The sequence below is a fragment of the Triticum urartu genome, chromosome 6A (genome assembly GCF_056163025.1).
Source record: "Triticum urartu cultivar PI428250 chromosome 6A, HENAU_Tu73, whole genome shotgun sequence".
NCBI classification, from domain to species: domain Eukaryota; kingdom Viridiplantae; phylum Streptophyta; class Magnoliopsida; order Poales; family Poaceae; genus Triticum; species Triticum urartu.
This window is the reverse complement of record NC_141878.1, coordinates 123575098-123647186: the sequence shown is the minus strand read 5'-3', so window position 1 is coordinate 123647186 and position 72089 is coordinate 123575098. Positions and strand designations below refer to the sequence as shown.

Here is a 72089-nt window from a genome sequence, read left to right as displayed (position 1 = left end):
GTGAGTGAGTAGGGATTGCCATGCAACAGATGCACTAGAGCTATAAGTGTATGAAAGCTCAACAAAAGAAACTAAGTGGGTGTGCATCCAACTCGCTTACTCATGAAGACCTAGGGCATTTTGTGGAAGCCCATCATTGGAATATACAAGCCAAGTTCTATAATGAAAAATTTCCACTAGTATATGAAAGTGATATCATAGGAGACTCTCTATCATGAAGATCATGGTGCTACTTTGAAGCACGAGTGTGGAAAAAGGATAGTAACCTTGTCCCTTCTCTCTTTTTCTCTCATTTTTTTATTTGGGCCTTCTTTCTTTCTTTTTGGCCTCTTTTTTTCTTTTTTTTGTCCGGAGTCTCATCCTAACTTGTGGGGGAATCATAGTCTCCATCATACTTTCCTCACTTGGGACAATGCTCTAATAATGATGATCACCACACTTTAATTTCTTACAACTCAAGAATTACAACTCAATACTTAGAACAAAATATGACTCTATGTGAATGCCTTCGGCGGTGTACCGGGATGTGCAATGATGGATGAGTGACATGTATGAAGAATTATGAACGGTGCCTTTGCCACAAATACGATGTCGACTACATGGTCACGCAAGCAATATGACAATGATGAAGCGTGTCATAATAACGGAACGGTGGAAAGTTGCATGGCAATATATCTCAAAATGGCTATGGAAATGCCATAATAGGTAGGTATGGTGGCTGTTTTGAGGAAGGTATATGGTGGGTTTAATATACCGGCGAAAGTTGCACGATACTAGAGAGGCTAGCAATGGTGGAAGGGGGAGAGTGCGTATAATCCATGGACTCAACATTAGTCATAAAGAACTCACATACTTATTGCAAAAATCTATTAGCTATCGAAACAAAGTATTACGCGCATGCTCCTAGGGGGGTAGATTGGTAGGAAAAGACCATCGCTCGTCCCCGACCGCCACTCATAAGGAAGACAATCAATAAATAAATCATGCTCTGACTTCATCACATAACGGTTCACCATACGTGCATGCTATGGGAATCACAAACTTTAACACAATTATTTCTCAAATTCACAACTACTCAACTAGCATGACTCTAATATCACCATCTTCATATCTCAAAACAATTATCAAATATCAAACTTCTCATAGTATTCAATGCACTTATATGAAAGTTTTTATATTATAGCAAATTTCCATGTTGTTCCAAAGGACTCTCAAAATAATATAAGCGAAGCATGAGAGATCAATTATTTCTATAAAATAAAACCACCACCGTGCTCTAAAAGATATAAGTGAAGCACTAGAGCAAAAACTATATAGCTCAAAAGATATAAGTGAAGCACATAGAGTATTCTAATAAATTTCAAATCATGTGAGTCTCTCTCAAAAGGTGTGTACAGCAAGGATGATTGTGGTAAACTAAAAAGCAAATACTCAAATCATACAAGATGCTCCAAGCAAAACACATATCATGTGGTGAACAAAAATATAGCTCCAAGTAAAGTTACCGATTGACGAATACAAAAGAGGGGATGCCTTCCGGGGCATCCCCAAGCTTAGGCTTTTTGGTGTCCTTGAATTTTACCTTCGGGTGCCATGGGCATCCCCAAGCTTAGGCTCTTGCCACACCTTGTTCCATAATCCATCAAATCTTTACCCAAAACATGAAAACTTCACAACACAAAACTCAAAATAGAAAATCTCGTGAGCTCCGTTAGCGAAAGAAAACAAAACACCACTTCAAGGTACTGCAATGAACTCATTCTTTATTTATATTGGTGTTAAACCTAATGTATTCCAACTTCTCCATGGTTTATAAGCTCTTTTACTAGCCATAGATTCATCAAAATAAGCAAACAACACAAGAAAAACATAATCTGTCAAAAACAGAATAGTCAGTAGTAATCTGTATCTAACACAACTTCTGGAACCCCAAAAATTCTAAAATAAATTGCTGGACGTGAGAAATTTATCTATTAATCATATGCAAAACGAATTAACTAAATAGCACTTTCCAAATAAAAATGGCAGCAATTCTCGTGAGCGCTAAAGTTTCTATTTTTTTACAGCAAGATCAAAAAGACTTTCCCCAAGTCTTCCCAAAGGTTCTACTTGGCACAGACACTAATTCAACACAAGAAACACAACCAAAACATAGGGTAGATAAATTATTTATTGAATAAGAATAAGGAAAAATATTGGGTTGTCTCCCAACAAGCTCTTCTTTTTAAAGCCTTATAGTTAGGCATAAGATTTGAACAATGCTCACATGAAAGACAAGAATTGAAGCACAAAGTGTAACATCCCAAATTTTCAATTTGGAATGTTATACATTAGATCATCATGCATATCATATTTTATTTTGCTTTTGGTTTTGATCCTAGAAAATCCTAAGCAACTCAAGGACCCACGGAGAGAGTTGGGGATTTCGTTATTTACATATTTGAGTTTTCTCAAATTTTGTAAACAGGATCATTTGATTTTATTTATTTTATCATCAATTATTTCTATTACAAAAATATGAGAGAGGTAATAAAATGACTTTCCCAAAATATAGAAATATTGAAGATTTAATAAAAAAATCAAATAAGATTTATTTCGGAGTTTTTCGGTATTTTTAATTGAATTTAGGAAAAATAAGCATTTTTCAAAGTTGTATTTTGGGCCCACATAAATGTTCACTTTATCGGGCTTGATTTTAGAAACTCGGAAAAATTTATTTCATGATTTTTGGAGTCCGTTTAGTATTACTTTTTATTTTTCTTCCGAGCGTAATTATATAAAAAAACGAAACCGACTATGGGCCGTACCCGAGCGGGACTCCGCCCGGGGGCGCCTTTAAATAGCGAGGCACCCGGCGCCCCAGCCCATAACCGTGCCCGCGCCCGAAACCCTAGCCCACCGCCGGACCCGCCGCCGACTCGCCGGAGTTGCACGCCGCCCGAGGTTCGCCGCCGCCTCGACTTCCGTGTCGAATTTTTTAAAAAAAAAATATTTATTTTCTTTTTCGTCGGTTTTATTTTCGAATTTTTTTATTATTTTAATTATTTTCGGATTAGGTTAATTAACGATTAATCTGTTCATCGTTTTTCTTTTCGACGGATTTTCCGCGGTTATTTTCTGATCGCGATTTCTGATCCGATTTTCGTTTTAGTATAACTTGTCGCTCGTTTATCGGAATCAGGCGATTCAAGCGCCTGGAGTTTCGTCTCGAAACCCTCTTTCCGAATAATCAACTTCAACAGGTTTTTGCTACTGTAAAATTTGACTTAGATCCAGATTACTAGAACGAAGTTGATTTCTTTCGCCGTTTGATTTATTTTGCTATGTTCGATTTGATTCTTTTTGCAAATCAGGGTTCTTAAGTTGAACTTTCTGGTTAGATCTTCTATTTGAGTTTTACCTGTGCATTAGATGAGTACTTATTGTATGCTTGTTTGTTTGTCTGCGATAGAATACCCGGAGTGCGCCGCCTGTTACTTTGAATCTCTAGGTTTCGCGGATCATCAGCAAGGCAAGTAACACTTTGATCATACCTTTTTCTACAACCCAGTTTTGTTACATTAGATCAATCCTCACACATTGCATGATTAGGATCTAATTAAATTGTGGGATGGGAAGTAGATGAGGTAGTACCTATTACCTGTTTATTATCAAACCTTTGGGAGTTACTTCTACGTTTGCTTATTATGCCATGCTATGCTAGTATACGTGGATTGGGTGAGTGATATCCATGACAGATGTGAGATTGTTAATTAATGGTTTATCTAAAGTGGCAACCTAAACACACATCTGGGTGGATTGAGGCACCTGGGTATTCCAGGACTTGCCTGTTTTTCTTTTGGACTGCCACCCAGGCTCAAAGGGATCATGAGATTATTCAGACTAGAAACTTCCGTGTGCAGCCACAAGCCATTATGGGCTCTGGCATAGTTGATTAAGTCGTGCGAACTCTTACAGGGTAGACTAGTAGATGTAGGGGAAAGTAGGTGTACCGGTCTATCCATCGTAAGGTGCTAGCATTTCTGAAAGACTGTGTCTTGGTCATCCGTTTCTCAAACACCATGTAGTGCGAGAAATCCAACGGAGGCGATCGAGTCTTGTGGGGAAAAGTGCGCAAACCTCTGCAGAGTGTAATAAACTAATCATGGTTAGCCGTGTCCCTGGTTATGGACATCTTGAGTATCTAGTACCTGGATTATCATGTGAATCTCAACATGTTACTCTAAAGTTAATTTTGTTGGGGTTTGTTAAATGATGATGCTTAATTGGGATTGAGAATGCTGTCAACCATTCTCAATGTTTAACAACCACCATGATAGTAATTAAATTTATTCCTTTGAAGTAGGGAAAAATTGGCTTTACGCAAAAACTGTAACCATAGAGCTTTCCACCAGCCAAATATGCATATAGTATAGTTGTTTCATTTCCATTACTCCCTATGTGTTACCTTGCCAGCATATTCCATGTGCTGACCCGTTCTCGGGCTGCAACATTAATGTTGCAGACTTTTCAGACGACGAATAAGGAGTTTTAGGTCGTGGTTCTATACTCAGTGATGCCGTTGGAGTTGATGGACTCACTTATCTTCCAAGCCTTCCGCTGTTATCGTTATTAGATGGCCTTAAGCCATATTTATTGTAATAAGTTCTCTTTTGAGACACTCGATGTAATAAGTGTGTGATTGCTACTCTGCTATAAATCCTTCGAGTACTGTGTGGTGTCAGCATTACTGATCCAGGGATGACACCGGAGCACAGAGATCAGACTGTTTGAGGTCTGGTCGCTACAGAGATGGTATCAGAGCATACGCTGACTGTAGGACACGACCACTAAGCTAAGAGACCTAGATCACTACCCACTCTCTTCTCTTCTGACTTCTCATCTTTTCTACTCTTTAGGATGGCGGATGCAAGGAACAAGTTCACACAACCAGATGAAGATACACCCTTTGGACGCCACTTAAAGGAAGTCACTAGATACCTGAACATAGGAGTACCAAGCTTCACGGGAACCTACAACGCCACTTTATCTGAAGAAGAGCGCTGGATGATTCAAGTTCAAGTTCCAGGAAGGACGTTCATGCCAGTCACTGAGCCCATAGAGTTTTCTTTTGATGCACCAACTTGGAGTCTAGGAAAGAGTATGGCAGCTCACATCGCCATGGGACGCATTGGAGAAGTCTACCACAAGGACCTTAAGAATACTATATGCCAGATTTGTGGGCGCCGAGATGAACACTGGGCGATGATTAGAACCATGAAGGATAGATCAATCGCAGCTTTTATCCAGGAGTTAAACCAGCACATTCGACGACAGGAGAATCAGATGTGCGCAGACATGATAGATCTGAAGAAGGCTAAGACTAGAATCAAGGAACTGGAGGAAGAACTCAAGGCTACAGGCGAAGATTATGAAGAAGAAATTGAAGTATTGGTGGAGAAGAATGACGACCTGATCAAGAAGATTGGAATATTTATGGGAGGCACGACACCAGTAGATGAAGACGAAGAACCCAAGGAGATTAGCCTGGAAGACTACATCATCATCAACGGCACCGACTCGGAAGCAGATCGTAGCGATGATGACTATGTTGATGAAGCAGGAGCAGATATCATGGAGTCTACAACCGTAGAATATTTCTAGTAGACCACCTCATCAGTAGTAGTAGTAGTCCACCATGTAAATATAGTAGTCCGAGCACTTTTGCGATAGTTAGATCGATTGTATGCCTTTGTTTGTTTGAATGAAGTGAATTGTTTGCTTTTGCCTCATGTGCATATGGGTAGTGTTTTCTCTTTAGACCCCCTCTATTCTTATATCTCATCTTTTCTAAACCCTCAGATGCCTCCGAGACGTGACCCCGGATTTGCCTTTCCACCGGAGCTCACCCAGTTGATCCAGCAGTAGAACACCTTGATGCAGTTGCTAGTCCAGAATCAGAATCAGGGGAACAACAACAACAACCCACCACCACCACCACCTGTTGACCACTTAGCCGTTTTCTTAGGCTGAATCCGCCGGTGTTTTCCAGTAGCACCGTGCCAATGGTAGCAGATGATTGGCTCCGCAAGACAGCTAGGGAGTTGACCACAGCAGGATGCACAGATGCGGAGAAGGTGAAGTTTGCCGCACATCAGTTAGAAGGACCCGCAGCATCCTGGTGGGAGAATTTCACAACCACCTTCCCAGTCGACACTGTCACATGGGACCAGTTTCAGCAGGCTTTTCGTACTGCCCATGTTTCAGCAGGAGCAATGGCCATGAAGAAGCGTGAGTTTCGTAACTTGCGCCAAGGAGGACGGACAGTTGGCCAGTATGTGGAGGAGTTTAGTAAGCTAGCACGTTATGCCCCAGATGACGTTGCTACGGATGCAGCTAAGCAGGAGAAATTCCTGGAAGGACTGAATGATGAGTTGAGTATGCAGTTGATGGTAGCCACCTTCAACAACTACCAGGAGTTGGTAGACCGTGCTCTTATGATTGAAGGGAAGCAGCAGCAAATTGAGAACCGCAAGAGGAAGTATGGACAAGGAAAGTATAATTCAGGAGCTCAGCAGAAGCCACGCTTTACCCCTAGACCGAGAGGACATTTTCAGCATACCCATGGAGTAGGTAGCTCGCACAATCACAATGGCACCAAGAATAGTAACGGGAATGGAGGAAGCAATGGACAGAACCGCAACACCCCATCAACCCCAGCCAAGAGAGATCTGAGTCAAGTCACCTGTTTCAAGTGTTCCAAGACCGGACATTATGCCAATGAATGTCCTGAAGGCCAAAACGGCAATGGAAGCTCTGGAAAGAAGCCGAACCCTTTCAACAGGGGACAGGTGAACCACGTTAATGTGGAGGAGGTTGAAGCTCAGCCCGATGCAGTAATAGGTAAGTTTTTGGTTAAGTCATTTACTGCACTCGTTCTTTTTGATACTGGTGCATCGCATTCATACATATCAAGGGGATTTGGGGAAAAGTATAGCCTGCCCACTAGGGTTCTTAAAACACCTATGCTAGTAAGCTCGCCAGGAGCAGAGTACATGGCCGGACAAGGATGTTTTCAAGTGCCATTAAGTATAGGGAGGCATGTTGTCCCAACAGATTTAATTATTCTGGAATCCCAAGGTTTGGATGTAATTCTCGGTATGGATTGGCTGTCGATGTATGGAGGAAACATCGATTGCGCCAGTAAGACAATTTTGCTCACAACGCCAGAAGGAAGAAGGATCAAGTATGTATCCCGACATGCGTCAAACAGGACACAGGTAAATTCCTTATCAGGAGTTGTGCAGGAGGAAGTACCAGTGGTAAAGGATTTTCCTGATGTATTTTCCGAAGAGTTGCCAGGCATGCCACCGGATAGAGACATTGAGTTTTTGATTGAGCTTTTGCCAGGCACTGGGCTAATATCGAAGCGACCATACAGGATGCCCGCAAAAGATTTGGTGGAAATTAAGAAGCAGATTAAGGAGTTACTGGATAAAGGTTACATTTGCCCAAGTTCTTTGCCTTGGGGATCACCAGTACTTCTAGTGGAGAAGAAGGATGGATCGTTAAGAATGGTTGTTGATTATCGAGGATTGAACGAAGTAACAATCAAAAACAAGTACCCGCTACCAATGATCAATGATCTGTTTGATCGATTGCAAGGGGCTAAAGTGTTTTCCAAGATCGATTTGCGATCAGGGTACCATCAGTTGAAGATTCGAGAGCAGGACATACCTAAGACAGCATTCACCACAAGATATGGATTGTATGAGTATACCGTTATGTCAATTGGACTGACTAACGCACCTGCCTATTTTATGAACATGATGAACAAAGTGTTCATGGAGTTTTTGGATAAGTTCGTCGTGGTTTTCATCGATGATATTCTGGTATTCTCAAAGAATGAAGAGGAGCATAAAGAACATTTGCGATTGGTACTTGAGAAGCTCAGAGATATATGCCAAGTTCAGCAAATGTGAGTTTTGGTTGAAGGAAGTTGGATTCCTCGAACATGTTATATCCGGAGAAGGAATAGCAGTTGACCCCACCAAGGTTATCACTGTGACCAATTGGGAAGCACCAACAACAGTTGGAGAGATCCGGAGTTTTCTGGGACTCGCAGGATACTACCGGAGATTTATTGAGAACTTCTCAAAGATTGCGAAGCCTATGACGGAGTTGCTGAAGAAGGATACTAAGTTCAAATGGACTGAGGAGTGTGAGGCTAGTTTCCAGGAATTGAAGAACCGTTTGGTTACCTCACCAGTGTTGATTTTGCCAGATCAAACCAAGGATTATGAGGTGTATTGCGATGCTTCACGTTGAGGACTTGGAGCAGTGCTTATGCAGGAGGGAAGAGTTGTTTCGTATGCTTCACGACAACTGAAGCCTCACGAATTGAATTATGCCACGCATGATTTGGAGTTAGCAGCCGTAGTGCATGCATTGAAGACATGGAGACATTTCCTCATTGGAAATCATTGTGAGGTGTACACGGATCACAAGAGTTTGAAGTACATTTTCACGCAGAAGGAGTTGAACCTCAGACAAAGGAGATGGTTGGAGCTCATCAAGGACTATGATATGAGATTGCATTACCATCCCGGAAAAGCTAATGTACTAGCTGACGGATTGAGCCGTAAGAGTCATGTCAATACACTAATGACGGGAGAAATACCAAAGGAGTTAGCCGAGGATCTTCGTGAGCTATGTTTGGAGATAGTTCCGAGAGGCTATGTGGCAGCATTGGAGATTCAGTCAACATTGATGGACAAAATCAGAGAGGCTCAGAAATCTGACAAGGAGATTGCTTCTATAAAGGAGAAAATGAGGCAAGGAAAAGCTAAAGGATTTCGTGAGGATGAGCACGACACCCTATTGTTTGAAGACCGTGTTTATGTACCCAATGACCCGGAGATCAGAAAGTTGATTTTGCAAGAGGCACATGATTCACCGTATTCGATTCACCCAGGAAATACCAAGATTTATTTGGATTTGAAGGATATTTTCTGGTGGACTGGAATGAAGAAGGATATTGCGGAGTATGTAGCAGTTTGTGACATATGTCAGAGAGTAAAGGCAGAGCATCAGAAGCCAGCAGGATTGTTGCAACCATTGCCGATACCCGAATGGAAGTGGGATAAGCTAGGCATGGATTTTATCACAGGATTACCAAGGACTCGTTCAGGCTATGACTCGATTTGGGTTGTAGTTGATCGATTGACGAAGGTAGCTCATTTCATCCCAGTAAAGACCACTTACACCAGTGCTAAGTTGGCAAAGATATACATGACCAGGATCGTATGTTTGCATGGAGTTCCGAGGAGCATCGTATCAGATAGAGGAACCCAGTTTACCTCAAAGTTCTGGAAGCAGTTGCATGAGACTTTGGGTACTAGGCTAGAATTTTGTACAGCTTTTCATCCGCAGACAGATGGACAGACCGAGAGAGTCAATCAGATTCTGGAGGATATGCTGAGAGCTTGTGCGCTAGATTATGGATCTAGTTGGGACGATAATTTGCCATATGCAGAGTTCTCTTACAATAATAGCTATCAGACCAGTTTGAAGATGGCCCCTTTCGAAGCTCTGTACGGAAGGAGGTGCAGGACACCGTTGTCATGGGACGAAGTCGGAGACCGCCAGTTGTTTGGACCAGATCTGATTAAAGAGTCTGAACAAAAGGTGAAGTTGATTCGCGATAGGCTCAAGGTAGCCCAGTCCAGGCAGAAGAGCTACGCAGATTCTAAACGCAAGGAGACAGTTTACGAAGTCGGAGACAGAGCTTATCTTCGAGTATCCCCACTTCGAGGGAATAAGCGCTTTGGAGTTAAGGGGAAATTAGCGCCACGATTTGTAGGGCCATATCGAGTTTTGAAGCGTATGGGAGAAGTGGCCTACAAGTTGGAATTGCCAGAAGGATTGACAGGAGTTCATGATGTGTTCCACGTTTCTCAGTTGAAGAAGTGTCACGCGGAGATGGCTGACATACCTTTGAGAGACACAGTGCCATTGGAAGCAATTCAGTTGAATAACAATTTGACCTATGAGGAGAAACCAGTCAAGATTCTCGAGTTTGCCAGCCGAGTCACTCGCAGCAAGGTTATCAAGTTTTGCAAAGTTCAGTGGAGCCACCACACGGAGGATGAAGCCACCTGGGAGCGAGAGAAAGATTTGCTCAAGGACCATCCTCACCTATTTTCTAGCCAACCCGAATCTCGAGGGCGAGATTCATCTTAAGGGGGGTACGTATGTAACATCCCAAATTTTCAATTTGGAATGTTATACATTAGATCATCATGCATATCATATTTTATTTTGCTTTTGGTTTTGATCCTAGAAAATCCTAAGCAACTCAAGGACCCACGGAGAGAGTTGGGGATTTCGTTATTTACATATTTGAGTTTTCTCAAATTTTGTAAACAGGATCATTTGATTTTATTTATTTTATCATCAATTATTTCTATTACAAAAATATGAGAGAGGTAATAAAATGACTTTCCCAAAATATAGAAATATTGAGGATTTAATAAAAAAATCAAATAAGATTTATTTCGGAGTTTTTCGGTATTTTTAATTGAATTTAGGAAAAATACGCGTTTTTCAAAATTGTATTTTGGGCCCAAATAAATGTTCACTTTATCGGGCTTGATTTTAGAAACCCGGGAAAATTTATTTCATGATTTTTGGAGTCTGTTTAGTATTTCTTTTTATTTTTCTTCCGAGCGTAATTATAAAAAAAAAAAGAAACCGACTATGGGCCGTACCCGAGCGGGACTCCGCCCGGGGGCGCCTTTAAATAGCGAGGCACACGGCCGCCCAGCCCATAACCGTGCCCGCGCCCGAAACACTAGCCCGCCGCCGCCGCCGCCGACTCGCCGGAGTTGCACGCCGCCCGAGGTTCGCCGCCGCCTCGACTTCCGTGCCGATTTTTTTAAAATATATATATTTATTTATTTTCTTTTTCGTTGGTTTTATTTTCGAATTTTTATTATTATTATTTTAATTATTTTAATTATTTTCGGATTAGGTTAATTAACGATTAATCTGTTCGTCGTTTTTCTTTTTCGTCGGATTTTCCACGGTTATTTTCTGATCGCGATTTCTGATCCGATTTTCGTTTTAGTATAACTTTTAGCTCGTTTATCAGAATCAGGCAATTCAAGCGCGTGGAGTTTCTTCTCGAAACCCTCTTTCCAAATAATCAACTTAAACAAGTTTTTGCTACTGTAAAATTTGACTTAGATCCAGATTACTAGAACGAAGTTGATTTCTTTTGCTACGTTCGATTTGATTCTTTTTGCAAACCAGGGTTCTTAAGTTGAACTTTCTGGTTAGATCTTCTATTTGAGTTTTACCTGTGCATTAGATGAGTACTTATTGTTTGTTTGTTTGTCTGCGATAGAATACCCGGAGTGCGCCGCCTGTTACTTTGAATCTCTAGGTTTCACGGATCATCAGCAAGGCAAGTAACACTTTGATCATACCTTTTTCTACAACCCAGTTTTATTGCATTAGATCAATCCTCACACATTGCATGATTAGGATCTAATTAAATTGTGGGATGGGAAGTAGATGAGGTAGTACCTATTACCTGTTTATTATCAAACCTTTGGGAGTTACTTCTATGTTTGCTTATTATGCCATGCTATGCTAGTAGACGTGGATTGGATGAGTGATATCCATGACAGATGTGAGATTGTTAATTAATGGTTTATCTAAGGTGGCAACCTAAACACACATCTGGGTGGATTGAGGCACCTGGGTATTCCAGGACTTCCCTGTTTTTCTTTTGGACCGCCACCCAGGCTCAAAGGGATCATGAGATTATTCATACTAGAAACTTCCGTGTGCAGCCACAAGCCATTATGGGCTCTGGCATAGTTGATTAAGTCATGCGAACTCTTACAGGGTAGACTAGCAGATGTAGGGGAAAGTAGGTGTACCGGTCTATCCATCGTAAGGTGCTAGCATTTCTGAAAGACTGTGTCTCGGTCATCCGTTTCTCAAACACCATGTAGTGCGAGAAATCCAACGGAGGCGATCGAGTCTTGTGGGGAAAAGTGCGCAAACCTCTGCAGAGTGTAATAAACTAATCATGGTTAGCCGTGTCCCCGGTTATGGACATCTTGAGTATCTAGTACCTGGATTATCATGTGAATCTCAACATGTTACTCTAAAGTTAATTTTGTTGGGGTTTGTTAAATGATGATGCTTAATTGGGATTGAGAATGCTGTCAACCATTCTCAACGTTTAACAACCACCATGATAGTAATTAAATTTATTCCTTTGAAGTAGGGAAAAATTGGCTTTACGCAAAAACTGTAACCATAGAGCTTTCCACCAGCCAAATATGCATATATTATAGTTGTTTCATTTCCATTACTCCCTATGTGTTACCTTGCCAGCATATTCCATGTGCTGACCCGTTCTCGGGCTGCAACGTTAATGTTGCAGACTTTTCAGACGACGAATAAGGAGTTTTAGGTCGTGGTTCTATACTCAGTGATGCCGTTGGAGTTGATGGACTCACTTATCTTCCAAGCCTTCCGCTGTTATCATTATTAGATGGCCTTAAGACATATTTATTGTAATAAGTTCTCTTTTGAGACACTCGATGTAATAAGTGTGTGATTGCTACTCTGCTATAAATCCTTCGAGTACTGTGTGGTGTCAGCATTACTGATCCAGGGATGACACCGGAGCACAGAGATCAGACTATTTGAGGTCTGGTCGCTACAGAGATGGTATCAGAGCACACGCTGACTGTAGGACACGACCACTAAGCTAAGAGACCTAGATCACTACCCACTCTCTTCTCTTCTGACTTCTCATCTTTTCTACTCTTTAGGATGGCGGATGCAAGGAACAAGTTCACACAACCAGATGAAGATACACCCTTTGGACGCCACTTAAAGGAAGTCACTAGATACCTGAACATAGGAGTACCAAGCTTCACGGGAACCTACAACGCCATTTTACCTGAAGAAGAGCGCTGGATGATTCAAGTACAAGTTCCAGGAAGGACGTTCATGCCAGTCACTGAGCCCATAGAGTTTTCTTTTGATGCACCAACTTGGAGGCTAGGAAAGAGTATGGAAGCTCACATCACCATGGGACGCATTGGAGAAGTCTACCGCAAGGACCTTAAGGATACTATGTACCAGATTTGTGGGCGCCGAGATGAACACTGGGAGATGATTGGCACCATGAAGGATAGATCAATCGCAGCTTTTATTCAGGAGTTAAACCAGCACATTCGACGACAGGAGAATCAGATGTGCGCAGACATGATATATCTGAAGAAGGCTAAGACTAGAATCAAGGAACTGGAGGAAGAACTCAAGGCTACACGCGAAGATTATGAAGAAGAAATTGAAGTATTGGTGGAGAAGAATGACGACCTGATCAAGAAGATTGGAATATTTATGGGAGGCCCGACACCAGTAGATGAAGACGAAGAACCCAAGGAGATTAGCCCGGAAGACTACATCATCATCGACGGCACCGACTCGGAAGCAGATAGTAGCAATGATGACTATGTTAATGAAGCAGGAGCAGATATCATGGAGTCTACAACCGTAGAATATTTCTAGTAGACCACCTCATCAGTAGTAGTAGTTCACCATGTAAATATAGTAGTCCGAGCACTTTTGCGATAGTTAGATCGATTGTATGCCTTTGTTTGTTTGAATGAAGTGAATTGTTTGCTTTTGCCTCATGTGCATATGGGTAGTGTTTTCTCTTTAGACCCCCTCTATTCTTATATCTCATCTTTTCTAAACCCTCAGATGCCTCCGAGACGTGACCCCGGATTTGCCTTTCCACCGGAGCTCACCCAGTTGATCCAGCAGTAGAACACCTTGATGCAGTTGCTAGTCCAGAATCAGAATCAGGGGAACAACAACAACAACCCACCACCATCACCACCACCTGTTGACCACTTAGACCGTTTTCTTAGGCTGAATCCGCCGGTGTTTTCCAGTAGCACCGAGCCGATAGTAGCAGATGATTGGCTCCACAAGACAGCTAGGGAGTTGACCACAGCAGGATGCAGAGATGCGGAGAAGGTGAAGTTTGCCGCACATCAGTTAGAAGGACCCGCAGCATCCTGGTGGGAGAATTTCACAACCACCTTCCCAGTCGACACTGTCACATGGGACCAGTTTCAGCAGGCTTTTCGTACTGCCCATGTTTCAGCAGGAGCAATGGCCATGAAGAAGCATGAGTTTCGTAACTTGCGCCAAGGAGGACAGACAGTTGGCCAGTATGTGGAGGAGTTTAGTAAGCTAGCACGTTATGCCCCAGATGACGTTGCTACGGATGCAGCTAAGCAGGAGAAATTCCTGGAAGGACTGAATGATGAGTTAAGTATGCAGTTGATGGTAGCCACCTTCAACAACTACCAGGAGTTGGTAGACCGTGCTCTTATGATTGAAGGGAAGCAGCAGCAAATTGAGAACCGCAAGAGGAAGTATGGACAAGGAAAGTATAATTCAGGAGCTCAGCAGAAGCCACGCTTTACCCCTAGACCGAGAGGACATTTTCAGCATACCCATGGAGTAGGTAGCTCGCACAATCACAATGGCACCAAGAATAGTAACGGGAATGGAGGAAGCAATGGACAGAACCGCAACACCCCATCAACCCCAGCCAAGAGAGATCTGAGTCAAGTCACCTGTTTCAAGTGTTCCAAGACCGGACATTATGCCAATGAATGTCCTGAAGGCCAAAACGGCAATGGAAGCTCTGGAAAGAAGCCGAACCCTTTCAACAGGGGACAGGTGAACCACGTTAATGTGGAGGAGGTTGAAGCTCAGCCCGATGCAGTAATAGGTAAGTTTTTGGTTAAGTCATTTACTGCACTCGTTCTTTTTGATACTGGTGCATCGCATTCATACATATCAAGGGGATTTGGGGAAAAGTATAGCCTGCCCACTAGGGTTCTTAAAACACCTATGCTAGTAAGCTCGCCAGGAGCAGAGTACATGGCCGGACAAGGATGTTTTCAAGTGCCATTAAGTATAGGGAGGCATGTTGTCCCAACAGATTTAATTATTCTGGAATCCCAAGGTTTGGATGTAATTCTCGGTATGGATTGGCTGTCGATGTATGGAGGAAACATCGATTGCGCCAGTAAGACAATTTTGCTCACAACGCCAGAAGGAAGAAGGATCAAGTATGTATCCCGACATGCGTCAAACAGGACACAGGTAAATTCCTTATCAGGAGTTGTGCAGGAGGAAGTACCAGTGGTAAAGGATTTTCCTGATGTATTTTCCGAAGAGTTGCCAGGCATGCCACCGGATAGAGACATTGAGTTTTTGATTGAGCTTTTGCCAGGCACTGGGCCAATATCGAAGCGACCATACAGGATGCCCGCAAAAGATTTGGTGGAAATTAAGAAGCAGATTAAGGAGTTACTGGATAAAGGTTACATTTGCCCAAGTTCTTTGCCTTGGGGATCACCAGTACTTCTAGTGGAGAAGAAGGATGGATCGTTAAGAATGGTTGTTGATTATCGAGGATTGAACGAAGTAACAATCAAAAACAAGTACCCGCTACCAATGATCAATGATCTGTTTGATCGATTGCAAGGGGCTAAAGTGTTTTCCAAGATCGATTTGCGATCAGGGTACCATCAGTTGAAGATTCGAGAGCAGGACATACCTAAGACAGCATTCACCACAAGATATGGATTGTATGAGTATACCGTTATGTCATTTGGACTGACTAACGCACCTGCCTATTTTATGAACATGATGAACAAAGTGTTCATGGAGTTTTTGGATAAGTTCGTCGTGGTTTTCATCGATGATATTCTGGTATTCTCAAAGAATGAAGAGGAGCATAAAGAACATTTGCGATTGGTACTTGAGAAGCTCAGAGAACATCAGTTATATGCCAAGTTCAGCAAATGTGAGTTTTGGTTGAAGGAAGTTGGATTCCTCGGACATGTTATATCCGGAGAAGGAATAGCAGTTGACCCCACCAAGGTTATCACTGTGACCAATTGGGAAGCACCAACAACAGTTGGAGAGATCCGGAGTTTTCTGGGACTCGCAGGATACTACCGGAGATTTATTGAGAACTTCTCAAAGATTGCGAAGCCTATGACGGAGTTGCTGAAGAAGGATACTAAGTTCAAATGGACTGAGAAGTGTGAGGCTAGTTTCCAGGAATTGAAGAACCGTTTGGTTACCTCACCAGTGTTGATTTTGCCAGATCAAACCAAGGATTATGAGGTGTATTGCGATGCTTCACGTCGAGGACTTGGAGCAGTGCTTATGTAGGAGGGAAGAGTTGTTTTGTATGCTTCACGACAACTGAAGCCTCACGAATTGAATTATGCCACGCATGACTTGGAGCAGTGCTTATGCAGGAGGGAAGAGTTGTTTCGTATGCTTCACGACAACTGAAGCCTCACGAATTTAATTATGCCACGCATGATTTGGACTTAGCAGCCGTAGTGCATGCATTGAAGACATGGAGACATTTCGTCATTGGAAATCATTGTGAGGTGTACACGGATCACAAGAGTTTGAAGTACATTTTCACGCAGAAGGAGTTGAACCTCAGACAATGGAGATGGTTGGAGCTCATCAAGGATTATGATATGAGATTGCATTACCATCCCGAAAAAGCTAATGTAGTAGCTGACGGATTGAGCCATAAGAGTCATGTCAATACACTAATGACGGGAGAAATACCAAAGGAGTTAGCCGAGGATCTTCGTGAGCTATGTTTGGAGATAGTTCCGAGAGGCTATGTGGCAGCATTGGAGATTCAGTCAACATTGATGGACAAAATCAGAGAGGCTCAGAAATCTGACAAGGAGATTGCTTCTATAAAGGAGAAAATGAGCCAAGGAAAAGCTAAAGGATTTCGTGAGGATGAGCACGACACCCTATGGTTTGAAGACCGTGTTTATGTACCCAATGACCCGGAGATCAGAAAGTTGATTCTGCAAGAGGCACATGATTCACCGTATTCGATTCACCCAGGAAATACCAAGATGTATTTGGATTTGAAGGATATTTTTTGGTGGACCCAGGAAATACCAAGATGTATTCGATTCACCAAGGAAATACCAAGATTTGCATATTATAAGCACAATTGACATTAATAGAATTTATACTATCATCATTGCAATTATGCTTTCTATTCAAAGATCCATCGTGAATCACTCCATAAGGTACTTCATCACAATTTTCAGATTCACGAATTTCAAGCAAAACTTCATAAAGGTAATCTAGTGGACAAAACTCACTAGCAATTGGTTCATCATAATTGGATCTCTTAAAAAGATTAGCAAGCGGATGAGGATACATAGATCTTAGGTTCTCTGTTTAGCAATAAATAAACAACTATTCCAACCAAACGAGCCAAGTAAGTCATCAAAGCAAATGGAAAGACGAACAGAAGAATGGCGAATAAAACGGCAAGGGTGAAGTGGGGGAGAGGAAAACGAGAGGCAAATGGCAAATAATGTAATGCGAGGGATAAGAGTTTGTGATGGGTACTTGGTATGTCTTGACTTGTGCGTAGACTCTCCGGCAACGGTGCCAGAAATGGCTCGTTGTCGGGAGTCAAATCTTGACTTGACTTGGCGCGAATCTCCCCGGCAACGGCGCCAGAAATCCTTCTTGCTACCTCTTGAGCACTGCGTTGGTTTTCCCTTGAAGAGGAAAGGGTGATGCAACAAAATAGCGTAAGTATTTCCCTCAGTTTTTGAGAACCAAGGTATCAATCCAGTAGGAGATCACGCTCGAGTCCCACGCACCTACACAAACAAATAAGAACCTCGCAACCAACGCGATAAAGGGGTTGTCAATCCCTTCACGGTCATGTACAAGAGTGAGATCTGATAGATATGATAAGATAATATTTTTTGTATTTTTATGATAAAGAGAAATAAAGATGCAAAGTAAAATAAACGGCAAAGGAAATAACTAAGTGTTGGAATATTAATATGATGGAACATAGACCCAGGGGCCATAGGTTTCACTAGTGGCTTCTCTCAAGAGCATAAGTATTACGGTGGGTAAACGAATTACTGTCGAGCAATTGATATAATTGAGCATAGTTATGAGAATATCTAGGTATGATCACGTATATAGGCATCACGTTCGCGACAAGTAGACCGAAACGATTCTGCATCTACTACTATTACTCCACACATCGACCGCTATCCAGCATGCATCTAGAGTATTAAGTTCATAAGAACAGAGTAATGCTTTAAGTAAGATGACATGATGTAGAGGGATAAACTCATGCAATATGATATAAACCTCATCTTTTATCCTCCATGGCAACAATACAATACATGTCGGTTCCCTTTCTGTCACTGGGATCGAGCACCGCAAGATTGAACCCAAAGCTAAGCACTTCTCCCATTGCAAGAAAGGTCAATCTAGTAGGCCAAACCAAACTGATAATTCGAAGAGACTTGCAAAGATAAACCAATCATACATAAAAGAATTCAGAGGAGATTCAAATATTTTTCAAAGATAAAGTTGATCATAAACCCATAATTCATCGGATCTCGACAAACACACCGCAAAAGAAGATTACATCGAATAGATCTCCAAGAAGATCGAGGAGAACTTTGTATTGAGATCCAAAGAGAGAGAATAAGCCATCTAGCTAATAACTATGGACCCGTAGGTCTGAAGTAAACTACTCACAGATCACCGGAGAGGCCATGGAGTTGATGTAGAGGCCCTCCGTGATCAATGCCCCCTCCGGCGGAGCTCCGGAAAAGGCCCCAAGATGGGATCTCTCGGGTACAGAAGGTTGCGGTGGTGGAATTAGGTTTTCATGGTGCTCCTGAGTGTTTGGGGGATACATGGATATATATAGGAGGAGGAAGTACGTCGGTGGAGCAATGAGGGGCCCACGAGGGTGGAGGGCACGCCCAGGGGGTAGGCGCGCCCCCTGCCTCGTGGCTTCCTCGGTTTTTTCTTGACGCCCACTCTAAGTCTCCTTGATCATGTTTGTTGAGAAAATCACGTTCCTGAAGGTTTCATTCTGTTTGGACTCTGTTTAATATTCCTTTTCTTCGAAACCCTAAAATAGGCAAAAAAACAGCAATTTGGGTTGGGCCTCCGGTTAGTAGGTTAGTCCCAAAAATGATATAAAAGTGTAAAATAAAGCCCATTAACATCCAAAATAGATAATATAATAGCATGGAGCAATCAAAAATTATAGATACTTTGGAGACGTATCATCGTCTCGCCATCTATTGCTTCTACGACTATCGCTACCGCTTAGTGATAAAGTAAAGCAATTACAGGGCGATTGCATTGCATACAATAAAGCGACAACCATATGGCTCCTGCCAGTTGCCGATAACTCCGTTACAAAACATGATCATCTCATACAATAAATATAGCATCATGTCTTGACCATATCACATCATAACATGCCCTGCAAAAATAAGTTAGACGTCCTCTACTTTGTTGTTGCAAGTTTTACGTGGCTGCTACGGGCTGAGCAAGAACCGTTCTTACCTACGTATCAAAACCACAACGATAGTTCGTCGAGTTAGTGCTGTTTTAACCTTCACAAGGACTGGGCGTAGCCACACTCGGTTCAACTAAAGTTGGAGAAACTCACACCCGCCAGCCACATGTGTGCAAAGCACGTCGGTAGAACCAGTCTCGCGTAAGCGTACACGTAATGTCTGTCCGGGCCGCTTCATCCAACAATACCGCCGAACAAAAGTATTGTTGGAAATATGCCCTAGAGGCAATAATAAATTGGTTATTATTATATATTTCCTTGTTCATGATAATCGTTTATTATCCATGCTATAATTGTATTGATAGGAAACTCAGATACATGTGTGGATACATAGACAACACCATGTCCCTAGTAAGCCTCTAGTTGACTAGCTCGTTGATCAATAGATGGTTACGGTTTCCTAACCATGGACATTGGATGTCGTTGATAACGGGATCACATCATTAGGAGAATGATGTGATGGACAAGACCCAATCCTAAGCATAGCACTAGATCGTGTAGTTCATATGCTATAGCTTTTCTAATGTCAAGTATCATTTCCTTAGACCATGAGATTGTGCAACTCCCGGATACCGTAGGAATGCTTTGGGTGTATCAAACGTCACAACATAACTGGGTGACTATAAAGGTGCATTACAGGTATCTCCGAAAGTGTCTGTTGGGTTGGCACGAATCGAGACTGGGATTTGTCACTCCGTGTAAGCGGAGAGGTATCTCTGGGCCCACTCGGTAGGACATCATCATATGCGCAATGTGACCAAAGAGTTGATCACGGGATGATGTGTTATGGAACGAGTAAAGAGACTTGCCGGTAACGAGATTGAACAAGGTATAGGGATACCGACGATCGAATCTCGGGCAAGTACAATACCGCTAGACAAAGGGAATTGTATACGGGATTGATTGAGTCCTTGACATCGTGGTTCATCCGATGAGATCATCGTGGAACATGTGGGAGCCATCATGGGTATCCAGATCCCGTTGTTGGTTATTGACCGGAGAACGTCTCGGTCATGTCTGCATGTCTCCCGAACCCGTAGGGTCTACACACTTAAGGTTCGATGACGCTAGGGTTATAAAGGAAGCGTGTATGTGGTTACTGAATGTTGTTCGGAGTCCCGGATGAGATCCCGGACGTCACGAGGAGTTCCGAAATGGTCCGGAGGTAAAGATTTATATATAGGAAGTCCTGTTTCGGCCATCGGGACAAGTTTCGGGGTCATCGGTATTGTACCGGGACCACCGGAAGGGTCCCGGGGGCCCACCGGGTGGGACCACCTACCCCGGAGGCCACATGGGCTGTAGGGGGTGCGCCTTGGCCTACATGGGCCAAGGGCACCAGCCCCAAGAGGCGCATGCGCCTGGGGAAACCCTAAAGGAAGAGTCCCAGCAGGGGAAGGCACCTCCTAGGTGCCTTGGGGGGGAGGACTCCTCCCCTGGCCGCCGCCCCCTTGGAGATTGGATCTCCTAGGGGCTGGCGCACCCCCCCCCCCCTTGGGATCCCTATATATAGTGGGGTAGGAGGGCCTCTCAAACACACCTTTTGCCTTTGGTGCAGCCCCTCCCTCTCTCCCAAGTTCTTCTCCTCTTCTGCGGTGCTTGGCGAAGCCCTGCAGGATTGCCACGCTCCTCCATCACCACCACGCCGTTGTGCTGCTGCTGGATGGAGTCTTCCTCAACCTCTCCCTCTCTCCTTGCTGGATCAAGGCATGGGAGACGTCACCGGGCTTTACGTGTGTTGAACGCGGAGGTGCTGTCCGTTCGGCACTAGGATCATCGGTGATTTGAATCACGACGAGTACGACTCCATCAACCCCGTTCACTTGAACGCTTCCGCTTAGCGATCTACAAGGGTATGTAGATGCACTCTCCTTCCCCTCGTTGCTAGTTTCTCCATAGATATATCTTGGTGACACGTAGGAAAATTTTGAATTTATGCTACGTTCCCCAACAAGTATGACATGCTGGTAAGCAGTATGACTTGTATCGCCAACAACTCACTTGTGTTCTACTTAAACCTGGCTCGGATGCCACTGTTGGGTAACGCAGTAATTTCAAAAAAATTGCGCACACGCAAGATCATGGTGATGCACAGCAACGAGAGGGGAGAGTGCCGTCCACGTACCCTCGTAGACCGTTAAGCGGAAGCGTTATGACAACGCGGTTGATGTAGTCGTACGTCTTCACAATCGACCGATCCTCAGTACCGAACGTACGGCACCTCCGCGTTCAGCACACGTTTAGCTCGGTGACGTCCCGCGAACTCACGATCCAGTAGAGCTCGAAGGATAGTTTAGTCAGCACGACGGCGTGGTGATGATGTTGATGAAGCTACCGTCGCAGGGCTTCGCCTAAGCACCGCTCCAGTATGACCGAGGTGGATTATGGTGGAGGGGGGCACCGCACACGGCTGGGAGAGATCAATGATCAACTTGTGTGTTCTATGGTGCCCCCTGCCCCCGTATATAAAGGAGCAAGGGGGGAGTCCGGCCGGCTCTGTAGGGCGCGCCAGAAGGAGGAGTCCTCCTCCTAGTAGGAGTAGGACTCCCCTCTTTCCTACTCCTACTAGGAGGGGGAAAGGAAGGGGGGAAGGAGAAGGAAAGGCCCCCCCCTTCCAAGTCCAATTCGGACCAGAGGGGGAGGGGGCACGCGGCCTGCCCTGGCCGGCCCCTCTCTCTCTCCACTAGAGCCCCAACAAGGCCCATTAACCCCCGGGGGGTTCCGGTAACCCCTCCGGCACTCCGGTAAAATCCCGATTTCACCCGGAACTCTTCCAATGTCCAAATGTAGGCTTCCAATATATCAATCTTTATGTCTCGACCATTTCGAGACTCCTCGTCATGTCCGTGATCATATCCAGGACTCCGAACTACCTTTGGTACATCAAAACATATAAACTCATAATACCGATCGTCACAGAACTTTAAGCGCGCGGACCCTATGGGTTCGAGAACTATGTAGACATGACCGAGACACGTCTCCGGTCAATAACCAATAGCGGAACCTGGATGCTCATATTGGTTCCTACATATTCTACGAAGATCTTTATCGGTCAAACCGCATAACAACATACGTTGTTCCCTTTGTCATCGGTATGTTACTTGCCCGAGATTCGATCGTCGGTATCTCAATACCTAGCTCAATCTCGTTACCGGCAAGTCTCTTTACTCGTTCTGTAATGCATCATCTCACAACTAGCTCATTAGTTGCATTGCTTGCAAGGCTTATAGTGATGTGCATTACCGAGAGGGCCTAGAGATACCTCTCTGACAATCGGAGTGACAAATCCTATTTTTGATTTATACTGTGATGGGTTGGTTTCATTCTTTGCTCCATCATTGCATTTTACAAAGATTAAAAATTCTATATTTTTCTCTTCGCGAAACAAAAATTGATTAATGTTGCATGAGTAGTATTCTTACGAGGATTAAGATGGAGACATATCCCATATAGAGAAAAGTAACTTGTTAGTGTGGTGTCCTTGGAAACATGAACAAGATGTTGGTATTTGTCACAATAACATAGAAACATGAGATGGAGATATCTTTGGTTAAATATTTAAATAATTGTATTTTCCCAATACGTTAGGAAGATGGATGAATGAGGTCAGTTTTTGGAGTTCATAATGCAATCAGAGCATCACAAAGGTTGAACAATACAATATTTGGAGGGATGAAGAATCCATTTTTAATTTCTTGGTAGAGGGATTAATGAGTCGACTAAGTAACTTCGAACTAACTACTATATTTTTAAAATAGGTGTAATTTTGCAATGGATGATTTGAATATGTGAGGATCTTGACCCATGCATATTGGGTTAGAGTTTGTGATATCCTTCCATTGCGACACACGGGCATTTTTGCTAGTTTTGAAAAAAAATGTCTAGAAATTTCAAAATGTTTGCATCTTTTTAGAAGTTTTTTAAATTTTCAAAAAATGCTCCTGTGTTTCAACAAAAATATAAATAAAGAAATAATTTTAATTTTGGAAAAATGTTCATTGATTTTAAAAAATTGTTCCTAATTCAAAAAAATGTTTATGATTTTTTCGCATGTAATTTAAAAAATTGTTCTCATTCTTCAATAATTGTTCAAAATGAAAAAAGTTCCCATTTACAAAACTTTCTCGGCAATTCAACAAACTTTCACTTTTTCAAAAATCAATAATTTTTAAAAATGTTTGGGTTTGTGAAAAATTGTTCGGTATTTCAAAAAATATTTCTCATTTCAAATTTTGATCACAAATGAAAAAATTATTCGTGGTTTCAAAAAATGTTTGCTTTAGTGTTGCTACAGATAAAACTAAACGCTATAGTGTTGCTACTGAGAAAATCGGTCGCTATAGTGTTGCAGGAGGAAAAACAGACCGCTACAGTCGAAACCCAAGTCGCCCAAAGTCATACCCCAGGGAGTGACACACGAGGAGTCCCGCGCTAGACTGGGATTTACCTAGCTTAAGGGGTTGCTCTACAATCCAGGCTTCTTCCCTCCAAGAATGTATACAGTGATATATGAGCCCTTCAATATGAAACTGAGAGATGAGAGGAGGCTGGAAGATAGATTGGTGAAACATTTGCAAGGCGGATCGATATTGTGCTGAAATCAACCCACACTCCATCTTTTTCTTCCCGATCATTTTTTTAATGCGGGGTTCTCTCCCATCATTGAATTCTTTTTTTTCAAATATAAAAGTGGTCATATATGTTTATGTCTGAATTCAGTTTTTGTTTGACCAATAGTTTGTTTTTGACAGGATGTTCTAAACAAGATCAACACTAATTATTATTATTATTTGACTTTCAAACTTAACGATAAATTTGTTGTAAGTACATAAAAGTGGCTCCACAACATAGCTCGTCCGCTAGCAAAAAGAAAACAACTACTCTCGCGGCATGATAATGCTCAGGTGCCTAGCTCCTGCCGTGACCCAAAGTTTGGCTTCATCTTGGATTACTTTTAGAATGTAGAAGGGCGGCATTGATTTCTTCCAGAAGACTCTAGCGTTTCTCTCTTTTCAAATGACCCAACCGACAAGCATGGTAAGGGAAGCTATAGCCTTCCGATTGGCCGTGTTGGGTTTTGCTATGTTTTGTCCACCAATGCTTGATGTAGCGCTCTGCCCGCCATTGATGGATCTCCATAGCCCCTGGGCCAAGCCAGTCCTTTACCAATCTCCATACACGCAAGGTGAACCTACACCGAAAGAACATGTGCGCGGATGTCTCGTTGGGCCTCCTGCAAAGGGTGCATAGTCCCTAATTCTCCCAACCTCGCTTCTCCAATCTATCTGTCGTCCATATCATGTTTTGAATCGCCAGCCGGGAGAAGAACTTGACCTTGGGAGGTGCCCAAACCTTCCAAATAGTCTTGTTCATGGTGGTCATCATGCAGCCCAAGAATTGGATCCTATAAGCAGATGCCGCCGAATACTCACCATTCCCCTCAAATTTCCAAGATATGTCGTCAACAATGTTCGGTAAAAGCTGAAATTGCTCCAAACGACCCAAAGGTCCACAAACTCCACAATGTGGTTGATCGATAGGATGATGGAAGGGTGGATCTTGCGCACAAAAGCATTGTCTCGAAGTGCATCCCACACCACCCACTTCTTCCGCTTAGAAGCCGCGACGATGGCGGGGCGATATCCTTCGGTTTTTTCCCTCTCAACCATGGCGCCTCCCAGAAAGGCGCCTTCCCTCCATTTCCTACAGTAATGACAGTGGAAGCGTAGAAGAGGTCCATATCCATCTTCGAGCATGGGTTTCCTAAGCCCACCCATAATCTATAAGGGTCCTTCCATCTCAACCTTAGAGCTCTTGCAAATTTCCCCAAGTGTAGGACCCCAAGCCCGCCGAGATGCGTAGGGCGGCAAACAGTCTCCAAGTTGACCTTGCATTTTGCACCTAAAGTTTGGCTCTGGGCAGACCAGAGGAAAGCACGCTCAATTCTATTAATGTTGAGCAACACGCCAGGGGGCGTTGAGGGAGGTGATGTGATAGACGACTTGTGAAGTTAGGATGGATTTGACCAAGGTTGTCTGACCAATTGTGGTGATGTTTCTCCCTTGCCATGGAGGAAGCTTGGCAACAACCTTACCCTCAAGGTGTTGGAAATCCACCCTTTTCAGCTGCCAAATGGATAGCGGGAGACCCATATACTTCAATGGGAAAGATGTCCGCGAGGCGAGCATGCTATAAAGTATGTCGTCAAGGTTTAGGTTGCCACACCGAATAGCAACGACGAAGCTCTTCTGAAAGTTGGTGGACAGACCAGTGACCTCACCAAAGGCAGTAAGTATGGCCGCATGATTGTCCACGTCTTCCCGTGATGGGGAGATGAAGATCGCCACATCGTCGGCATACAGGGAGGTGCAGATAGTAGATCCACGCCCTCAAATCTTGTGGAGCAGGTTGTGACTTGTGGCAACATCGAGGAGCTGCTGCAAGGGGTCGGTCGTGAGGACAAAGAGAAGGGGGGAGAGGTAATCCCCTTGTCTGAGCCCTTGAACATGGTAGATGGTGGGCCCGACAATACCGTCGAGGTGGAGGCGCGAAGAGGACGTGCATAAGAGGGCCGCCACCCAATCCCGAAAGCGGTCCAGAAAGCCCAGCCGGTGGAGTAGGTCAAGGATGTACTCCCATCACACTGAGTCAAAGGCCTTCCTGATATCCAACTTGAAGAACAACGATGGTGTTTTGTTTCTGTGGAGGTGTTGCGCGAGATTTCTGACGTACATGAAGTTGTCGTGGATGCTCCATTTCTTGATGAAAGCACTCTGCGCCGTGGAGACAAGGTTGTTCATGAAAGGGCCAAGACGGGCCGCCAACACCTTGGCGATGATTTTAGCAATAGGATGGATGAGGCTAATGGGGAGGAAATCCCCGATCTCTTCCGCCCCATCCTTCTTTGGGATGAGCACAATGTTGGCCGAGTTGAGCCAGTGAAGATTTGTCATTTGAAGGCTACCGAATACATCCGCTTTGATAATGTGCCTAACATTTCTTGAAGAAGCTTCCCGTGAATCCATCCGGTCATGGGGCCTTGTCGCCCGGCATAAGATTAATGGCAGCTTTGACCTCGTCTTCAGTGATGTCGTCATCAATGCCGGTGAGGTCAACCGCCCTAAGGTTCAGGTTTTCTCAGTTTATGTCCCACGGTTTGGGTTGTCCCCCTCCCATACTACTCGCAAAGTGGTCATGGATAATTTTCTCTTTTTCCTCATGGTTCGTGATCCATCCAGAATTCTTCTTGAGCTTGTGGATGTGATTCTTTCTTCGTCTCGAGTTGACCCTGAGGTGATTTTTTTTTTTGGTATTGGCGTCCCCCTTTTTGATATTAGCAATGCGAGCACATTGTTTTTTGCGTGCCCTCTCAACCGCAGCCAGGCTGACGACACGGCGCCTAAGGCGAGCCCGAAGGTCCCTCCCTCCCACCGAAAGGACGCGTGTCTCTTGGGCAATGTCAAGATGAAGGATGACGAGAAGGGCCGCATGAAGTTGCAACTTTGCCTTGGAGAAGAGCCCATCACTCCACTTGGACAAATGCCGCCCCGATTGCTTGAGCTTATGGAAAACCGTCGACATGGCTCCATGTGGGCACATGGTTCCTCCCAAGCCTCGGACATGATATCAAAGAAGCCTAGAGGCAAGTCCAGAAATTCTCGATTCGTAAGCATCTTGGTCTCTTTGGCCCCCGGTCATCGGCAAGGAGAAGGGGGGAATGGTCCGAGAGCAAAGAAGAAATGGCGTGAAGCACATGTTGTAACCCTGTCACTCCCTCATACGTTGGTCCCGCACACATTTGCTTTCGCACCAAATAAAGCATCCGGTGCACCAGACGTGATCGTGCTTCATGTCCAACAGGTTGCTCCTTCACTTTGCCTTGCCCTACCCCCTACCTTCGTCCCGTCCCGTGCACCTCTCCTCTCGCGAGCACTGCACGAGACAACAACGGAAACAAAACCCACCCAGCGGATCCACGCCTCCGTCCACCAGGCCACGCAGCCTCCGGCAGCGGAACGCCCGGCCGCCGCACCACGCGACCCCCCGACGTGTCCTCCCCACACCCCGTCCACCACGCAACGCCACGCCACGCCACGCCCCGCGCCGCCCGTACGTACTCTACGTTGGAAATGATCGACGCGACACAGGCAGCGGCAGCACGCAGCAGCAGCAGCCCGCCCGCCTGCGACCGTCATGTGGTCTGCCTGTCTCGGGCACTTTGACCGCATGGGCGCGCTTCAATGCGGCCGCAGCGCACCGCGCCACGCCATCCCTGCACAGCGCAAGACGCACACATGGCCGATCTGATCGCAGCGGGAAAAGTCTGGGCCGGCAGAATAGCGCCGTTAACCGTCCCGTCCCTCTCAGGCGCCGCTGCAGGTAACATTTTCTATTTCCCGGCCGTTGCATTTGCGGTCTTGCAGTCGGAACGGTGCCCGCCATGTGACCCTGCAGACTTTTTCGCCGCATTGTCAAGTTGCGCGAAAGGAAAATGAATTTGCTCCTGTCCTTGCATCGTGCGATATTCGTTATATATACATATATGAGCATGGCATTGATTATATATCTGCTGCTCGCCGGTCCAGACCTGGAAAATGTACGCCTGCTTGCTGCTTAATGATTGCATGGGATGCTTAGTTTGGTCGGGCAGGAGATTCAGGCACGGATGGTTCCTTGGACATTGGTTCCGTCACAATCATTGGGACGAGACGACCAAGTCATGGCGGCGATGATTTATAATAACGCTGATTGATCAAAGATTAGTAGCAGTTCGTTAAAGCACAGGTAGTAGGATGGAAGTCGGGATGCTGCTTCTGAATCTTCCCTCCTCCTGAAGCTGTCAACCATACTGTACCGGTCAATATCTCTGCACATGGGCCTGCTTCTTCACTTGTATATAATCCAATAACCCATGCTCAGTCCACATTCCTCAAGCCATACATTTCTTCCCCATTATTCGCATGTTCCAATGGCGGTGCAATGCATCTGAAATTTCAGGGAAACCTGCCCTTCACACTGATGCTTTGTTCGGTTCCACCCTGCCCCAAGGGGATTGGAGGGGATTTGGGGGGAATTTGACTTGTATGGGATTTAATCCCTGCCAAACCTCTGCCAAACCCCTTCAAATCCCTGTGAACCGAACACAGCCTGAATGAAATTAGGAACATGGTTCCCTCGGTCAACCAGTTCAAGCACTCCTACATTGCATAACAAAGTTGCATTAAACAGACTCTACAAGCTTATAGCTTTCTTAAATCAAAACACACAAGCCGGCCCGCTCTTCCGCGAAATTTCCCGGCGATCGGTCGTACAGTCGCCGTTGCTTCAGAGGGATGTTTGACGCCGATGTCTTACAGCTCGACGAGGGAACCGGAGCATGAGTGCTGAGGCAACCAACCATCGCCGCGTCACTGTCGACTCCTCCTATTTTCAGCTGCGCCAAACCAAACCGTCCGTCTCACGACAGCCCGACGATCAGTCCGGTTTTGTTCCAAAGCCAAGACCGCAATTGCCGCAGGATCCTTCCTTCTTCCCCTGTCCCTGTCGTGCCCATTTATATCTCCCACACGCCAACATGTTACTCCACTGCAAAACCTTGCCTTGGGTTTCTTTATTATAGATATAGTATAGTAGTAGAAGAGAAATGCTCAGTGAATTTCCTAAATGAACAATCTCTCTGTATGCAGGCGCAGCGTGCTTCATGAGAGCAGCTCTTGTTGAAGACGATAACCAAAATTTGATGAACAGTCTGTTACAGGCAAAGTCGGAAGTGGAGAGTGCGGTGCAGATGCAGGATGCAGTGTTTCAGAGTTCTTAGCCAGGCTGGAGATATCCTTACTCTTGCACCAGATCATCTGCACAGATGCCCCAGTTGTATTTTGTCTTGATGTCAAGAAAAACGGATCCCTACAGTTGATCGGAGAGACGGTGTAACTTCATTTGGCAGATTCCGCTTTGATCTGCATCCTTGCTATCTTTGCCCGGACAACCCACACCGCTTGCATTCACAAGCTTTGCACCATGTTAACTCATGCTCTCCACAAATGCAATGCAATGCAGTACATGATGTTCCGATGCAGAAACTCGGTGTCGATTTTAAAGGATCTGAACCATCTTCAGTAAAATGCCCACAAAGTTCATTTGAAATTGCTGTGTTCCGAGCTCAGATATCAACTGAAAACCAAGCCAAGCCTTAACTCATTTTTTCTACAATTGCAATGTACTCCCTTCGTTCACAAATATAAGATGTTTTGGATATTTTCATACGGACGACATACGGACTAAACTGAGTGAACAAACACACTAAAATGTGTCTACATAAATCCGATTTCAGAAAGAACTTATACCATCTTATATTTGTGAACGGGGAGAGTACTTGATAACAACACTGCTGAAGATACTAGCCAAATTTTGCCGAACAACCTGCGACAGGCCAGTGAGACTGCGATTCATATTCAGCCTGCAACTTTTCTGAATTTTTGGCTTGGTTTGCAATTGCTGTAAAAATGATGAAAACCAAAGTTTGATGAACAGCATGTTACAGGCAAAGTCAGAAACGGAGAGTGCAGTGCAGATTCAGGATGCAGTGTTTCAGAATTTTTAGCCTGGCTGGAGATATTCTTACTCTTACACCAGATCATATGTACAAACGCTCCAATCATATCTTGTCTGGATGTTCATAGAAATGCGTTTCTACAGTTGTTCAGAGAGCCGATCTGACTTTCTTTGGCAGATTCTGCTTTATTCACCTTGCTATCTTTGCCCGGACCACTAGCATATCGCTTGCATTACAAGCTTGCAGCAATGTTAATTCATGCTCTCCCCAAATGCAATGCAATGCATAATGTTCCATTACAAGCTTGCACCAATGTTAACTCATTCTCTCCCCAAATGCAATGTAATGCAATGCACAATGTTCCCAAGCGGAAACTCGGTGTCGACTTATAAGGATCTGAACTGTCTTCAGTAAAATGCCCGCAAAGTTCACTTGAAAGCGCTCCGTTCAGAACCCGGATATCAACCGAAAACCAAACCAAACCCTAACTCAGTTTCTCCACAATGGCAATGTACTTGATAAGAACACTGCTGAAGGTGTTAGCCAAATTTTCCTGAACAGCCTGTGACAAGCCAGTGAGACTGCAGTTCATAACCAGGCTGCAGCATTTTCTTGAATCTTTAGTCTGGCTGAATATGTTCTCACTGTTGCACCAGATCAGCTGTGCAAATGTTCTAAATGTACTGCTCGAGTGCTTGTCTCGGTGTTAATAAAAGATGATATCTGCAGTATCCTTTCATTTATTCGGCATATATCCTGCTTGAAACCAGCACCCTTGCTATCTTTGCCCGGACCACCAACATGGCAACATGGCATCGCTCGCCATCACAGCTTGCACCAGTGTTAACTCATCCCCTCCAAAAACGAAGTGCAATTCAGTAAAATGAACCAGAGGATACCAATGTTTCAAACGCGAAGGCCCGCGTCGATTTCAAATAACTGAACTACCTTCTGTAAAATGCGCGTAAAACTTTCGATGAATTCATGCATTCCAAACAGATCTCATATGAACCAGAGGATCTCTGATATGAACTGAAACATATAGAGAGAAGGAGGGAGACCAATGCAGTGCTAAAAGATATTACTAGCTCAGTAAAAATATGGCATATGATAGCCTCAGGATCTCATATGGTTAACACCGAACACCTCAAAATCCCTAGCACAAACTCAAACTGCTACTACCTCTCTCCCTCACACACGCACGCACACACACTGAAATTCCTAGAACCAGAGGGGGTGAAAAAGGAACACCCACAGTTCTTCCCATTCAGCTCACGCTCAGCAGTAATAAAAAAAAGTTACTACGAAGCTAGGAGATCCCTATCCTAACCCTCGCTCCGGCGACCGACTCCTCTTCGGCCTGCCACTGTATGTACATTGCAAGTCCGCCCAGCGCCCGGGGGTAAATCTGTCAGAATGGGGACGAATGAAGGGCAGAGTTCTCCAGCGGCAGGCGAAGAAGGTGCGGAGGCAGGGGCCGGAGCCTAGCACTCGTCGGCGTAGGGGTCGTCGGAGAGGCGGACGAGGAGGCGGCGGAAGTCGGCGACGGGGCAGGGGATGCGGAGCGCGCCGGGGTGGCCGTAGCCGTACTCCTGGGCGGCGCGCAGGAGCAGCGCCGCGAAGGCCGGCCGGCCCAGCAGGTCCGCGCGCACCGCGAACCGCTCCACGGGCCCGCCCTCCTCGCCGACGCACACCGGCACGTGCCCCTGCGGCACCTTGGCGCAGCCGCCGCCGGCCGCCGACGCTGACTGCTTCGGCGCGCGGAGCTGCCGGTACGCCGTGGCGGCAGCCGCGGAGGAGGAGTCGGCCGCGGCGACGCGGGAGAGCCGTCGGAAGAGGCGCTTCATGGCGCTGGAGGCGGCGGCGGGGAGGAGAAAAGCTGGGTTCTTGGCGCTGGGGAGGGGAGGGAGAGCGCAGGGGTCAAGGCGTTGGTTTGTTTGCAGTGGACGGACGGAGTGGTACTGGGTGGGGGGTGCTGCGGCCCGTCCTACTTTATAGAGGCGTAGGGGGCTCGTTGTCACTTTTCTGCCATTTCTATCTTTTTTGTGTGCAGGGGACCTTTTATTCCTTGGTGCAATGTATTTTTAACAGAAAAAACTACCCATATGTAGACGCTCATACATACGCATACATATAATGTACTTCCTTCGTCCCATAATATAAGAGCGTTTTTTAGACTACTCATCAGATGTAGACGCTCGAACATATACAGTATACATACAAGACACTAGTGTCTAAAACACTCTTATATTATAAGGCGGAGGGAGTATACTACGTTGTTCCTTATTACTTCGCACACGGCTGAATTTCTATCCTGTCACGGTACTTTCAGAGATGTTTTTGGACGGTACAATTTTTGGAAAAAAAATTGAGTATTCTTAATTAATGTAGCATATCCTCATAAATAAGTGAATAATTCTATTGAATATATTTCATTGATAAGAATATTGTACGAAATCTAACATTAAGAGGGTGTCTGGATACGTTTTAGTCTCATGACTAAAAATAGTGGGACTAAAACTTGCTAGCCTCACTCATGCTTGGATCCAAATACTAAAGGGACTAAAATCAAGTTAATGAGCATTTATTATCCTTCAAACCCTCCAATTCAGAACTTGCATGTGTTAAAGGAGAGGAGTTAAATGAATAGAGAGAGAACTAATCCACATTTTAATAGGAATACCGCTGACTAAAACATTTTAGTCTCAAGACTAGTTTTAGCACCTCTTTAGTCAGGGGTGCTTGGAACTTTAGCCTCTTAGAGAGACTATTTTTTAGTCAGATTAAAATAAGTCCCTTGGATCCAAGCACCCTCTAACTCAAATTCCGTGTGCCTCCAATGAGTAATTCAATGCAACATCTATCTATTTCTTCATACTCTCGTGCATCATTCATTTCTATAAAATCTGTTTACTTTTTTTTCCTATGACTTATTCAAAGACATTACTATGAAAAATACCATGTTTTCAAATTATGTTGGAGTCCACCATACTGACATTCTCACCAAATGGGTGGGTCATTGCAATCCTTCATTTTCCTTGTCACGTGAATCGAAGGAAGTCCTAGAATTACCACGCAAGAAGTGCAATGCCAAATTCTTTAGTGCCACACTAACATCCTAATTCTAACCTTTCGTTCTTTTGACTTTGATTTGAGAGGGTTGGTAGAATATTTGGATTTCTACCACCAATGTAATCACCTTAGCACGGAAAAATGGTAATTTGCATAAAAAAGACTTCGAGAAGAGATAAAGAGAGGGGGATCCAAGTTTCAACGAATTACCCTTCCCATCCATCAACTTCGGGTCGAAGATTTTGGTTGATTGGTCATGTCACTGGTATGGGTACTTGAATACATCATCGTTGTAGGCGGGGCGCGCGGATGAGCCCTTAGGTGCTAGAGGAGCAGCACGCACGTCGACTCATTTGCCTTCACCATGTGGTCGACACTACCAAGGCGGAAGTAGAGTCCGCAACCATGGGGATGTAGCCACGTGTAGGATAGATAGAGGAAACTGGAGAGGGCTTGAGAGTGAATTTCTGTGTGTGGGAGAGAGAGACTCGGGACGAAGATGAATATTACATGTTAGCCCTCATAGCATATGAGAGCAAAGATCAATCGGTGGTTGGATTTTCCATTTCCCTATACGACAAACAAGATTTTACTTCCACAAGGTTAGGAGTGGTGGGTTTGTGAACACTTGGTACTTCCTACGTCCGAAAATACTTGTCATTAAAATGAATAAAAGAAAATGTATCTAGACGTATTTTAGTTCTAGATACATCCTTTTTTGTTCATTTTGATGACAAGTATTTCCGGACAGAGAGGGTACCATTTTTGGGGACTAAGTGGTTAAGGTTCATTTTAGACAAAAATAGAGAATTATAGCCAAAGATAAACCTGCCCCAACAATGCCCCTCGTACATGTTCGCCTATGCTCTTGCGAGTTGAAGGGCGACTAGGGTTTCTCGCCTCCTGTCGAGGGCGCCGCAGCTCTACCCTGTCTCATGTGGCGTTAGGCATGGAGGTGCGGTGGAGTCGGCCCTTGCCAACGGGAGGGCTCCTCCTTCGTTTTTAGGTGTCTTTTGTGTGTGTGTGTGTGTGTGTGTGTGTGTGTGTGTGTGTGTGGTTTGAGTTATGTCTAGGAAGAAGAGGTGGCAGCGGCTCCATGAAGATGGAATAAGTTTCTCCTTAGCCTAGCCCCGATACCGGCGATGCAACAAGTGTGAGCAGAAGGTGTGTGGATGTGTGTCTTCGGCAGATCTCGCGGAATTTGATCGATGTTTGTCTTTGATGGATCTATATGTGGATCCGCTCTACGTTCGTGTTTCTATAAATTTGATACTTCCGATCATGCGCTCGTCCCATGGAGCCTTAGTACGATAACTTCTTGGATGTCTATTATGGTAAGGTTGGTCTTGCTGCGGTAAGGAAGGGGAGATGACGGCGACGCGCTTTTGGTTTTCTCCAATAGTTATAGTTGTTTGTAGATGATCTACGAATCTAGATGTATTTTTTGTTATTTTTGATATTTTTCGTACTGTCATATTTTGGGAAGTTTTCCCCGAAGATAAAATGTCTAATTTTCACGGGTTCTACCAGTTCAAGGTTCAAAACAAACTAGCGCGGGGAACTCGTTTGTTTTGAAGATAAAATGTGAGGTTTTATCACTTTATCGCGAGTTAGTGAAATATAACCGTGTTCCATCAAATTGCCACTGTTCTTGAATTTCGAACCTCAAAGTAGCCAAATTAGCGCGGGGAAATTAATTTTTTTAAATTATTTGGATTGCTTACCACATGTTTCATGTGATAGCGCGGGAAAACCAATTTGACTGAAAGGGCGGGAGTGGAGCTGGAGGCGAGGGTGGGGGAGCGAGGTACGCGCGGGTACCGATCTGTGTACCCGGCGGGTACGGGGGACAAAAAGCCGGTGCGCCGGACCCCCCCCACCGTCGTGTCCACCTCCTGCGCGCGCCTTTAACCCGCCAACCACCCGAGGCGGTTGGCCTCGCAGGCCCCGGACCCGACCCCGACCGACCGGTGCGATCCGCTCGCTCAGCTGAGGCTGAGGTGGGCCGCTGCCGTCACCCGTCACCCGGCCCGCGCGGGCGCGTGCCGTGACCGGACGCCGCACCGGCCTCGCTCGCACCCGTCCGTAGTCCGGCTCGTACGGAACGGTTGGTCCGCGACCCGACCGCGACACCCCGCACGCACGAGCGAGCTGGAGCCTTGGAGAGTGACGTGCAGGCGGGCCTACCACCCGGAGTGCCGTACGTACACGACCACGCGCTGCTTCGTTTTTCTCTGTTGGCCTGGAGATGTTTCTACGCGTGTTCCAATTTTTCAAATTCGCCTGCGTATATTTCTGATGGTTTTCTACGCTCGGCCGACGGCCGGTGCTTTAGAGCATACGCAGCCGCGTTTGACAAGTCCGACCCGTCATACGCCCGCGCGTATGCTGATACTGAACGGTCACGCCTTAAATAATATAATTTCACATCTAAATACTCTTTTAAAATAGAAATCTTAAATTCATATTATTACATGCAACGTAAAGCTATTGTTAAACGAAACTCGTTCGGCTCCGCCATGTCCATGTCAAACGGCCGGCTGCGCTCCCAGAGTGTTGATCCGATCACCGATAAGGCAGAGTAGGGCATGAAACACAAACCGGCTCACGGGACTCAACGCGCCACCGTCTTCCATTCCTATTCTTCCCCGTTGAAACACAGGACCCGAACGGTGTCGGTTGACGTCGGATCGATAATGGATTCTTCATGGGACGAGCCGGCACCACGATGCGGTTGCAGCGCTCGGAGAATGCGACTCTGCCTCGCCGACGTCCACCGTCGTGAGGGCTGCCCCCACTTCCCGCGCCCGCTGGCTCGCATACCGGGCACGCGGTGCCATGTTTGCGGACGCCCATGGTGCGTCCCGCTGCTCGGCGCGCCAACAGAGGGGTTGCGCGTCTGCCACCGCGTTCTGACGCTAGATGGAATGCACCGCCCTCTGTGAGGCAGCGACGGCACACGTAGCATCGGATCCATGCGCCATTTGGGCAATGGACTCCCGACAGAAGGAATCAGAGCGCTGCTGTGCACGGGCCTCTTCCCGAGAGCGGCGGAGCGCAAGCCGGACGCCCATCTTCTCGTTGGGGCCGTATGGGATGTCCTTAGGTTGACGGATCTATAGGTGGAGGATTTGGATCCGCTGCCCGCCATGCCGGAGACGGCCGAAGATACTCGACGGATGGGCCATTGTGGGTCGGGGACGACGTGGCGAACGTTCTGTACGCCCCAGTCCCTCCGCATATTTGGGTTGAATATGAAGGGTGTCGGCCACCTCAAGCGTTTGAGTCATGTTTAAGATGCCTGTCTTGGTCGCATTTTTTTTGACCAGTCAATGACATAGCTGGGCATGGGACACGAGCTGGCTCACAGGACTCAAGGCGCGCCAACTTCCATGCCCAGTTCTTCCTCATCGGTGTCCGGAACCCGAACGGTGTCGGTCAATGTCAGATCGATGATGGATCCTTCTTGAGACGAGCCGGCACCATGACACGGTTGCGGCCCCCGGACTGGTGCACCATACAAGGCGTCGAAGAAAGCGACTCTGATTCGCCGACGTCCACGGCCGCGAGGACTGTCGCCGCTCCCCGCGCTCGCTGCCTCGCCCGGCAGGCACGACGTACCATGTTTGTGTCGGACGAACGTACATGGTGCGTCTCGCTGCTCGGCGTGCTTACAGAGGGGTTGTGCGTCTATCACCGTGTTCGGACGCCGGATGGACGACACACATAGCATCGGATCCATGCGTCATTTGGGCGAACGCAATGAATTCCCGACGGAAGGAGTCCGAGCGCTGTCCTGCACGGGCCTCCTCTCGGGAGCGGCGAAGTGCAAGCAGGACAACCATCTCCTCCTCAGGGCCGCGTAGGATGAGCTTGGGTCGACGGATCTGTAGGTGAAAAACTTCGATCCGCTGCCCGTTATGCCGAAGACGATCGCCCGATGGATGGGCCATGATGGCCGGGGACAACGTGACCGACGTTTTCAGACACCCTATTCTTGCCTCATATTTGTGCTGGATACGAGGAGTATCAGTCATCCTAGACGCTTGAGCCTCTTTTGAGACATTCGTGTGGGTCGCATTTTCCTGCCCGATCTGTGACTGGTCTGTCCGCCCGACGTAGGAGGCAGGTTCCGGCCGTCCGGTTGTAGATGCTCTTAGCTGCCGTGACGCGTCGCCCCTCCTCTCAATTGAATCCGTGTGTACAGTGCAGCACGTACTCATCAGTGCGGTAGAGCTTGTTCTGTTCTGGGCCGGCATGTGGCATTTACGTGTGGGTATTTCTGGCCGCGTAGCCGAGTAAACGCGCTGTTCCGATCGGACCAGACGCTTTGCTGTGTGCACCTAATTTTGTTTCTGGCAAGAAGAAGCAAGATTCTTGCACCAAATTCGCTGGGACGAACGGGCTAGTTGCTTCTCCGTTCGGGGCTACGTACGCGCATGCATGAATTCCATGTGCGGTTACGTGGTTTGCATCGGAGATTTCAGGCAGGATGTGTCTCACGAAATCGGTCAGGCCGCTACGTCCTATCTGCCTAGCTAGTTCCCTGAACACAGCCTTGATACCATGACCGGTCACGTACGGATCGCCAAGTGCAAGTGCTTGACCTGTTAATAACCATCCGTTGAACATCATGTTGGTTTGTCCCACTCGGTCACAAATCAAAGCCGGTGGAGCTACGCATATGAGACCTGACAGGTCATGTTCTTAAGTGGCTAGTAGCCTCTCGGTATCAACGGATTAAACTCATCTTCAGCACCGGCGCTGCCAGGGCATCATCATCAACATTTCGTGAATTAATGGCTCGGGACTGCTGTGTGCCGTGCCGTGGTACGTGCACGTCCGTACGCGATTACGTCCGGCGATCTATCCCCGACACGGTGGCCCATGCACGCATCCACTGCTCGATCGTGAATTGAAGGCGGTCCTCCATGCATGCCAGGCGTGCCCGCGCTATGGAGCTACCAGTACCTCAGCTCAAGTAGGGGTACGACCTGCCTCCCAAACGTCCCGTACGCCAGCGGTACGTGCCGGTGGCCTGTGCTCCAGCCTCCATGGATGGATATCTAGCTGGAGCATCGGTCCAGCGTAGTGGTGGTATGATGGCGTGCCACTGCCAGTATACTGCTGCTGCTCCGGCCAGCACATGAGATGATGAGCATATGGATGGACCTGCGTGCATGCATGCATCCCTGTCACGGCGCACTTATGACGTGCCACGCGCGCGTGTACCGCACTGTAATGCGCCATCGTTCCTTCGTTCCATTTCTTTTTTGCGGCCGAGGCGATAATATTTCTGAAAAAAATAAAAAATAAAAGGAAACATGATGAGACCAAGTCCACTTGGGCCCGTGGCCGTACAGCCCGGCACGGCGGGTCCACGCGTGTACGGTGCGCCACCGCTTTCTCCATCATCGGCCCAACTGTTTAATCGTCTTCTTCTTCAAAAATAATTAAAAACAAAATTGTTTAAGCGTCTCGTCTCTCGGCGCCGTTTGGTCTCAGGTCCGGCCTCCCGACGGCGACGTGCCGTGGATGGAGAGGAGAGGACGCTCTCCACGCGTGCCAGCCTATCTAAAACTAGCTGAACAAGTTAACCGAAAGAAGCTTATCATGTTGGTTAGGGAGACGCGAGTGCAACATTTATTTTGTTCCTAGCACCGGACTAGATCTCTCCTCTCGTGCTTTCTCTTTCCGTACCACGGAGGGTGCTGTACGTAGGTGCAAAAAACTGTTCTCGGGTCTTCCGCCGTGGAAAGCGACGCGCGACTTTCGAGGCCCTCCGGCACGGTCGTGGCGCGTGGCTGGGCCATCATCGTCGTCGCCAAGAAATCTCTACTCCTACGAGTGGGATGGATGGAACGGAAGACCTTAGAGGGAAAAGGAGAGGACGAACGATCAGGTGTAGGTTTCTTTTTAACAAAGTACTGTATGTGATTGATCATGTTGAGAGCGGGGTACTTGACAGTCAAGTGAAAAGTGGGAGTATCAAGTGCGCATCTTGAGAGCGGGGTACGAAGAGATACGGGGCGCATCTTTTGATCTTGGCGATCCAGTGAAAGGCACGGCGGCCGACGAGGACGCGAGACACGATCAAATTATTTCGTGTTTTTCTTTTTGTTGACAGTCAAGTTTTGTGCACCGAAATTCGAGGTTTGTATGCTCCCTGGCTAGTCAAAGCCGGGGATTGTACCCCCCCTGTTTTTATTTACTTCGCATATTAACTTTGGTCAAAGTCAAACTTTATAAACTTTGACCAAATTTATCGACAAAAATATTGACATACATAGTAACAAATCAATACTACTAGATTCATTGTTGAATGTATTTCCACTTGTTATGGTAAATATTTATATTTTTTTCTATAAATTTGATCAAACATTAGAAAGTTTGATTTCGGTTAACTCTAATATACAGAGTAAATAAAAACGGGTACTATCGATACGTGCGCGGAGCACTTGTTTGTTTGGTTCCAAACTTGCAACCATGGGGACCGGCCGGGGCTGATTCCTCAAGGTCGAGTGGGAGCGATAGCAACATACTCACCTGTCTACCTCCATGGAATTTTCGTCTTCATTTTCGAACCTTGGAGGATGCAAGACGGTGCTGTTCGCGTGGGCAACAGCGGCGGCGTCAATGCCACGTAGTACATCAGTGTCGCTCCGCCTCCAAGTTTCCACCGTCCTCGAATTGTCGAAACACGCAATGCGAGCTCGTCTGATTTTGTTCCAGACCTCCTCAGCCGGGCTACATATTCCGTTTCCACGCTCGATCGGCGCCTATCCCGACGCGTGTCCCGTTGAATCGCGCGCGTGCGTGCGGACAGGCGAGCCTCGGTCGATGACCGTCTTTTCCGTTCCGAGCCGGAAGGTTCTCAAGGATTTTTCCTTTTCGTTGCGCGATGGAGGGTTTGAAGGATTCGGCAGCGATTTTTCTTTCCCAGACGCGCGTTCTGTAAAATATCTCGGCCCCGTATAAGTGCTTCTCCTTTTCTTCTCGCGGCCCGCGTGATGGGCGCACCACCGTCCCGTCCCGGGCCGGAAGAGTCGCGGTATCGGCTGACGTGCGTGCGTGCATGCATGTTTTTCACCGGCGTTTCTGGCACAGCGTTCAAGCCATGCAAGTCTGCCTGCTCGTGCTATGGATCACGGGCGATGCATGGGTCTAGAGTACCCACTGCACCGCAGCAGTGCACCGCCTAGGCACATGCTTAAACAAACATGCACACTTCGTACCGTCGTTTCGACGGCGGCTGCAGGCTGTGTGCAAGTCCACGTGGGACCCATACCGTACTGTCCGGAATCACGGTCACGGGCTCCGCTCCGCTCCGTCGTGTGCGAGGACGACCACTATTCTCCCACAGCCCTCGCTTTCTCCCACCAATTTTCTTTTCAAATAACCAGCCATGGAAGATCGGGCGCACACGATTTTCCTCGGCTTTTCATGGCTTTGCCCGTTCGGTATAGTCTACTTTTCACGGCTGCTTTCCGACCCGGCCTGCCATAGTTAGTTACAGTAGCAGTACTATTTAATTCAAGAAGGTTATCATAACATTTTTCTTAAAGGTTATCATATCAAGTGTACCTTTGGTTTGTCTTCTCTTCCTACGGGTTAGAATTAACTAAGCTAGCATCGTCTCGGTGTGGGACTAGAATAGATAATAACCCCTGCAAAAGATCGTTGGCGCTCCTTTTCCGTACCACAGCACGTACCCACGGGAGTGCGCAGTCCACGCCTGGAAAGCGACGTGCGGCGCCCCTTACCCCCGACCCAAGCTCCCCCGCTTTGGTCGCCATCGCCGTAGAAAAGGAGGGCTGAACGATCGGGCTGGTGCACATCTTCTTTCCGAGTGAAAGGCACGTCGATCGAATCGACCCACTCTACGCTAGGAGTCGATAGCTGCATCTCATCTCATCTCATCTCAAAAAAAAAAGAGTCGATAGCTGCTAGTATTAGTATTAATCTAATGCCGTAGAAGTGCATGGTTTTCCTTGGCTGCACGCACCGTTTCAAGTTTTAAAATGCAGGGCTGTGTTTCTTTTTAGCATCAGTACAGACACAAGCGCTCATATACACGCGTATACACTCATCTCTATGAATGCATACACGCACACCATACCCTTATGAGCACCTCCGAAAGACTGAGCCGGCATATCATCTTAAGATTTACGAAGTCACCGTAGGCGTCTCGTCGTTGACGGGAACGTCTCCTCCCACTGAAAGCGCATAGCCGAAAATCCTGAAATAAATCCAAAAATAATGCGAGCACCAGGATTTAAACCCTAATGGGTTGGGAATACCACTGTTCATCTAACCATCTCAACCACATATTATTACCCAGTCAGACTTGGGTATAGTGTAGGCACGTTGCTTTCAGGGCGGCCGATCCATTTGTTGGCCGTTGGGGGTTGGAGGCTTGGAGTGCGCAGGCCGACGATGCTTTTCACGGTCACGGTGAGACCGATAGTAATACACCCTTTTTCTTTTGCGGGTGGATAGTAATACGTCTTCAAAGGAGGAGAGATGATATCAGTCCATGGACTGGTTCATATCAGCTCGTGTCAAAAACAATGGGCCTAGCCCAAGTAGAACATCTCAAATCTCAAACTAGGCCCATCAATAAACGACAAGTGGTGTTTTAAAGTATAGTAGTATCACTTCGAAAGTTGAGCAGTTGATAAACGAAAATAGGAAAGAAAGCCCTCCCCCTCTCGTCCAGCCCCCGCGTCATGCTCTTCGCAACACGGATGGCGACTAGGGTTTCCCACCGCGACGCCTCTCCCTCCTCCTGCCTTCCCCCCTCGCTGTCACCCGAGGAGTTCACCGGAGCTCGCACGGACGCCGGTGACGATGATGCCGGCTGGGTGCTAAATTGTTCAAGGTGGATGTGTGTTGTGGCTACTCCAGGTCTCGAAGCCGGCATCTCTCCTACTTTCGGGTGAGCGTCTCTCAAGTCCGACCGTGCGGCACCTGCGATCCAAGGCGAGAGGGAAGGGTTCCTCTACGGCGAGAGAGGAGGTTACGTGGAGTTCTTCACCCTGGTAGTCAGGTAGGTTCATGGCTACACTCTGTTTTCGCAGGCCCTTGTCCTGCTCTTGCTTGTTGCTTTCCTAGATGTCTGTTAGGTTGTAGTCTTTGGCTAGGGCGAGCAATGATTTTTCTTTTTTTGTATATATTTTAGCTTGTTCGCAACGTTGAGTTGTAAGCTTCTTAGAGAGTTCATGTGTATCGTTCAACCGATGTGGTTTGTATGTGGTTGTAACTTCTAGCCGGCTAATTGCTTAATTAATTTAAAGTTGGGCTGTTTGCAAGCCTACATTCTAAATAAAAGGAAGTTGTGAAAATGCGAGACTCTTTATATACTGGATTCTTTACATCACACTTAGCGATGTGTGGAACAGAAAAAAGAGAAGACCACACGCGCATACTCTCCTGGCTCAGGTTGGCATGGCGGCGCCGCGTTGCTTGCACATGCGCGTGAATGGTCTGTCAAAATCCGGTCAGTTGCCTTGGAGGAGTGCAACTTCCTTTTGCCAGTTTACGTTTGGATGTCTTGGCAGAAAAGTTAACTATTTCTTGTCCGGTAAGTAAACAACCTAGAAATCAAGTCGGTTTATGATCATGATCGCGACACGATGCCGTCTCTGGTCCTATTACATATATTGCTACCATCCGTAACCAAAGACAACTAAAAAACACCTAAGATTTTGCCTCATCTCACAATTTGCGTCCTCACCATAATCTACTCCATCTTGAACACCGGCATGCATCGACGTGCAGGAGAGCAGGTCTCCCATTCGTCTTTGCGATCCTGCATTGGGAGATGACGAATTAGGTTTTTGGGATGCACGTCTACTTAAGTTTGCCATCAGAGGTCGTCTTCCGTCCAAGTCGGTCGGCGCCACTCATCGTCGTCTGCAACGCCGTCAGCAACAAATCATCGCCAACATCATCATCAACAATGTCGCTCCTGCAGCTGCTAATGAACAGTACGTCCGATGTTGTTACATGTCTCATCTGTTCATGTCTCTATCTGTAGTTGTTGTTACATGTCTGATGCTGCTGTGCATGTTTTCCCGTTTATGTAGTATGTTAGATTATTGTATGCTATTTTCTGTTCTACTTATGAAATATTTATTGAAATTAATCATGACTTTGCCAAATATTCCAACAGTCTACGAACAATGATGCCGATCACTCAACCATGTCTCCTGAAACTTTTGTCACTGTTTTTTTGAAGTTCGCGAGCTTAAAATAACAACATATTAAATCGTATATGATTGAAAATATTCAAATGCAACAATAGTTTTAATTGAAGTCTGTGAGCTTATAATTCAACTAAGTTTTCAAATAAGTTGAAACTTGGATTCAACTTGCACATATAATCTAGTTGAACTTTTTTTCTTGCAAGTGACCGGTTGTCCACTTCAGTCCACGGATGTTAACGAAATTTTTCTTGAGCTGCCAATGTGTTGCTCGATGCCGAGTTTGTTGGTGCATTTGAACGAACTCATCACACGTGACCGGATTCCAATGTGGGGTTGGATATGATCAAGCGTGGCCGAACTCATCAAATGTGAGTGTTCACCGCGCCACGTTGAACCCCGATGGCGTAGACCCACCCAAAATCAAGCCGGAGCCCGCGCAGTCTAGCAATCCTGCCCGTCCTCCCGCTCGAAAGCATGACATTCACGTTGCATTCGCCCGGATCGCCACCGCCCGATGGTCTAGAGTGTCAAGAGATGGGTGATCCTGCTCACCTTCCGGAAAAAATCGGGCGACATTTGAGTATTTTCTCCAAATGCATCAGCAGATTCACAATCGAAAAACCCACGACCAGCTTCAGACTCATAGCATTTGTTGGTGTTTCATGTGGACAACTAAAACATGTGTGTGAATTTGAATAAAAATTAGAACTATTTTATTTTCTTTAAATGTTTGAATTATCTTTTCTTAGAACCTATATTTTAATAATCTTTATATATTTTATCCCCGTTGAAGATGTCTAAATACTTTTCAGAAAATATCCGCAGTGGTTCTGCTCGAATACTGGATTAATTCACTTGGCTCCATTCCAGGCGTCGGTACCGGGGACACCGATACGTGCCTAGCTCCGTGGATGCAAACTTTGCTGTTCCTGTGGCGTAGAGCAGCTGCGTCAAGAATACGGGACAGTGAGCGTTGGCATCAATTCTACATTTCCACAGGCTTTGAATTGTCGAGATACGCAGATTCTTGTCTGGTTTTCCCTTTTCACATCTTCCACGCTTGACCGGTTCTCATAAACGATCCAAAATCGCGAAAAAGAAGAAAACGATACAAAGGAGCGTGTGTTCCCAACGTTGTGAAAATATCATGGAGGTCCGGAAGGGTTGCCGGATCGGCAACGGCGAGCCCGACGCGCGATGCGCGGGTCGGCCGTTGAGGCGGCACGCATGCGTCGACGCATCTCGCCGGCGATTCCAGCGCGATGTACGAGAAGGATATGTGGATCGATCACGGTTCACGGACGAGGAGGTTGGAATCTGGAGCACCGGGTGCCGTACTGCACGACCTACTCCCTCCGTCCGGAATACTTGTCATCAAAATGAATAAAAGGTGATGTATGTAGATGTATATTAGTTCTAGATACATCCTTTTTTATCTATTTTGATGACAAGTATTTTCGAACGAAGGGAGTACTAGTATAAGCCACTCCTTAAACAAACCGCTCTGCGCTTTTACCTGCCCCTGGTTTCACGTAGTCCAAAACGTGGTGGCTGCTGAGTAAGCAATCCAACATCGTTGGAATGACGGCACGAGGCTGCAGGTGCCTGCGAGTCCAGTGGGACACGCACCGTACAGTCCGGAATCACGGTCACGGGCTCGATCGTGCACGGCCACTTCATTGTTCTCAGCCATCGTTTTCTCGCACATTTTTATTTTAAGAAGACATAGGGGATAGTGCAGATAAGTTCAGTTCGGTTTTCTTGTTCATGTTCGGCCTTTGCAGGTTCGCAACTTGTGTCTGTGTAGCCTTTTCACGCCTGCCACAGTTTTTTTTTGAGGGGACCACAGTTTTTTTTGAAAAAAAAGAACAAGCTAGGCTATCATATCACTTGTTTGAAGGTTACATACTTCCGTACCGTTTGATTATAGTTAAGTTCGGTAGGTGGATTTTTTTTCTATAACGCATTTTGGTACGGAGCTAGTGCTGGTATAGTTTACTCGTTACAAAGATACGGTCAAAAGGAAAGAAAAGAAAAACTCCTTCCAAAAGATCGCTGGCGTTTCTTTTCCGTACCACGGCATGTACGCAGCCCGCGAAAATGCGCAGTCGTTGCCTCGACAACGACGCACAGGGCGGGGCTATGGACGGAAGCTCCCTGTGTTGGTCGCTCAGTCGCGATCGCCGAGTGAAACAGCAGTCCGGCCTTTCGACGCAGAAAAGGAGAACCCAAGAGTCAAGTCTCAAGTGCACCTATTCCTCCAAAGTGAAAGCTACGTACGTCAGACCAACATAGTTTTCCTGGACTGCACGCTCCATTGAAAATCCAGGGTATTCCTTTCAGGGGCGGACCCACGTGGTCGTTGCTGGTGTCACAGGACACCGGATAAAATTTCTTGTTACGTACTCCCTTCATTTTGAATTACTTGTCGCAGGTATGGATGTATTTAGATGTATTTTAATTTTAAATACATCCATTTATGCGACGACTAATTTGAAACGGAGGGAGTACTATATAAGGCACATATACTCTTGTGACACCGGTAAAGTTAGTCGATGGACACCGACCAGAGCCAGCGAAACGGTGTACGAGAATTTATCCTGAAGAAGAATTTATGGAACTCAATGATCTTATGGCACCCATGGAAGCAGATGTTCAGCCTGTCAATGACAACATTGATCACAGCAGCCTCACCCTATCTATAGGTCATTCTGACAACAGTGCCAATTCTGGTGCTTCAACTAATGGGCCCTTGGCCCCCCTTCTTCCAGATTTAAACTTGGCAGATGGGCCTATTCCTGCTATGGAACCTGCCCCCCCCCCCCCCCCCCCCCCAGTTGATTGCTATCATGGGCCCCCAGCTACCAAGACAGCCTATTTTGGATATGAGCTTGGATTTGTTACTGTGGCAGCCCAATAACAATGTGGTTGATAGACAGGAGGACCCCATGCAGATGGAGTTGCTGGCACACTTGCCCCCCTCTACCAGTGCTGCTCCATTGCTGGTATCTGTTTCTATAGCTCAAAGGACTGAAACAGAACATCTGATGAAGGAAACACTGCCACTGGATCAACCTTTGCTCACTAACCCCACAGATCTTAATTTCTGAATGATGCAACCTCTAATGATAACTGTTCAGACTTGTCTGCTCCTCCTGGTTTCCCTGTTCCTGCTTTCCTCAATCAACACAATATTATCACTACAGGTCTTGTGCAATTAGATGTGCCAGATGTTGATCCCGTGATGGCTTCTAAGGAAGCTAACCAAACTAAGCTGACAGAGCTCCTAGGGCAGGAGGGAGCTGAGGCCTGGAAGGTACATTTTGCTCCTGCGCAGAATGACAAGACCATCATTCAGGTACCTGTTGATTGGGTCAATTTCTTGTCAGTTACTTTCCTCACACCTGACAAATTTGAATGGGCCAAGAAGTTTGTGAATTCTAATGTCTGGGAGATAATCACACAAGGGTCTAGTGGTCTCAGTACTTCACCATTTGCTATTCCTAAGAGCTGCCCAATTACTGAAATTTTTGTTTCCAATGCCACTGTGACTGAACAGGGTGGGGAAGAGCAGGAAGTTACCTCTCCTTTCATCTCATCTTCCAAAGTGACAACAACAACATCTTCCTCAAGGGTTCCTAACAAGAAGAGGAAGGACAAAGTTCCAATGGTGGAGTCTGAGGTAAGGAGAAGTTGCAGACTACAAAAATTGGCAAATGGTTATAAAAAGAACATCTGCACAGATAGAAATTGTTTGGCCTGTCATGCTTTACCTCCACCAATCCCTGCAAAGGTAGCTAAAAACCTTAATACTACTTTTTGCAAGGTGCCTGCTAGTGATACTTCTGAGGATCTGCTCTCCAAGAAGCACAAGAAGAGCAGGAGCACTGCTACCAAGGTGGGGCCCAAGACTGGACTGGACTCAACAAGCTCCCAGTAGCTGAAGAAGTCAATCCTCAGCAGTGGTCTCTTAGCTAGTTGTGTTATGGCCTCTATGATGGCATTTTGTTCTTATGTTCAGACTCTTTCAGCTCTCCCTGTTTTAAGAACTTGTCAGTTTGTAAGAACAGAGTTTATCTGGTGGGCACTGTGGTACTATTGTTATCCTGCGCAGTGTAATAGTGATGCTATGAGATTGTTATGCTTCTATATGCCAGGTTCTATTATCCTCAGTTCAGTTGCTCCATGGGTTACTTTTCTTGGCCCACTGTTACACCATGATCTAAATAGATTCATCTGCTTTCTCCACTGGTATATGTTTTCTCACAGTACACGTTATTGGGGCTCTGATCATAACATATGGCTAGATATTGGACTATATTGAATTGGAATGTCAGGGGAATCAATGATCCAGATAAATGGACGACAATAAGAAACAAAATTGAAGAATCCCAGTGCTCAATTGTCTGCCTTCAGGAAACTAAAAGAGAACAATTTGATAGCTCCTATCTTAAAATTTTCTGTCTCAGGAGGATAAATAAATTTGCTTTTCTCCCATCTATTGGTGCATTTGGGGGCCTTTTGGTTGCCTGGAATGAACAGGTTTTTCAGGGACAGATCTTTCATTCCAATGATTACTCTCTTTCCATTAACTTCACATCTAATCACAATGGAGATTCCTGGATTCTATCCAATATTTATGGTCCATGCCAACAACCAGAAAGAAGCAATTTTATTGACTGGTTCAAGAATTTTCAAATTCAAGATGATGTCAATTGGATGGTGCTTGGGGATTTTAATTATATCAGATACCCACACAACAGAAGCAGGGAGGGAGGCAGCATCTCTGACATGTTTGCTTTCAATGAAGCCATTAGCAACCAAGCACTTATTGAAATACCTGTGAAAGGCAGGAACTTCACCTGGAGTAACATGCAGGAGGCTCCTCTTCTGGAGAAATTGGACTGGTGTTTCACCTCTGAGACCTAGACTTTGAACTTCCCAGCTACCTTTGCACATCCCCTGGCTAAAACAACTTCAGACCATGTTCCTATTATGATTAAGATTGGTACTTCTATACCTAGAGCTAACATCTTCAGATTTGAAAATTACTGGCAGGAGCACCCAGATTTTCAAGATATAGTGCAAAACATTTGGTGCCAGGATGTGGGACACATGGATAGTGCTAGAACTATTGCCACTAAATTTAAGAGGTTGAGGAAAGGATTAAAAAGTTGGGCCAGAAACATCTCCAACCTCAAAAAATCATTGAAGACACCAACTTTTTAATCCTCTACTATGATTCCTTTGAAGATGTGAGAGACCTAACTTTGATTAAGCACAATAGCAGAGAGGTCCTCAAATTGCATTTGGAAAAGCTGTTGAAACATCAGAGACTTTACTGAAAACAAAGAGCAACAATCAGGCAAATTAAGGTTGGAGAAGCTAATACTAAGTATTTTCAAGCAAAGGCCACAATCAAATTCAGGAACAACTGTATTGCCATGGTAAAGGATGAGAATGGCTCAGAGCACCATGATCACCATGCTGTTGGGGATCGTAGCAGAAATTTAAAATTTTCTACGCATCACCAAGATCAATCTATGGAGTAATCTAGCAACGAGGGGAAGGAGAGTGCATCTACATACCCTTGTAGATCGTTAAGCGGAAGCGTTGCAAGAACGCGGATGAAGGAGTCGTACTCGTAGCGATTCAGATCGCGGTTGATTCCGATCTAAGCGCCGAACCACGGCGCCTCCGCGTTCAACACACGTGCAGCCCAGTGATGTCTCCTACGCCTTGATCCAGCAAGGGGAGAAGGAGAGGTTGGGGAAGACTCCATCCAGCAGCAGCACGACGGCGTGGTGGTGAAGGAGGAGCGTGGCAATCCTGCAGGGCTTCGCCAAGCACCGCGGGAGAGGAGGAGGACTTGGGAGAGGGGGAGGGCTGCGCCAGAACTTGGGGTGCGACTGCGCTCCCAACCCCCACATATATATAGGGGCAAGGGAGAGGGGGGCCGGCCCCCTCAGATCCAATCTGAGGAGGGGGCGGCGGCCAGGGGGGTTGCCTTGCCCCCCCAAGGCAAGGGGGGCGCCCCCCTTTAGGGTTCCCCCAAACCCTAGGCACATGGGCCCTAGGGGGGAGGCGCCCAGCCCACTAAGGGGCTGGTCCCTCTCCACACACAGCCCATAGGGCCCTCCGGGGCAGGTGGACCCTCCCGGTGGACCCCCGGAACCCCTCTAGTGGTCCCGGTACAATACCGGTAACCCCCCGAATTATTCCGGTGACCGTATGATGACTTCCCATATATAAATCTTTACCTCCGGACCATTCCGGAACTCCTCGTGATGTGCGAGATCTCATCCGGGACTCCGAACAACATTCGGTGACCACGTACATACTTTCCCTATAACCCTAGCGTCATCGAACCTTAAGTGTGTAGACCCTACGGGTTCGGGAGTCATGCAGACATGGCCGAGACAACTCTCCGGTCAATAACCAACAGCGGGATCTGGATACCCATGTTGGCTCCCACATGCTCCATGATGATCTCATCGGATGAACCACGATGTCAAGGATTCAATCAATCCCGTATACAATTCCCTTTGTCTATCGGTACGATACTTGCCCGAGATTCGATCGTCGGTATCCCGATACCTTGTTCAATCTCGTTACCGGCAAGTCTCTTTACTTGTTCCGTAACACATCATCCCATGATCAACTCCTTGATCACATTGTGCACATTATGATGATGTCCTACCGAGTGGGCCCAGAGATACCTCTCCGTTATATGGAGTGACAAATCCCAGTCTCGATTCGTGCCAACCCAACAGATACTTTCGGAGATACCTGTAGTGAACCTTTATAGCCACCCAGTTATGTTGTGACGTTTGGTACACCCAAAGCACTCCTACGGTATCCGGGAGTTGCACAATCTCATGGTCTAAGGAAATGATACTTGACATTAGAAAAGCTTTAGCATGCGAACTACACGATCTTTGTGCTAGGCTTAGGATTGGGTCTCATCCATCACATCATTCTCCTAATGATGTGATCCCGTTATCAACGACATCCAATGTCCATGGTCAGGAAACCGTAACCATCTATTGATCAACGAGCTAGTCAACTAGAGGCTTACTAGGGACATGGTGTTGTCTATGTATCCACACGTGTATCTGAGTTTGCTATCAATAAAATTCTAGCATGGATAATAAACGATTATCATGAACAAGGAAATATAATAACAACCAATTTATTATTGCCTCTAGGGCATATTTCCAATAGTCTCCCACTTGCACTAGAGCCAATAATCTAGTTCACATCGCTATGTGATTAACACTCACTGGTCACATCGCCATGTGACCAACATCCAAAGAGTTTACTAGACTCAATAATCTAGTTCACATCACTATGTGATTAACACTCAATGAGTTCTGGGTTTGATCATGTTATGCTTGTGAGAGAGGTTGTAGTCAATGGGTCTTGCCATATTTAGATCCCTATGTATTTCGCAAAACTTTATGTCATATCGTAGATGCTGCTACCACGTTCCACTTGGAGCTATTCCAAATTGTTGCTCCATTATACGTATCAGGTATCTCTACTCAGAGCTATCCGGATAGGTGTTAAGATTGCATCGACGTAACTCTTTATGTCGAACTCTTTATCACCTCCATAACCGAGAAACATTTCCTTATTCCTCTAAGGATAATTTTGACCGCTATCTGGTGATTCACTCCTAGATCACCTTTGTACCCTCTTGCCTGACATGTGGCAAGGCACACATCAGGTGCGGTACTCAGCATGGCATAACGTATAGGGCCTATGACAAAAGCATAGGGGACGACCTTCGTCCTTCCTCTTTCTTCTGTCGTGGTCAAGCTTTGAGTCTTACTCAACTTCACACCTTACAACTCAGGTAAGAGCCCCTTCTTTGACTGATCTATTTTGAACTCTTTCAAAACATGTCAAGGTGTGCGTCCTTGAAAGTATCGTCAGGTGTCTTGATCTATTTCTATAGATCCTGATGCCCAATATGTAAGCAGCTTTGTCCAGGTCTTCCTTTGAAAATCACTCTTCAAACAACCGTTTATGCTTTCCAGAAATTCTACATCATTTCGAATCAACAATATGTCATCCACATATACTTATCAGAAATGTTGTAGTGCTCCCACTCACTTTCTTGTAAATACAAGTTTCTAGCAAACATTGTATAAACCTAAAAGCTTTGATCACTCCATCAAAATATATATTCTGACTCCGAGATGCTTGCTCTAGTCCATAGAAGGATCGCTGGAGCCAGCATACCTTTTAGCATCCTTAGGATCGACAAAACTTTGATTGTATCACATACAACTCTTTCTTACAAAAACTGGTAAGAAAACTTGTTTTGACATCCATCTGTCAGATTTCATAATCGAAAAATACAGCTAATGCTAACCTGATTATGACGGACTTAAGCATCGCTACGGGTGAGAAATTCTCATCGTAGTCAACCCCTTGAACTTGTGAAAAGACTCTTTCCCACAAGTCAAGCTTCATAGACGGTAACATTACCGCCCACGTCCGTCTTCTTCTTAAAGATCCATTTATCTCAATGGCTTGACGATCATCGGGCAAGTCCACCAAAGTCCATACTTTGTTCTGATACATGGATCCTATCTCGGGTTTCATGGCTTCTAACCATCTGTCGGAATACGGGCCCACCATCACTTCTCCATAGCTCGTAGGTTCATTGTTGTCTAACAACATGATATCTAAGACAGGATTACCGTACCACTTAGGAGTAGTACATATCCTTGTTGACCTACGAGGTTCGATAGCAACTTGATCCGAAGCTTTATGATCACTATCATTAACTTCCTATTCAAGAGAAGTAGGCGCCACAGAAAACATCTTTCTGTGTTGCATCACTCTCTGGTTGAAGTAAAGGTTCGGCAACCTCATCAAGTTCTATCTTCCTCCCACTCAATTCTTTCGAGAGAAACTCCTTCTCGAGAAAGGACCCGTTCTTAGCGACAAACAATTTTCCCTCGGATCTGAGATAGAAGGTATACCCAACTGTCACCTTTGGGTATCCTATGAAGATGTGTTTGTCCGCTTTGGGTTCGAACTTCTCCGGCTGAAGCCTTAAGCATCGCAGCCCCAAACATTAAGAAATGACAACTTTGGTTTCTTACCAAACCAATGTTCATACGACGTCGTCTCAACGGACTTATATGGTGTCCTATCTAAAGTGAATGCAGCTGTCTCTAATGCATAGCCTCAAAATAATAGTGGTAGATCGGTAAGAGACATCATAGATCGCACCATATCTCATAAGGTTCGATTACGACGTCCGGACACACCATTACCCTGTGGTGTTCCAGGTGGCTTCAACTGTGAAACAATTCCACAATGTCTTAAGTGTTTGCCAAACTCATAACTCAGAAATTCTCATTGGTCAGATCATAGGAATTTGATCTTCTTGTTATGATGATTCTTAACTTCACTCTAAAATCGCTTGAACTTTTCAAACGTTTCAGACTTGTGCTTCATTAAGTAAATATACCTATATCTACTCAAATCGTCAGTGAAGATGAGAAAATAGCGATATCCACCACACGCTTCAATTCTCATTGGATCACACGCATCGGCATGTATGATTTCCAACAAGTCACTTGCCCGTTTCATTGTACCTGAAAACGGGGTCTTAGTCATCCTGCCCATGAGGCATGGCTTGCATGTGTCAAACGATTCAAAATCAAGTGACTCCAAACATCCATCGACATGGAGTTTCTTCATGCATCTTACGCCAATATGACCTAAGCGGCAGTGCCACAAGAAAGTGGTACTATCTACATCTTTTGGCGTGAACATGTGTATTACTACGACCGAGATTCACTGAACCATTCACATAGGGTGCATGACCATGGAAGGTATTATTCATGTAAACAGAATAACCATTATTCTCTAACTTAAATGAATAACCGTATTGCAATGAACATGATCTAATCATATTCATGCTCAACGTAGACACCTGATGACATTTATCTAGGTTCAATACCAATCCCGAAGGCAGATGGAGCGTGCGATGGTGATCTCATGAACTTTGGAAACACTTCCAACACACATCGTCACCTCGCCCTTAGCCAGTCTCCGTTTAGTCCGTAGCTTTTGCTTCAAGTCACCAATAATAGCAACTGAACCGGTATCCAATACCCAGGTACTACCAGGAGTACTAGTGAGGTACACATTAATAACACGTATATACTTTGTTGAAATTGCCAGCCTTCTTTTCTACCATGCATTTGGGATAATTCCGCTACCAGTGACCGTTTCCCTTACAATAGAAGCACTTAGTCTCGGGTTTGGGTTCAACCTTGGGTTCCTTCACTGGAGTGGCAACTGGTTTGCCATCCATGAAGTTTCCCTTCTAGCCCTTGCCCTTCTTGAAACCAGTGGTCTTGTTAAACCATCAACACTTGATGCTCCTTTTTGATTTCTACCTTTTGCGGTCTTAAGCACCGCGAACAGCTCCGGGATCAACTCCATCCCTTGCATGTCATAGTTCATCACGAAGATCTAGTAGCTTAGTGATAGTGGCTAGAGAACTCTATCAATCACTATCTTATCTGGAAGTTTAACTCCCACTTGATTTAAGTGATTGTAGCACCCAGACATTCTGAGCACATGCTCACTAGCTGAGCTATTCTCCTCCATCTTGTTGGCTAAAGAACTTGTCAGAGGTCTCACACCTCTCAACACGGGTATGAGCCTGAAATCCCAATTTCAGCTCTTAGAACATCTCATATGTTCTATGGCGTACAAAACGTCATTGGAATACCGATTCTAAGCCATAAAGTATGGTGCACTAAACTATCAAGTAGTCATCAGGATGTGTCTGTCAGGTGTTCACAACATCCACAGACGACGTTGTGGGGTTTTGCACATCGAGCAGTGCATCAAAGACGTAAGCCTTCTATGTAGCAGTGAGGACACTCCTCGGACTACGAACCTAGTCCGCATCATTGCTTACAATATCTTTCAACTTAATCTTTCTCTAAGAACGTATTAAAACAGGGAGCTACAATGTGAGCTATTTATCTACAACATTTTTGCAAAGACAATTTAGACTATGTTCATGATAATTGAGTTCATCTAATCAAATTATTTAATGAACTCCCACTCAGATAGACATCCCTCTAGTCATCTAAGTGAAACATGATCCGAATCAACTATGCCGTGTCCGATCATCACGTGAGACAGACTAGTCATCAATGGTGAACATCTCATGTTGATCGTATCTTCTATACGACTCATGTTCGACCTATCGGTCTTCCGTGTTCCGAGGCCATGTTTGTACATGCTAGGCTCGTCAAGTCAAACTAAGTGTTTTACATGTGTCCCGAGGCCATGTATGTACATGCTAGGCTCGTCAACACCCGTTGTATTCGAACATTAGAATCTATCACACCCGATCATCACGTGGTGCTTCGAAACAACGAACCTTCGCAACGGTGCACAGTTAGGGGGAAAACTTTCTTGAAATTTTAGTGAGGGATCATCTTATTTAAGCTACCGTCGTTCTAAGCAAATAAGATGTAAAACATGATAAACATCACATGCAATCAAATAGTGACATGATATGGCCAATATCATTTTGCTCCTTTTGATCTCCATCTTCGGGGCTCCATGATCATCGTTGTCACCGGCATGACACCATGATCTCCATCATCGTGTCTTCTTGAAGTTGTCTCGTCATCTATTACTTCTACTACTATGGCTAACACTTTAGCAATAAAGTAAAGTAATTACATGACGTTTATGTTGACACGCAGGTCATAAATAAATTAAGACAACTCCTATGGCTCCTGCCGGTTGTCATACTCATCGACATGCAAGTCGTGATTCCTATTACAAGAACATGATCAATCTCATACATGACATATATCATTCATCACATCCTTTTGGCCATATCACATCACAAGGCATATGCTGCAAAAATAAGTTAGACATCCTCTAATTGTTGTTGCAAGTTTTTACGTGGCTGTTATAGGTTTCTAGCAATAACGTTTCTTACCTACGCCAAAACCACAACGTGATATGCCAATTTCTATTGACCCTTCATAAGGACCCTTTTCATCGAATCCGATCCGACTAAAGTGGGAGGGACAGACACCCGCTAGCCACCTTATGCAACTAGTGCATGTCAGTCGGTGGAACCAGTCTCACGTAAGAGTACGTGTAAGGTCGGTCCGGGCCGCTTCATCCCAAGATGCCGCCGAATCAAGATAAGACTAGTAACGGCAAGCAAATCGACAATATCCACGCCCACAACTACTTTGTGTTCTACTCGTGCATAGAAACTACGCATAGACCTAGCTCATGATGCCACTGTTGGGGATCGTAGCAGAAATTTAAAATTTTCTACGCATCACCAAGATCAATCTATGGAGTAATCTAGCAACGAGGGGAAGGAGAGTGCATCTACATACCCTTGTAGATCTCTAAGCGGAAGCGTTGCAAGAACGCGGATGAATGAGTCGTACTCGTAGCGATTCAGATCGCGGTTGATTCCGATCTAAGCGCCGAACCACGACGCCTCCGCGTTCAACACACGTGCAGCCTGGTGACGTCTCCTACCCTTGATCCAGCAAGGGGAGAAGGAAAGGTTGGGGAAGACTCCATCCAGCAGCAACACAACGGCATGGTGGTGAAGGAGGAGTGTGGCAATCCTGCAGGGCTTCGCCAAGCACCGCGGGAGAGGAGGAGGACTTGGGAGAGGGGGAGGGCTGCGCCAGAACTTGGGTGCGGATGCCCTCCCAACCCCCACATATATATAGGGGCAAGGGAGAGGGGGGCCGGCCCCCTCAGATCCAATCTGAGGAGGGGGCGGCGGCCAGCGGGGTTGCCTTGCCCCCCAAGGCAAGGGGGCGCCCACCCTTTAGGGTTCCCCCAAACCCTAGGCGCATGGGCCCTAGGGGGGGAGGCGCCCAGCCCACTAAGGGGCTGGTCCCTCTCCACACACAGCCCATAGGGCCCTCCGGGGCAGGTGGACCCTCCCGGTGGACCCCCGGAACCCCTCTAGTGGTCCCGGTACAATACCGGTAACCCCCCGAATTATTCCGGTGACCGTATGATGACTTCCCATATATAAATCTTTACCTCCGGACCATTCCGGAACTCCTCGTGACGTCCGGGATCTCATCCGGGACTCCGAACAACATTCGGTGACCACGTACATACTTTCCCTATAACCCTAGCATCATCGAATCTTAAGTGTGTAGACCCTACGGGTTCGGGAGTCATGCAGACATGGCCGAGACAACTCTCCGGTCAATAACCAACAGCGGGATCTGGATACCCATGTTGGCTCCCACATGCTCCACGATGATCTCATCGGATGAACCACGATGTCAAGGATTCAATCAATCCCGTATACAATTCCCTTTATCTATCGGTACGATACTTGCCTGAGATTCGATCGTCGGTATCCCGATACCTTGTTCAATCTTGTTACCGACAAGTCTCTTTACTCGTTCTGTAACACATCATCCTGTGATCAACTCCTTGATCACATTGTGCACATTATGATGATGTCCTACCGAGTGGGCCCAGAGATACCTCTCCGTTACACGGAGTGACAAATCCCAGTCTCGATTCGTGCCAACCCAACAGACACTTTCAGAGATACCTGTAGTGAACCTTTATAGCCACCCAGTTACGTTGTGATGTTTGGTACACCCAAAGCACTCCTACGGTATCCGGGAGTTGCACAATCTCATGGTCTAAGGAAATGATACTTGACATTAGAAAAGCTTTAGCATACGAACTACACGATCTTTGTGCTAGGCTTAGGATTGTGTCTCGTCCATCACATCATTCTCCTAATGATGTGATCCCATTATCAACGACATCCAATGTCCATGGTCAGGAAACCGTAACCATCTATTGATCAACGAGCTAGTTAACTAGAGGCTTACTAGGGACATGGTGTTGTCTATGTATCCACACATGTATCTGAGTTTCCTATCAATACAATTCTAGCATGGATAATAAACGATTATCATGAACAAGGAAATATAATAACAACCAATTTATTATTGCCTCTAGGGCATATTTACAACACATGCAAGAGCTGCTATTTTATACAGAGCATTTAAGGACAGACTGGGTACTAAGGCACCTTCTCAAAACCCTTTACAGCTTCAACACTTGCTAGTACACCATCAATATCTGCAAGATTTGGAAGCCCCTTTTGAGAAGAAGGAAATTGATGAGGTAGTTCAGAACATGCCAGCTGATAAAGCACCTGGACCAGATGGTTTTAACCCTGCTTTTTTAAAAGCTTGCTGGGGATCATTAAAGAGGATTTCTATAAATTGCTTGCAGATTTTCACAGTGGTACAATTAATCTTCAGAGTATTAACTATTCCTTCATTACACTGATACCAAAGTAAGACTCTGCCTCCTTACCGGCAGAATCCAGACCTATTTCACTCCTCAACTGCACACTCAAGATAATCACCAAACTCTTGGCCAACAGACTTTAGAAAGTGGTTTTGGGTATGGTCCACAAAAACCAATATGACTTCCTTAATAACAGGTGTATTCAGGATTGTTTGGCTTGGACTTATGAGTACATCTATCAATGCCACCAATCCAAACAAGAGATAATCCTTTTGAAACTTGACTTTGAGAAGGCCTTTGATATGATCAATCATGACACCATTGTTGATATTCTGCATGCTAAAGGTATTGGCTCTAGATGGATCAACTGGATTAAGATGATTTATGGTATTGGCTACTCTTCAGTCCTTCTAAACGGGGTTCCTGGAAAGCAATTTTTATGTAAGAAGGGAGTTAGACAGGGTGATCCACTATCACCTTTGATTTTTGTGTTGGCTACAGATCTTCTTCAATCCATTTTCAATGAGCCTATGCATCACTCTCTTCTGGAATCTCCTTTACAACATCAATCTGCTCAAGACTACCCTATACTTCAATATGCTGATGATACTATTTTGGTAGCAAAGGCTGATGCTAGGCAGTTAAGCCAGATCCAAAACCTGCTCCTGCACTATGAAACTTATACTGGACTAAAAGTGAACTATTCCAAATCCATTATGATCCCAATCAATACCCCTACAGATAAGATGCATACTCTCTCCCAGTTACTGGGTTGTAAGATTGGGGCTCTTCCTCATACATATTTAGGTCTGCCACTCTGCATCTCAAAGCCAAGAATTCAAGACTTTGTCCCCATGTTGAAAAGGATTGAAAACAGATTGTTAAGTTGTTCCACCATGCTCTCTTCTGGAGACAAGCTCACTCTACTGAAATCAGTCTTCTCCAGTATGCCAACTTTTTTCATGTGTACTCTCATGCTGCCTAAATCAGTGGTCAAACAGATTAACATATACCTGAAGCAATGTTTTTGGAGGAAGTATGGCACACAAGACAGTGGCCCTGCCCTTGTCTCCTGGGAGAAAGTATGTACGCCTAAGAAGTTAGGTGGTCTTGGTGTCCTTGACATCACCACCCACAATCAGTCCCTCCTCATGAAACACCTCCATAAGTTCATGAATAAAGTAGATACTCCATGGGTGAATGTAATTTGGGAATCCTATTATCAAGATTCTGTACCTGGTGATAGGATGGTTGGATCATTTTGGTGGAAAGCCTTGCTGAAACTACTACCCACCTTCAAGACTCATGCTAAATGCAAGGCATTTAGAGGTGACACCACTCTTTTCTGGTCAGACAACTGGTCTGGACAATCAATGCAAAACAGATTCCCAGAGCTCCACTCCTTTGCAATAGACAAGAACTCCACTCTTGAGAATATGTAGAGTCAAGATGATACCAGCCTTCTTTTTCATCGACCTTTGTCTAAACAAGCCTACTCTCAATTTAATATGGTCCAAGATATGCTCTCCAACAGAACGGTTTCTGTAGATAAAGATCAATGGCACTATGCATGGTCATCACCACAGTACTCTTCCAGGAAAACGTACAAGCAGCTCATGGGTCCAAACTCTGCCCACATAATTTTCAAACACCTACGGAGCACCAATTGCAGGCTCAGGCACAAGATTTTCTACTGGCTACTGCTATATGATCGACTTAACACCAGAAATCTTCTTCATAGGAAAAATATGACCATTCAAGACTACAACTGTGCTTTATGTTCAGAGCATATTGAGGAAACGCTGTCACACCTCTTCTGGAATTGTCCATTTGCTCTTCAGTGTTGGGATTTCATTTCACCAAATAGACACAGAGGTATTTCTACCTATGATGAAATTCTGATTATCACCAGTCAACTACCCAGGAGATTGCTCAAGATATAGTGCTTATGAGCTGCTGGGGGATTTGGTCAGTCCGTAATGACAAGATTTTCAGATCAGCTGCTCCGCACATCAACTCCTGGAAACACTATCTTAAGGAAAGCTTATGGGCAGCTCAACTCAGGTCTAAGCAGAGCAAAGCAGAGATTCTAAGAACTTGGACTGAACAGATCCTTTAATTGACCATGTGTTCGTTCCCTAGAGCAGGAGTGGGGTGATGATGTAATTTTAAGACTTTGTACATACTTTTTCTTTATTTAATGAAATTACCGTAGAACTATTGTTCTACGGTCTTAGTTTAAAAAAAAAGAAACGGTGTACGAGCAAAGCTCATAATAGCCCAGGCACACGACAAGATAGAGTTTGATCGATCTGGTTTGGTTTGTGTACGTGGGCCTCCAGCCTGCTGGCTTCTCGCATCTTCGCGTTGATTTCCTCAGAAAGCTCACGCTAGCCCTATCGCCGCCCACCTCTCTGCTCGCCATCGAAACATCGCGGCGCGCCAGTGTCGCCCCGCCTGACTCCGTGACCCGCCCAGATCACCGGAAAGAAAAAGGTATGGCAAGAGAACCCCTCGATCTATTTCAAGTGCGTATCTCTATTTCTCACAATTTTTGTTTCTCAAACACCGAACTAGGCCTTCAAATCTTAAGGATGTTACAATTGCATATTGGATTACTGCGTTTTTTTGGACCTATGCACGTGTATTTGAGAATAGGATTACCGGAATTTTTCAATATGTATGCCGCTACGAATTTGTTTGAGAATTGAATTATTGTGAATTTCCAAATTTTGGGAGTGCTTATCATTTTTGCCGATCATCTTTGTTTCCATTGTTTGGAGTTTTTATGCTTTACTATTTTTTAACTTCATATAATCAGCTAGTAATTGCTAAGGCTCTGTTTGGGAGTAATTTGTTTGAGACTACAGTTTTTAACCCCATGATGACAATGAATATTTTAGCTTATGAAACCATCAGTTTCTAAAACTACCGCGAAAATGGTGCCGTGTTTGGCAAGCAACATACTATGTAGTATTGTATTTGACCACCACTAGTGTCTTTTGTTGTTTTCCTCGTTTTTTAAAATAGAGGTCCCGATCTTTTTTTTTCATACAGCAAAAATACCATAGTTTTGTGGATACTTTCAAATACTGCAATTTTTTAAAGTATTTTTGCAGTATTTGAAAGCAAAAAATAATAATGCACTAATGTATTTTGCTGTAGTAATGTATTTGACTACAAGAAATTGCACTGATTGTTTTTGTGGGGAAATACTGCAATCTTAACTAGAGGCAAACATCTCAAAGTATTTGAAACGGTAGTTTGTCAAAATAGTATTCTTGAAATACATTGTAACCAAACGCACCCTAAGTATATTATTTTTATGTATAGCATTGTATGTTCCTATGCATATGTGATGTACATATGAACACCGGGTCATTTTTGTTCTGGGTTCGCCCCTGATTCCTCTCTAGTCAAAAGCTGGGTGCAGTGGACGTTGCTTCCCAGAAGATGTGTCGAGGCCACGGGTGATTTTCCACAGCAAGTGTGAGAGCGACAACGAACGGCGGAGTCGAGTGCATGTGTCAAAAATTCAGTTGGAGGTGTCAAAAAATTCTGTTAGAGGTGTCTAAAAAAATTATATTTCGGTTGCAGTGCATAAATGTTGATTTTGTGTAACACCAACCATCTGCATCGCATCCGCGTCGCCATCACCATCTACCCCCTCCTCCTCGTCCACACAGACACGTAGATTCCTGGTTCCCGGCACCACCCTATCTTGTGAGCTAACGGATCCATCAGGACCTTGGAGGCGCGAGAGCGGTACTTGGTCCACCTAGCTCGCTGTCCGAAATCTTCCGAATATATGCCTCGTCCGTCGCCCGGAGCATGATCTCGATTGGAAGAGTCGAACGGTCGGGAATCATCGACGCCAGCTCCTGCTTCGTCGCTACGGACGTCACACCTGTTGCGCCCTAAAAGCCATGCCCTCGGAAGCAGCCCAGACCAAGCACGATGTCCAACATCACATTCCACCATCGGAGACTTCAGGAACACCCAGCGCCTTCACGAAGAGGGCGAGATCGTGACGCCGCAGTTGTCCGGTCCGATGAACCGGACCTAGGGTTTTCCCCGACGCTCAAGGGGCATGGTAGAGAGGCCACAGAAGCGCCTTTAAGAAGGGGACGACAGCCATAGGTGTCGCCACTATCAACATTGGCAAGTTGAGCAGGGATTTCGCCTGGCCTGAGACCGAACAATCCCGAATAAGCCGTCGGATCGGAGACGTGGACATGTGAATTCTGGCTGGAGCAGCCGCCACAGAAAGGAGAGACGCACCCACTAGACCCACCATCACTTAGTGCCACCCTCGCCGCAGACGCCTGAGCCGCATAGCCAAATATGGGCAGAGAAGACCCGACCCTGCTGCCACGAGCACCAATAGGCCAACCCGAAGAGAGTCGTCACTAAGCCATTCCACCGGGATATACATTGGAACTAGGGCAAGGACTGGTCGTGGCACGTGCCATAGGCTGGTGATCGACAGTGAAAGCAAACAGACGGAGGACGGAGTTGGATCCCAACCGCAAACACGCACCAGGCTGCAAACCACCGAGCCACCAGGGGAAGCGGGACGCTGGCGGCTGCAAAGGGTGCAGCCTGGTGGGGAGGGGGCTGGGGAACGGGTCCGCAGCGGCGCTGAATGGGGCCACAGTCGGTGTCTCTCCTTAGTGGAGCCATGGATCTGGCGGGGGGATGGACCAAAGGAACGGTGACCCAAAAGTAGAGGTGATTAGGTCGTGGAAGACGAGAGGAGGACGGAGGAAAGTGGCCGGAGCAGGGGGACGCTACCTCCGACGACCGACACGGCAACTGAATGCTGGCAATGTGGTCCGTCGCCACCGTTGCTGCACGAGCTTCGTCCACATGCGCCTCTGGCGACGGCGCGGCGGGAGGGAGGTGGCGGTGGGGTAGGTTTCCCCCGTGTCATGTAAGGAGGGCGACGTGCCGGGGGAGTGGGGGTGGAAGGGGGAGGGGGACACGTAAAACCTGTTTTTTGCCTGTGATGAAATGAAATTTTTGGTAGAAGATGAGACTGATCAATGAGTTCTTGATGGACTGCCGGTATGTTCGTCGATCAATCGCTCCGTCCCCGACAAGGTGGCACATGCAATATAATGCACTGGTCAGCTAGATATACTGTTGCTCGTACGACACATGGTAACCTGCCAACCGTACGTTCTGTGAAGATGGCGCCCGCGCATACGTGCGCACGTGCTTTCTTGCATGGATGCCTGTCTAGCTGGAGCACATCGACCGCATCACCGGCATGCCGCAGTTATTGCGTGCCGCGTGTACACCACTGTATCGAGCGAGCTGTGATCTTCTTTTCCACCGCCCAGAAAAAATAAGGCTACGCTGCGTTAACTGTAGTGGACGCTGCCGTGTCCGAGTGAGGCGAGACAACGACAGAAAAACAATAATCAAACAAGCGCGACTATGCGAGCAGCAAACTGTCGCCAAGCCTACCTGCGTCCAGCACCGTACATGACGGAATCACGGGCCATGCACGTACGTACGGTGAACATCACCACGTCCCAGGGCACCTCGGTGGGTTCCAATTGGCAAGCACGTCCTCGCGTGGTGGCTCGTCTTTGCGAAAAGCAGATACACCAAACAAGCCTATCGTGTTCGTTTATGCCCTCTCAAAGCTGCGTGTTTGCGCTTTCTGGCACAAGTGGCGGCAAAAGGGAACATATTTGTTCCTCCTTTGGCACGTCCGTTCCGTATCACGGGCATGTACATAATACTCCTGGTGAACCAACCTATAGTTGGATGGTTAAAGAAACCGTGGGTGCAAATATAAAATGAAACCAATCTGAAAATATTTCATGAAATGGTTCTGTTTTGCATGTCGTCCGGGGTTAGGGCGCCATACTAGAGAGCATGACGCCCCGGTCTAGGGCGCCATGCTAGAGAGCATGACGCCCCGGTCTAGGGCGCCATGATAATGTCATGTAGCATGGCGTCCCGGTCAAGGGTGTCATGCCAAATAGCATGACGGCCCTAGGCCGTCATGCTATCTAGCATGGCGCCCTAGCCCCGGGCGTCATGCAAAAGAGGCCATTTCATGAAATATTTTCAGATTATGGTCATTTCATGTTGAAGTTTTAGATAAGGGTCAGTTTTGTCCATTTTCACGAGACGGTGATATCCCCAGTCCATCAGGGTTCAAATCCTGGTGCTTGCATTTATTCCTGAATTTATTTTAGGATTTTCGGTGATGCGCATTCAGTGGGAGAAGACGTTCCCGTCGACGACGAGGCATCTACAGTGATTTCGTAAATCTCAAGATGATATGCCGGCTTAGTTTTTCGAAGATGCTCATAAAAATAGGGTATGTGTGTGTATATTCATAAGGAAGAGTGTATGCGCATGTATATAAACTCTTGTGTTTGTACTGATAAAAAAAGATGAAATTCGTGGTCCGTCCGTCACCCGCGAAAGCGGAAAGCCGCGCGGGACTTTGGTGGCTCCCCGGCGGCCGGCGTGCAAAGCCAAGGGATAGTGTTTGTTTGAGTATGCGGGACGTGTATCATCTTTCACGGTCGACCACGAGAGCTAGTTTTCTTTTTTTTTTGAGGATGACCATGAGAGCTAGCGACCGACAATGAAACGACTCCTTCTGTCATCTTCTGTCATCTGTGGATGTTTTGTTTGCTGGTTTTATGTTTCGATAGCGCGCTTCAGGGAAGAGATACCACCACAATCACAATGTCCAAAACGATCCATCGGTCACGGACGAGGAATCAGACCGAGCGCGGGCAGCTGCACGCCGCTTAGCCAAAGTGCATGGAAGCGAGCACACTGCCCGACGGCGTACGCCGTTAAAAAAAGGAGTGATCGATGCATCGACTTGTGTAAACAAAACCTCTCACCTGCCACCGTTAATCCATTGTTGGATGGTGGCAGCATGTGTCCGGGAGTCCACGCGTGACCCGTACCGTACAGTCCGGAATCGCGGTCACGGGATCTCTATATTTTCCGCATGATCGTGCCGACATATATGAGTGTTTTTCGTCCGGCATTTCATGTTCCTGTCAGCCCGAGTTTGCTATTGGCCACCTTTCCACACAACTTGTCAAGGACGAGCACTACTTTTGTCTTTTGACGCATGCCTGACTGGGATAGTCGATCGATCAGTTAACCAAACAAGGTTATCAACTTAGTTCGTGCTTCCCTTCCGTACGAGTCGGTACCACGGCATGTACCTGCCTGTCCTAGTGTCCTCGCCGTGAAAGGGGCGCGCGGCCTTCGCGAAGCCACCCATGTTCGTCGTCACCCAATAACGGAAGCAACCCATTACGTCCGTCTCTTTCGAGCTTCCGCAGAGAAAAATGAAATGAAATGCTTAAGTGCGCATCTTCTTTCCGAGCGATGAAAGTCACATCGACATATCTTCTTTCCGAGCGATGAAAGTCACAACGACGTCGAGAAGATCGATCCATGGATCCGTGCGCTGGAGCAGGCGGTCCGGGCTAGATTTTCCATTGTCGTGTGGCCGCTTAGCCATTGTCGTATTGTGAAACTGGCGGCGGCAGCAGCTAGCTCTTTTCTTCGATAAATGAAATATATTAACATAAAAAAGATATCACATGCATCAGGCCTCTGCAACAACAAAAATGTCTAGAGCTAGTCTAGACATGAAGGAAGCACACAGCCGAAAAGAAAAAAGAAAAAAGAAAGAGAAAATTAAAGAAACCATGCCAGAGCGATCAGAGTCTCGCAACGACATGAACAAACCACCACCCTTAACGACACCTATACTAAGTATAAGGGTTCTCCAACGTGACGCCTTCAAGAAAGTAACAGTGCATAAGCGTTGTCATCGCCGTGTCTAACCGCAAAAGTCAGAACATGGGTTTTCACCCCGGAGAGGTCCGATCACCAAACAATGCCTTCAACAAGAAAACGACTAGAGAGCCATCATTGCCAGGTACAACCAATGAAGGCTAGACCTAGGCTTTTCACCCCAGAAACCGAGACACGGAGCTCAAAGAGCACCACCAAGAACGAAGTAATCCTGTGTCGCCGCCCCTACTTGCGGAGTTGCTGCAATTCGCCGATCGTCTGACTCACAGTCATCACATGCACGGTCCCGCAAACCGTACGCACAATGAGTAGCGGATCGTCATCATCTTCCCATTCACCGCAAGTACTCCCTGGGAAAGGCACTGCCAGTAGGTGATCTCGACTCAACATGAGCATGCGAGATAATACCTTCACAACCCAACCGATCTTCAAACATGACTGCCTTGAATCCCCACGTATACACTCTGGAATCAGGGCCATGGAGTTGCCGATGCCGATGTTTCCAGGATGGCAATAATCTATGGTTGACAATCACCAAACACACCAGCACGCAACCTTCTATGGCGTCGGCGATGCATCCGCATCTGGGGAGCACAACGTAGCAGCTCCGTAGGCATGAGGCGGCCTCCCTGTGTAGTACGAGCAGACTGGAACCTTGTGATGACGCCACTAGGCCCGGCAGAGTCAACACAGCCGCGCCCAGAACCGTTGAGGTTCAACGACGACATGACCGAGTGATCTTGGATAGGATTGCCGATGCGATCTAGGGCCACGAGTCAGAGAAGAAGAATCAACGAGCGCTGCTGGCATCACATGCGGGCACACCGCACACCAATAGCGTCTGATGAGGACACGAACCTAGGGTAGGGTAATAGGCCTGACCTATATGTCCTACCTAAGGTCCTTGTCCTAAGAACAAAGAAGTTCAAGAATCAGAAGAAGGGATTCAGCAAAGGTGTCGAGTGAAGTCCACCCGACCTACCATTCACTCGAAGACCTCTCTTTATCCAGGTCACTCGACCATGAAACCACTCGACATATAAGAAGACCTAAAGCCGCTCTACGCAGCAACGGTCGGGTATTTACTCATATATTTAATGATCATTTGTAGCACTTCAATACAGGCGTTACATGTAACACCACCTCTTTATGTACATTGAATCCTATGTAACGGAGGGGAGCTGGGGTCCTGGCGCACTCTATATAAGCCACCCCCTCCTCTGGGACAAGGGTTCGCACCCCCTGTAACACACATGTTCATAATCCAGTCGACCGCCTCCGGGCTCTGAGACGTAGGGCTGTTACTTCCTCTGAGAAGGGCCTGAACTTGTTAAACCTGCATGTAAAACTCCTCCATAGCTAGGATCTTGCCTCTGCATTCCTACCCCCCATTCTACTGTCAGACTTAGAACCACGACAGTTGGCGCCCACCTTGGGGCAGGTGTCTTAGCGATTTGTTGGAGAAGTTGCAATTTTTCCGATCCCCTTCATCATGGTTTCAAGCGGAGGTTTGGCTGAGGGCCACGAGATCCGTCTCGGCGCGCTCGTGTTTGTCGCTGACGACTCCGCTTGACTTCAGGAGGCTTCACTCGACATCGACGCACTCTCCATCCGCGGGGCAACGCACTTTCGCGCGTGCGTCCGCGGCGTCCTCCTGCGGCAGCCGTCGACCCAGTATCGATCGGCTCCTGTAGCTTCCCCCCCTCCCTGCAGCCCGCCGGAGCAAACATTCCGGTTGGTCGAGACTTCAGCGGTGGGTGAGGCATGCGGTGTCTCGCCAATCGGCCACCCCCAGGTCGCGGCGATCGAGCCCGACGAAACTCTCTACGGCCTGTTCGACTGGCTCCGTAGAGACTGCATCCGAGTGCGACAACAGCGACCCCGCGGCGGAAGTTTTGATTGTCAATGGACCACGTAGTCCTCCTGGCTTCACCCGTGAAGACGGAGGTGATGGTGGCGGCGATCCATCGCGTGTCCACGAAGAGTACTGACCCGAACCCCTCTCTTCACAGAGGAGGAAGGAACTTCGTCGTCGGAACATGGATGCACTTCACACTCCTATCGTTGGAGAAACCCCTAAGGCCCAGGCCTTGGAGGAGGCACGCCTGGCTAACTTGGCTGAGCGCACTCGACTAGAGAACCTCCAGCGCGCACTCGACGAGCGTGCTCAGCAGCGTGCTCCCGAATCGAGTCGACATCAACTTTTTCCACCTCCGACTCAGGTATACCGAACTCCAATCCAGAATCTTGCAGCTGCGGCCCGAATAGCGGAGTCAATTCAACCTTCCCAGTCAGAAGCTGGTCGAGGTTTGGTGCAGATCTGGGCTTTGCTCCAAACCGCAGGAGAGCAGAATACAGTAGTATCTCAGTCGCGGAATAGGATTCACAGCAGACCCATAGTTGCAGACACAGTCCAGTCGGCTCACGGCCCGAGATCGCCCCCGAGGCGTGAGGGACGTGGAGACCGATGAGATCAGTACAGAAACCGTGAGCAGTATGATCACCGACTCGATCACGATGATTGTCGTCGAGGGCCCACGCCTCCCCCAAGGAGTGGATCATACGTGCCTCGGTAGCAGGATGACAGACGCCCTCACAGTGGTGGGCGAAGGATTCTAGTCGACCCCAGGGAACCAGGCTTTGATGCGAGATCTATTCTCGTTCAGGGTCTGGTCGACAGAAACAGAGCTCACAGAGAAGGCCCTGACAAAGATTTTCCAACCAGCAGTAGAATGCATGTCTCAGGCCAGAGTGCTTCAGCAGAGCCATCAGGGCTGCGGTGATTCCTCCCAACTTCAGGTTATCGACTGGAGTCAGTAAGTTCATTGGTGAGTCCAAGCCTGACACTTGGCTTGAAGATTACTGAGTGGCTGTACAGATCGGTGGCGGCAACGATGAAGTGGCCATGAGGCACCTTCCTTTGATGCTAGAGGGCTCGGCCAGGGCGTGGCTGAATCAGGTAGCTCCTGCTAGTATTTATACTTGGGAAGATCTTGCTCGAGTATTTGTCAGAACATTTGAAGGTACTTGCAAGCGGCCAGCAGGGTTGACAGAATTACAGTGTTGTGTTCAGAAACCGAATGAAACTTTGAGGGATTATATCCAGAGATGGATCACGTTGCACCACATAGTGGAGAATGTGTCAGATCACTAAGCAATTTGTGCCTTCAAAGAAGGCGTTAAGTACCGAGAGTTGAATTTGAAATTCGGTCGGACAGGAGATATGACTCTGACTCGGATGATGGAGATTGCCACCAATATGCCAATGGTGAAGAAGAAGACCGACTCCGGAGTGGCAAGCACAAAACAGTCGCCCACGAAACCGGAGGAGGGAACTCCAGTCAGAAGCAGAAGCGCAAAGCCGAGCCAGCTGCTCCTGGGGAAGCCTTGGCCGTAACTCAAGGGAAGTTCAAGGGGAAATCCAAAGGACCGTGGAACCCTAAGAAAGTAAAAGATCAAAATGGAAATGATGTGCTAGATTTACCGTGCCACATTCACATCAAGAAGGATGAAGAGGGTAATTTCATTTACCCAAAGCATACCACTCGACAGTGTCGACTCCTAATCCAGCAATTCCGAGAGAAACAACTCAAGGAAAAGGAGAAGGAAGAAGACACGGTTGAGGATGAGGAGGGGGACGATGATGGTTACCCCCACGTCAATTCCACTCGGATGATTTTCACTGACGTTGAAAGTAAGAGTCGACTGAAAGTCATCAACAGAGAAGTAAACATGGTCGCCCCGGTGACACCCAGTTATTTGAAGTGGTCTCAGACTGCCATTACATTCGACCAGTCCGATCACCCAGCGCACATAGCCACCCCTGGGAGGCAAGCGTTGGTGGTCGACCCAGTGGTTGAAGGCACCCGATTGACTAAGGTTCTGATGGATGGTGGCAGTGGCCTAAATATACTGTATGCGGAGATGTTGAAAGGAATGGTCATTCCGATGTCCAGACTCAGTGAAAGCAATATGAGTTTCCATGGAGTCATTCCAGGCAAGAAGGCTGAATCACTCGGCCAGATTGCTCTTGACGTGGTTTTCGGCGATTCCAAGAATTACCGCAAAGAAAAGTTGACATTTGAAGTTGTGGATTTCCAGAGTGCTTATCACGCTATTCTGGGCAGGCCAGCTTATGCACGTTTTATGGCTCGACCATGCTATGTGTACCTCAAATTGAAGATGCCTGGTCCTAAGGGTGTGATCACTATCACTGGCAATAGAAAGAAGGCAGAAGAGTGCTTCTAGAAGGGCTCGAAGATCGCCGATGCGCAGATGGCAGTAGTGGAATTGCAGGAGTATCAGAAAAATGCAGATCTGAGTGATTTGATGCGAGCTAAGAAGCCTGCCACGGATTCAGCATTTCAGTCGTCCGGTGAAACAAAACTGATTCATATTCACCCGACTGATCCCAATGCTGCTCCGACTCACATCTCAACAACACTCGATTCCAAATAGGAAGAAGCGCTCACCCAGTTCCTCCATGAGAACTGGGACATCTTTGCATGGAAACCTTCTGACATGCCAGGTGTTCCCAGGGGACTGGCTGAGCATCGTTTGCGAGTCGACCCAAAAGTGAAACCGGTCAAAGAACATCTCCGACGGTTCGCCGTACAGAAGAGAAAAGCAATCGGTGAAGAAGTGGCTCGGCTCCTGGCAACTGAGTTTATTCGAGAGATTTACAACTCCGAGTGGTTACCTAATGTTGTCATGGTCCCTAAGAAGGACAACTCACTTCGCATGTGCATTGATTTCAAGCATATCAATCGGGCCTGCCCGAAGGATCATTTTCCTCTCCCTCACATCGATAAAATAGTCGATTTGACTGCGGGGTGTGAGCGTTTGTCCTTTTTGGACGCTTATTCCGGGTATCATCAGATCCGTCTATATGGACCCGATGAGATTAAAACAGCTTTCATCACCCCATTCGGGTGCTTCTGTTATGTCACTATGCCATTCGGCCTGAAGGATGCTGGAGCCACATTCATGCGGATGATTCAGAAGTGTTTACTCACTCAAATCAGTCGGAATGTGGAAGTGTACATGGATGACATTATGATCAAGTCACGTAAAGGTTCCGACCTACTGGCTGACCTTACTGAAACCTTTGCCAACCTCAGAAGGTATGATATCAAGCTTAATCCATCGAAGTGCACGTTCGGAGTTCCAGGAGGAAAATTACTCGGTTTTCTCGTTTCCGAACGAGGGATCGATGCTAACCCCGAGAAAGTCGGTGCCATACTCGGGATGAAACGCCCTGTGCATGTGCATGATGTCCAGAAGTTTACTGGTTGTTTGGCCGCCCTAAGTCAATTCATTTCTCGACTCGGTGAGAAGGCACTGCCTCTCTACCGACTGATGAAGAAGTCAGATAAATTCGAGTGGACCCCTGAAGCTGATGCAGCATTTGCAGAGCTAAAAACCCTGCTTTCCACCCAGCCGGTGCTTGCTGCTCCAATAAGCAAAGAGCCTTTACTGCTTTATATAGCAGCCACTGGACAAGTCGTCAGTACAGTACTTACGGTCGAGCGGGAAGAAGAGGGAAAAGCCTATAAAGTTCAGCGCCCGGTTTATTATGTTTCTGAAGTTCTGACTCCGTCAAAGTAGAGATATCCACACTATCAGAAGCTTGTTTATGGGATTTACATGACCACGAAGAAGGTTGCACACTATTTCTCTGATCACTCTGTTACAGTATGATAACCCACAAGTATAGGGGATCGCAACAGCTTTCGAGGGTAGAGTATTCAACCCAAATTTATTGATTCGACACAAGGGGAGCCAAAGAATATTCTCAAGTATTAGCAGCTGAGTTGTCAATTCAACCACACCTGGAAACTTAGTATCTGCAGCAAAGTGTTTAGTAGCAAAGTAATATGATAGTGATGGTAACGATAACAAAAGAGTAATGAAAGCAAAGTAATGTTTTTGGTATTTTGTAGTGATTGTAACAATAGCAACGGGAAAGTAAATAAGCATAAACCAGTATATGGAAAGCTCGTAGGCATCGGATCAATGATGGGTAATTATGCCGGATGCGGTTCATCATGTAACAGTCATAACATAGGGTGACACAGAACTAGCTCCAATTCGTCAATGTAATGTAGGCATGTATTCCGAATATAGTCATGCGTGCTTATGGAAAAGAACTTGCATGACATCTTTTGTCCTATCCTCACGTGGCAGCGGGGTCCTAATGGAAACTAAGGGATATTAAGGCCTCCTTTTAATAGAGAACCGGAACAAAGCATTAGCACATAGTGAATACATGAACTCCTCAAACTACGGTCATCACCGGTAAGTATCCCGATTATTGTCACTTCGGGGTTAACGGATCATAACACATAATAGGTGACTATAGACTTGCAAGATAGTATCTAGAACTCTCATATATTGATGAAAACATAATAGGTTCAGATCTGAAATCATGGCACTCGGGCCCTAGTGACAAGCATTAAGCATAGCAAAGTCATAGCAACATCAATCTCAGAACATAGTGGATACTAGGGATCAAACCCTAACAAAACTAACTCGATTACATGGTGAATCTCATCCAACTCATCACCGTCCAGCAAGTCTACGATGGAATTACTCACGCACG

The 72089-nt window shown here is 46.3% G+C and overlaps 1 pseudogene; it reads right to left on the bottom strand.

Moving 5' to 3' along the window:
- Positions 1-31131: 31131 nt before the first annotated feature.
- Positions 31132-32023, bottom strand: LOC125514342 (auxin-responsive protein SAUR71 pseudogene; annotated as a pseudogene).
- Positions 32024-72089: the final 40066 nt, after the last annotated feature.